At 46.3% G+C, this 72,089-nt stretch overlaps 1 protein-coding gene and 1 long non-coding RNA gene across 2 annotated transcripts; one reads left to right on the top strand and one right to left on the bottom strand.

Moving 5' to 3' along the window:
- Nucleotides 1–1,922: 1,922 nt before the first annotated feature.
- LOC123155802 (uncharacterized) lies at nt 1,923–2,979 on the bottom strand. Its single transcript, XR_006477635.1, has 3 exons — nt 2,757–2,979; nt 2,452–2,671; nt 1,923–1,982 (listed from the first exon to the last, which is right to left on the bottom strand). It is a non-coding gene; the product is annotated as an uncharacterized lncRNA (long non-coding RNA).
- Nucleotides 2,980–27,122: 24,143 nt separating this feature from the next.
- On the top strand, nt 27,123–30,598 carry LOC123161097 (mediator of RNA polymerase II transcription subunit 11). The gene is made up of 4 exons (XM_044578951.1): nt 27,123–27,291; nt 27,405–27,521; nt 28,223–28,437; nt 30,219–30,598. The coding sequence occupies exons 1-3, from the start codon at nt 27,238–27,240 to the stop codon at nt 28,397–28,399; spliced, it is 348 nt and encodes a 115-aa protein (XP_044434886.1). The 5' UTR covers nt 27,123–27,237; the 3' UTR covers nt 28,400–28,437; nt 30,219–30,598.
- Nucleotides 30,599–72,089: the final 41,491 nt, after the last annotated feature.

A 72,089-nucleotide genomic window follows, 5' to 3' on the forward strand; every position in this document is an offset into this window, starting at 1 on the left:
GATCTACAAGGGTATGTAGATGCACTCTCCTTCCCCTCGTTGCTGGTTTCTCCATATATAGATCTTGGTGACACGTAGGAAAATTTTGAATTTCTGCTACGTTCCCCAACAAGTCGGACGTTGCCGGACCGTATCTTGGTGGAGTACCAGCCGTTGGGGCGCTCGCGGACGCCGCGATAGCCCGAAGCACCCCGGCGGCACGGCGGCATGGTGGCGCGGTGGTGGCGAGGCGGCGAGGTTGCCAGGAGAGGGCGCGTGGCTTGTGTTGTGCGCGTGGCGAGCGCGGCAATTTATAGGCGCGCGTTAAACGGCGCGCCAAATCTACCGCGCCGCGTGCCGCTTTCTCCCCCGCGCGCGCAAACGCTTCCCGCGCGCGGTAAGTTCCCGCCACCGCTGCAGCGCGCGGAATCTGCCGACGCGCGCTAAAACCTGACTTTACCGCGCGGGCGCGCCTTTTGCCGCGCCTGTTGGAGATGCTCTGAAAACCGCATTGGTGGGCAGAGTAAGCCGAGAGATGGAGAGGTCAACAACCCTAGACGCGACAAAACTAGAGGTGCTGATGGAGATGAGTATGATCTAAGGGAGGGCTTGGAGATGAGGAGGGAGCAGAACTGTAACGACCAAATCTCGAAGGATTTGAGTCTCTGTGCTTACCGTGCTAGTCCCTGGATCGAACTCGCTAGCACACACAGTATAGATGAATACCAGAATAGCAAGTGCATCATTTATTACATCGTATGATCCAGAATATATAAAATAAAACAATCTGCATAGCACTTGGCTAGCTTTATTCAATCAAACAGCGGAAATGTAGCAGCAAATAACGATGAGTCCCATCATAGCCCACTGGTGATGCTGAGTGCAGACTCGCGACCCTAACGGTACCTTACTCTTCGTCTAAATATCCTGCAACATGAGACGTTGCAGCCATATAGGTCAATACTTTGAATGTATTGGCAAGTTACACAGGAGTAATAATATAGCAGACCTACATGTATATGCATAGCACAACAAAAGGAAGGCTTGAGGGTTTATTTTTGCAGAAAGCTGATTTTGTCCTCATAACTACTTATTAGTCAAATTTTTATTTAGTTCTTTTATTACTACAATTAAATACACAAGGTTGAGTTGGCAAAATCAACTCCAACCTACCCTTTATTAAGTTGCCCACAAATATTATTAAGTGTCACATCTGTCAAGATCATCCAACAACTATAATGGCATAGTGGCTCAAATTTACCCATAACCGGGGGCACGGCTAATCATGATTAGTTTTAATACTCTGCAGAGTTTAGTACGCTTTACCCACTGGACCCAATCCGAAGATTGAGACGAAGTCTTTCAGAAGAGGTTCCCTTAACCACCTGACGGCCACATCCCACCTACATAAGCTACATCTGTCGACACTGTCTGGGCAAGGGTTCCAACAACTGATCAACTAAGCCAGAGCCCATATAGCCAGTGGCCGCACATGGAAGCTACTAGTCACTAAGTCTGTATGATCTTTTTGAACCTGGGCGGCATTCCACTTAGGGTGCACTCTCATGGGCGCAAGGCGTTAGAAAAGGTGCAAGACCCCATGATGCCTTCCCTCAACACCAAGCAATACCACTTCCGCCCAGAGGTGAGTTAAATCCTGAGTTACTACTCAATTGTTATATATATATATATATATATATATATATATATATATATATATATATATATATATATAATCCTCACATACACTCAATGTATACACGAACCACCCCCGTCTACAAAGCATAGCAAACTACAACTACCACGAATTGCAAAAGACGGGAAGATAGCTCAACAGCATATAGCAAAATAATATAGTAATCCTATACATGCAGATATTTATAGTGTGAGATAACTACATGCATAGAAAATAATAGGTAAAGGATGATCAACATGTAACTTGCCTTGGTTCTGGTTCAGAAAGTCACACTCCTGACAATAGTTCGCGTCGCACTCCGGACAATCTACACGTTTCACACAATTCAACAAATCAATCACCGGAACACGAAAAGAACCAAAACAAAACCAACAGCAAGAAAAATCAATTTTAAAACTCAACAACAGAAGCTTAACAGAACCTAAATTGCACTACGATCACAACACAAAAAGAAACACTCGAATCCGATAAACGGTTTGAGAGATACGGCCTCCGGAAGATTTAATTCAAATTCGAACGAATTCAAATTTGAACAGTGCAAACATGTGCAAAGTTGGTACTATGATAAAGTGCTGGTTTTTGTGAGATCAAAGGAAAAAGAATTACCTAATTTGGGTATACAGATTAGGAGTTATAGCTAATGGAAGTTTTAGTTGCAAAACTAAAAAAAAAACCAACAGAAAACTCCTGGCTGGAAATTACTGTAGCGACGCTGTAGCGGTTGTCACGTGGCAGCACGTGATTGGCTGGAATATCTCCTGTGCGCGCGTGCTCACCGTGTACAGAGGAAAACGGCGGCGGCGGTCGGCGTCGGCGGTGGCGCGTCTCCGGCGAGTCTCTGGTGAAGGCGAGGTGACGGATGGGTGCGGCGGTGAGTGGCGGAGGTGGTGGTGGTGTTCAATGGCGACGGGGCTCCCTCGAGCGGCGGTGGCGAGCTCCTGAACTCCGGCGTGCTCCGGCGAAGTCGGGCGTCGGTGGCGGCGTCGTCCTGGTGCGCTGCAGGTTAACCCGAGGTGTCAAACGAGTGCGGCGTCGAGAGGGGGTTCGAACGGTGACAAGTGGAGCGGCCGGGCGTCCTTACGGCGGTGGATTCGGACGGTCAACGACGGCGGCGGCTGAAGCTCCTCCGTGAGATCCGATTTGCCCCAGGGAGGCGTGTGGACGAGGGGAAAACGGGGAAGCGACCTCCGTAGGGTTTCCCCTAGGGTAATTACCCGATCCAGGAGTCCCAGGGGTGGACGGGGCGAACAGGGCGCCGGATCGATCCGGGCTCGGCCACGGTTGCGCGTGCGGTGCGGCGCTGATTCGTCCGACCGGAGCTAGGAGATGAGCAGCGATGCGGGACCCGCTGTCAGCGGCTGAAGGCGAGGTGGATCGGGCGCGGGTGACGCTGCTGCGTACCGCTTCGCGGGAAGTGGGCTGCGGGGCTGGCGGATGGCTGCCGCGGTTGCTGGGCCGCGCGGTGCGTTGCGCTGCGGTTTTTTTTTTAAGAACACATAACTGCTACAGCAGTTAAACTAAAAATAAAAACAACATAATAAAACTAAACAAAAATACATATACACAGAGTAAAATATATACTACTAATATAAACTACAGGAACACTAGTTCCTCACCTAATGCAATTTTGGAAAATCATTTTTATGCAATAGGCCACACAAACAGCAACAAAACACTCAAATAAAATACTTTGGTGACTAATAAAAATACCAGAACATATCAGATGAACTGGAAATAATATTCTTGACATTATGAACATTTTTAAACAGGGGAGAAGTCATGTTATCTCCACTCCAATAAATTGCCCTTAGTTGCATAATGAAAAGAATATTGCAGAAGAGCAAATAATGCATGGAAAATATGATATGCATATGTATGATCTAATAACATCCTAATTTAGGAAAATTGTGATGTTACAAGAACCTAAGGGACAAGCTGATAGATACAAATCTTGACTGTCAAGGACAGAGCGGAGGCTTAGCTATGTGGTGGAGAGAGCATCTTCAAGTTACAGTGAGACCATGGTGTCAATATTTTGTGGATGCGGAAGTAATCTGGGAAGGTAAGACCTGCAGAATCACTGGATTCTACGATGAACCTGATGTTGAGCATAGGAAGAAATCTTGGGATGCAATCTTGGGATGCAATCCGATATTTGAGAAGACAAGACGAGTTACCATGGCTATGTCTTGGAGATTTTAACGAAGCATTGCTACAAACTGAGAAAATGGGAGGCAACCCAAGAAGTTTCATGCAAATGGAAGACTTTCGAGATTGGATGGCTGACTGCGGCCTTGCTGACTTGGGTTTCTCCAGCTATCCCTATACGTGGGACAAAAAAAGTCAAGGGAATGATAATATCCAGGTTCGTCTTGATCGTGCCACATGCAATGACAAGTTTCTAGCTATGTTTCCGGATACCCATGTCCAACACATAGTCATGGAGGAGTCAGATCATGTTGCACTGGTGGTGCATGTTCTAGAGACTGCTCCAGAACGGGACCAACGCGGCCCTCGACAATTCAAGTATGAAGAGGCGTGGACACGGCATGAACTGTATGAGCCGATGGTAGCGAAAAAGTGGGCTGAAGCGGACTCGGGGGGTGTGGGAATCATAGCGACCTGTAGCTGGTTGGCAAACTTTCAGCAAGTATGCAAGAGTGGGGACGGGTAGTGTCACGCCCAATATGCGACCCTATCCAAAAGGAACTCGAAGGTCCCACCAAGGATAGACCCGCATATTGAAACGCTTTTGCAAGGTGGATATCATTACATCAACATTACATAATAGATGGGGATACATACATAAGGCATACAATACCACACGAATACATCATCACAATACATAAGAGCAACATCCGACTACGGATGAAACATAAACAGAAACTCAAACGACATCCACCCTGCTAGCCCGGGCTGCCGACCTGGAACCTATCCCCTGATCAAAGAAGCAGAAGAACAACTCAACGCAAGCAAGCATCACTCTCGCGTCATGATCATCGCATAACCTGTACCTGCAACTATTGTTGTAGTAAACTGTGAGCCACGAGGACTCAGCAATCCCATTACCATGGGTATCAAGACTAGCAAAGCTTAATGGGAAAGGAAGGGGTAAAGTGGTGAGGTTGCAGCAGCGACTAAGCATATATGGTGGCTAACATACGCAAATAAGAGCGAGAAGAGAAGCAAAGGAACGGTCATCAACTAGCAATGATCAAGAAGTGATCCTGAACTCCTACTTACGTCAAACATAACCCAGAAACCGTGTTCACTTCCCGGACTCCACCGAAAAGAGACCATCACGGCTACACACGCGGTTGATGCGTTTTAATTCGGATCTGGTGTCAAGTTATCTACAACCGGACATTAACAAATTCCCGTCTGCCTATAACCGCAGGCACGGCTTTCGAAAGATTATACCCTGCAGGGGTGTCCCAACTTAGCCCATGACAAGCTCTCGCGATCAACGAAGGAATAGACCTTCTCCCAGGAAGACCCGATCAGACTCGGAATCCCGGTTTACAAGACATTTCGACAATGGTAAAACAAGACCAGCAAGACCGCCCGATGCGCCGACAATCCCGATAGGAGCTGCACATATCTCGTTCTCAGGGCAACACCGGATGAACACTACGTACAACTAAAACTAGCCCTCGAGTTTCCCCAAGGTAGCGCTGCAAGTGGCTCTGGTTCGGACCAACACTTAGACAAGCACTGGCCCGGGGGGGCTGTAATAAAGATGACCCTTGGGTTAATTACTCCCAAGGGAAATATAGGTGGTGGTGAGGCAAATGGTAAAACCAATGTTGGGCCTTGCTGGAGGAGTTTTATTCAAAGCGAACTGTCAAGGGGGTCCCATAAATCACCCGACCGCGTAAGGAACGCAAAATCCGGGAACATAACACCGGTATGACGGAAACTAGGGCGGCAAGAGTGGAACAAAACACCAGGCATAAGGCCGAGCCTTCTACCCTTTACCAAGTATATAGATGCATTAATAATAATATAAGAGATATTGTGATATCCCAACCAAAATCCTGTCCACCATGGAGAAATCTTCAACTTCACCTGCAACTAGCAACGCTATATGAGGGGCTGAGCAAAGCGGTAACATAGCCAAACAACGGTTTGCATAGGAAAGGTATCAAAGGTTAGAGGTTCATGGCAACATGGGATGGCTCGACAAACAGATGATAGGTAGCGCAGCAAAGCGATAGAACGAAGCAACTAGCATAGCAATGATAGTAGTGAGATCCAGGGTAGCGGTCATCTTGCCTAAAATCCCGCTAGGAAGAAGAACGAGTCCATGAAGAAGACAAGCGGAAGTAGTCGAACGAATCCTCACAATCGCAACATTACCGGAACTAAGAAGCAACACCTGAAAGAAACAAACAACATGGTAAACGCACAATCATAAACATGGCATGATGCACAAATCAAGTATGATGCATGTCCGGTTTAAAGAGGCATGGCATGGCAATATGCACAAACAACATTACAAGTTAAGTGGAGCTCAATATGCAACGAGTTGCATATTGACAAAACACCACATGGACATATTTAGTTTAATCTCGATTAAGCTACCAAACAATATTAAATGTTGTTAAACAGGGCAAGAGGTGAAGCATAAGTAAACTAATTATCTAGGCAAGTTTAAATGAGGCCGGAACAACAAACAACAATTCCGGTAATCCCCACATGTCATTTAGCAATTTTAAAGCAAACAACAATTTAAGCATTTTAATTGTTGTTATCATGATGCAGATGACATGTGCAAGTTTTATGCAATTTTATGAAAATGTTGACATGAGCATGTTATGAAGCATTTGTCATCGTGGTGGAACGAAAGAGGTGCCACGGCAACGATAACGAAAATGGTGCCACGGCAACATTCCGATGATCCGATAACTCATTGAGATATCGGTGCAAAAGAGCCAGTGTGCGGATGTGCGGAACATGCAAAAGATGGTGGGGTGATCCCTGCTACCGGGTTCCCACGGGTCAACGGCATGGCAAACAAGGAGGAGCGTGCAAGGATCAATTGGACATGGTGCAAACATACGGTTCAACTCATTAAACACACAAGCATTCATTCACGGGTGGTCATCTCGGGGTTATACCTTCGAATCATGCATTTCGGGGCGGTTCAAAAACGTCGAGGGAAGTAGTCGTTCACGGGTCGTAGGGGAAGTAGTCATTCACGGGTCATAGGGGAAGTAGTCGTACACGTTTCGTAGTTGTACACACGCCGTAGATGTTCGAGGTCACGTCAAGGAACTTGACGTCCACGGGGTCTTCAAGGTCGACGGTAGTGGAAGTAGTGGTACACGGTGACGGTAGTCATACACGAGTTGTAGTCGAACTTGACGGAGCCAACGTCCTCGAGGGTAGTCGTGGTACTTGGGGTCTTCGGACTTGCCGGTCTCGGTCTTGGCCATGGTACAGTGGCTCCATGAACACAACAGGGCAAGATGGATGCCAGGCAAGGGCAGCAACGGGTCAGAACGCTTGACCGTAACCGAAGTCAACAGTGCTCGAGGGCAGGGGCGCTCGGGGCAGTGGTGTGCAGGACGCAGGGGCGGCTGGTCAGCAGGGCAAGGACGACGGCGATCTAGGTCACTGGAGCGGTTGGGCAGGAGGCGCGAAGAGCAGCAGGCGCGTGCAAGGCGAAATAGGAGAGGTCGCCGGCAGGGTAGGAGAGCAAGGGGAACACATGCTCCTGGTGGAGCTCATCGGCGACGGCTGTCACCGGCACGGCGCGGCAAGGTGCGGGTGGCGATGGAACTTGATGGCGAGGCGGAGGACGAACACGAGCCGTGGGTGATCGTGGCTGATGGAGGCCGACGAGGCAGGGGCGACGGGAGCCGGCGGGGACGCGGGGTCGCGCGCTCGATGCGGGAGGTTGTTGGTGCGCGGATGAAGCAGCAGCGGGCAACGGCGGGCATGGGAGGCGCCCTTGTGTGCGCCCGTGGCATCGAGCACGGGAGGAGAGGCGGACGGGGTCCTGCGACGTGCGGCTCTGGCCGCTCGATGTAGGGGCGCAGCAGGGGCCGATGCAGGTCGTGAGGTCCGGGGTGGGCGGCGGAGCCGCGGGGCTCGGCGCGGGTCCTCGAGGCGCTGGCGGAAGGAGGCGGCGACGGGGTCGCTAGGCGGACGGCGAGATCGTCAGGACGGCGGCGCGCGGGACATGGCAGCGGGGTGGCGGGATAGGACGAAGGAGCACGACCAGGAGGGGATCGGGAGGGCTCGCGACGGAGGAGCTCTCGCTCCCTGCGCTGGCTGTGTGCGAGAGGCGACGGTCAAGAGGGAGATGGGGATCGAGAGGAGAGATGAGGGTCGGGCTAGGGTTATGGAGTTGGGGCCGGCTGGGCCTAATGAGGTGGGCTGGAGCTGTCGGCTAGGCTTGGTTGGGCTACGGGTGAGGGAAAAGGCCCAAGTGGCTGCACTGGGAGGGCTTTCCCTTTTCTTCTTAATTCTGTAAATTTGGAATTCACAGCTGAAGAAAATGAAAAGGCCAGGGAGGTAGGAGATGAATTTAGCAGATATAAGAGTATCCTCATGCTCATGGAATTATACTCTATTTGATAAAATTCCTTTGGACATTTTTAGAGGTAGAAAAATAATGCAAGTTTGAATTAAATTCAAACTTGAGCCATTTTTGAACCCAACCAAAACAACTCCAAAAAGGATGATATTTGACAGAGAGGTATAAGGCATGGAGTAAGATCATCAGGAAATAAATGAACATTAAAGGAGAAGGGAGAAATGGCACTAGCAAAAATAAAGGAATAAGAAGGAAGAAGGAGGTGATGATACATGGGCATGGCTTGAGAGAAGAGACAACAAGGACTGATGCACACACAACAATACACCAATATGAAGAATGCAACCCACATGATGATCATGATGCAATAAATGACAAGAGGCATAATGCAACATAACAAGTGAAATGAGCATGGTGCAAGAAGCAAACACACGACAAGGCACTCAACATGATCATGGCATAAACATGTAGAATACAATATGCAAAACAATTATGATAATGCAACAAACAAAAATAAACACACGACAACAACTAAGATAAATGGAAGGCAACTGGAGCATCGGTCTCGGGGCGTTACAACACTCCACCACTACGAGAGGATCTCGTCCCGAGATCTAGGATGGCACCGGAGAGAAAATAGAAAGGAAGAGAAGAGGTAAAACTAAGTTGCTTCTTCAACAAATGAGTGAAACCACGAACCTTGAGAGGTTGAACAAATTGAAAGAAAGAGTACAATAGAGATGAACGAGATTGCAAACAATCCATTAGAAAAGAGGAACAAGGAACATTACGAGAACTTGAAGGTTGCAAAGACATGAATCAAGAGTTTAATGGACAAGAAGGAATTGAAACCACTCTGGTTGAAACCGAGATAAGAATGAATAAGAATGATATAATTTTGACAGCACTCCGACTGTAAATGGAAGAAATTGAACATGAACTTGACAAGATGAGAGGATACTTGATGAAATCAACAACACACTGCCTCCAGAACTATTGAAGGAATGGCACAAGGGGTAAGAAAGATTTCAGATAGCACTCCGGTTGAAACGATAGGCAAAACTTGATAAGATGAAAGAGCTTGAAGAGATGACACAACACTCCGGTTAAATGGAGAAGCAAGGAGAAGAACATGATCCTCAATTCGAGAAGATGAGAGAAAAGAGCAACATCACAATGCCTCCGAAAGAAAGAATAGAAGATAGATCATTGGAATAACAGAATGGAGAAGAAAATGCCAACTTGTACCACAAATCAGCTTGGAAAGCATCCTAGCAAAGAAGAATAGAACGTAGTTGTTGGAAAACCAACAACGAAACGAATAAACTTGTAGTGGGCTTATGGAAACATCTCAACGCTTGAAGTGAAATTCTGCCACTAACGAAAAACAATTGCTTGTTTGAGAGCAACGAAGAGATGAAAACTTCTTTCATCGAGAGGATAGGATGAAAACTTGGATCAATGATAAGCACCACAAATAGCAACATTCCCAATGGAAGGCTTTAGGTGAAATATAACCCAAGATAACTCCAACAAAGAGATTGATGGATTTAAAATACCTCATTCTTGATAACAATATGAATCATGAACCTTGAAGGAAATTGTCAAGAGTGACATAACACCACCACAAAAGATAAGGTAGAAAGAATTGCACTTCAGAATGCAAGATGAAGAATGCTTGAACTCCTCAAAACAAAACATGTGTTGAGCACCATGTTTATTTTAGAGTGTAGCTTGGCGGATCATCACCTCGAGAGAAATCTTGAAGAACAATTGAAGAATGAAAAGAATGCTTGACGAACCACCATGTAGATCTTCCATGAAGAACTCCGGTAATAAAAAGGATGATAGAAAGAAAGAGAAGTTGAAAACACAAGGTGAAACCTTGCAATGATTTAGATGGAGCTTTGCGATGATATAACCAAGAGAACTTGGAACTCCGGAAAGAAAAGATGAATACTAGAACCGAGAATTACTTCATCATGAACAATCTTCGGAAGAAGGAATTAATCACTTGGATGAAACAAGAATAAGAATTATGTCATGCCTATCCTTCACCAATTTAAATTGATGACAAGCAACGGATTTGGCATACTACTTATTCTCGTAGAAAGGATGGATTAAGAGAGATATAGCGCAAACTTGAGAAGGTATTGATGGAACCACCGGTTGGATTTGTTAACAATGAATGAATGTATATGATAACAAAGGAAGAGGAATCTTGAACGAACCACCGTAAGAATTGAAAATGAACGAAGAAAAGATAAAGAAACACCGGGAAGAATTGGAAAACGAATGAAGATACTTGAGGGGATTTAGATACATGAGAACAAAGAAATCATGAACTGATTAGAAGGTATTTGAATGATGCACCGGTTAGATTTGGAGAACAAGAGTTGAAGGTTGAGAATGAGTAATATTCAGAAATGATGGCATTCGGATTATCAAGAAAGGAAGCAACTCCTGAAATGCATCAGATGGTTGAAAAGAATTCTCACAATCGAAAACAATTATGAGAGGATGACATAAACTAGAACTATGAATCTTCAAGAGAACGGACCAAGATTTAAGAGAAATCCTTCTTCGGTCTTCAAGATCCGAGAATGACAACGAAGAACACCACCAAGAATTGTTGAGATACTCCGGGATGAAAATTAGAAAGGTTGAACCAACGATGAAAGAATTTGAAAGATCTTGGAGAAGGACATATGACTTATGATAAATCATTCTTGCGTCAAACTTCGAAAAGAATTTGGGAATAACTCCGGAATAATTAGAAGAGTCAGGTAAGATCCTGGGAAAAAACCTGTGGGTTAGGGCCCACTCAAAAGAAAACACCATTGAATGATTTTAAAGAGAGATTGCACCGGTTGAATTAAATAGCTTGAATGAGATAACAATCTTGAAATATCTTGAACAGATTAGGAATGATAACACGAATCTTCCGAGATATCTTCAGCACACTGGAACAAATGGAAAGCGAGAGGTGAATGATTAAGAGATACACCGGCATGAAAAAGCATGTGACACGAGGGAAAGAAAATGATCAACACTGAAAGCTTGATTTAAATCCACCGGAGAAGAAACAACAATGAAGGACGATGAACTTGAAACTCCGTTAGTATCTTCGTGAGAATCACCAGATAGGAACATTGATTGAAAAGAGTGAACAGACTTCACATGAATAAATGGATACTTGATTAAGAAATCTGGGTCCTTGAAGAAAAAGGGTGGGAGGGCGGGAAAACAAAGGCAACTTGGGTACGGATGAAACGAACAACGTTGGGAAACTGAGAGATGATCTTGCGAATGTTGAAATGATCGGATCCACTTGAAAAGAAGCACACCGGTTGGAAAGAATTAACATGACAAACTCGATGATCAAAAGGATTAGCACTCCCATAGCAATATGAGAACACCATTTAGGAAAGGTATGGATTCAACATTTGACTTCGAAGCAACTCGAATACCACAAATAAAACAAAACAAAGGATTGGCTTACAGAATAAGCCGGAACAAACATATGATAGAGATTCTGTCCGAAGTTTTCGTGGTGGGGCCCACACGGGCTCGAGTGTACAGCACCATCATGTACAAGGCAGTGCACATGACATACGAAGTGTCCCCGAACCAGCATAGCCAAGGGTTCTTTAAGACACAACGAGACCACTGTAAAAACGACCGTGGAAAGGCGGACCACTAGACGTCAAACCCCAATCTCATATCATGCATCTGTCGAAAAGATATTCTAGGAGCTACTTGAATTCCCACCTATAAAACTCCCGAAACTTTCTGGTTATGCAATCTGGTGTTGGGGATACAGGGGAAGCAATATATCTCACCCAAACTAACAATCCCTACATCCAGCTGTATCCATCCGTCAACACATAACCAAGAAACCTTCGGAAATCGTGTACCTCAACCTTCGAAAAGCATCCGTTATACGAGTTATGGCAATACTCCCGAACTCCCCAGTACTGGGTGACGTCGAGGTTATCTCACCAACAACTGCATAAAAGAGATTTTCGATGTCGGCAAAACTCAGGTATTCCATAACTGCAACGATAAAATTGTGACGACAACACCTCAGAGCTCAACTCCCCGGGTCAATGCCACATAAATAGATAGGAGGCACCAAGAACAATGTTCTCGTCACAAAACCATCGGAACGATTCCAAGATACCCGCGTGATCCTAAAAAAAATTTAGTGAAATTTGAGGAGAGGAAAGACAAAACATCTACGTCAGGAGTCCTCACCAGAGCGACGAAGGGGGCTGAGGAGTAAAAAGAATCCTACTCTCCGATATTTATAATCCTAAGACTCAAAATAGTTTTCTTCTAGACTCAACAACGGCCAACAAACAAGGGGGCTCCTATGGTCGGTCGAGGCTCTGATTACCAACTTGTCACGCCCAATATGCGACCCTATCCAAAAGGAACTCGAAGGTCCCACCAAGGATAGACCCGCATATTGAAATGCTTTTGCAAGGTGGATATCATTACATCAACATTACATAATAGATGGGGATACATACATAAGGCATACAATACCACACGAATACATCATCACAATACATAAGAGCAACATCCGACTACGGATGAAACATAAACAGAAACTCAAACGACATCCACCCTGCTAGCCCAGGCTGCCGACCTGGAACCTATCCCCTGATCAAAGAAGCAGAAGAACAACTCAATGCAAGCAAGCATCGCTCTCGCGTCATGATCATCGCATAACCTGTACCTACAACTGTTGTTGTAGTAAACTGTGAGCCACGAGGACTCAGCAATCCCATTACCATGAGTATCAAGACTAGCAAAGCTTAATGGGAAAAGGAAGGGGTAAAGTGGTGAGGTTGCAGCAGCGACTAAGCATATATGGTGGCTAACATACGCAAATAAGAGCGAGAAGAGAAGCAAAGGAATGATCGTCAACTAGCAATGATCAAGAAGTGATCCTGAACTCCTACTTACGTCAAACATAACCCAGAAACCGTGTTCACTTCCCGGACTCCGCCGAACAAAGACCATCACGGCTACACACGCGGTTGATGCGTTTTAATTCGGATCTGGTGTCAAGTTATCTACAACCGTACATTAACAAATTCACATCTGCCTATAACCGCAGGCACGGCTTTCGAAAGATTATACCCTGCAGGGGTGTCCCAACTTAGCCCATGACAAGCTCTCGCGATCAACGAAGGAATAGACCTTCTCCCAGGAAGACCCGACCAGACTCGGAATCCCGGTTTAGAAGACATTTCGACAATGGTAAAACAAGACCAGCAAGACCGCTCGATGCGCCGACAATCCCGATAGGAGCTGCACATATCTCGTTCTCAGGGCAACACCGGATGAACACTACGTACAACTAAAACCAGCCCTCGAGTTTCCCCGAGGTGGCGCTGCAAGTGGCTCTGGCTCGGACCAACACTTAGACAAGCACTGGCCCGGGGGGGGGGGGCTGTAATAAAGATGACCCTTGGGTTAATTACTCCCAAGGGAAATATAGGTGGTGGTGAGGCAAATGGTAAAACCAATGTTGGGCCTTGCTGGAGGAGTTTTATTCAAAGCGAACTGTCAAGGGGGTCCCATAAATCACCCGACCGCGTAAGGAACGCAAAATCCGGGAACATAACACCAGTATGATGGAAACTAGGGCGGCAAGAGTGGAACAAAACACCAGGCATAAGGCCGAGCCTTCCACCCTTTACCAAGTATATAGATGCATTAATAATAATATAAGAGATATTGTGATATCCCAACCAAAATCCTGTCCACCATGGAGAAATCTTCAACTTCACCTGCAACTAGCAACACTATAAGAGGGGCTGAGCAAAGCGGTAACATAGCCAAACAACGGTTTGCATAGGAAAGGTATCAAAGGTTAGAGGTTCATGGCAACATGGGATGGCTCGACAAACAGATGATAGGTAGCGCAGCAAAGCGATAGAACGAAGCAACTAGCATAGCAATGATAGTAGTGAGATCCAGGGTAGCGGTCATCTTGCCTGAAATCCCGCTAGGAAGAAGAACGAGTCCATGAAGAAGACAAGCGGAAGTAGTAGAACGAATCCTCACAATCGCAACATTACCGGAACTAAGAAGCAACACCGGAAAGAAACAAACAACATGGTAAACGCACAATCATAAAGATGGCATGTGTTGGGGAACGTAGTAATTTCAAAAAAATTCCTACGCACACGCAAGATCATGGTGATGGCATAGCAACGAGAGGGGAGAGTGTAGTCCATGTACCCTCGTAGACTGTAAGTGGAAGCATTATAACAATGCGGTTGATGTAGTCGTACGTCTTCACGATCCGACCGATCCAAGTACCGAACGTACGGCACCTCCGAGTTCAGCACACGTTCAGCTCGATGACGATCCCCGGGCTCCGATCCAGCAAAGCTTCGGGGATGAGTTCCGTCAGCACGACGGCGTGGTGACGATGATGATGTTCTACCGGCGCAGGGCTTCGCCTAAACTCCGCGACGATATGACCGAGGTGGAATATGGTGGAGGGGGGCACCGCACACGGCTAAGGAACGATCCGTAGATCAACTTGTGTGTCTATGGGGTGCCCCCTGCCCCCGTATATAAAGGAGGGAGGGGGAGGCCGGCCGGCCCTTGTTGGGCGCGCCAGGAGGAGGAGTCCTCCTCCTAGTAGGAGTAGGACTCCTCCTTTCCTACTCCTACTAGGAGGGGAAGGAAGGGGGAGAGGAGGGGAAGGAAAGAGGGGGGCGCCGCCCCCCCTCCTAGTCCAATTCGGACCAGAGGGAGAGGGGGCGCGCGGCCCTTCCTGGCCGCCCCTCTCTCTTCCCACCAAGGCCCATGTGGCCCATTAACTCTCCGGGGGGGGGGTTCCGGTAACCCTCCGGCACTCCGGTTTTCTCCGAAATCACCCGGAACACTTCCGGTGTCCGAATATAGTCGTCCAATATATCAATCTTTATGTCTCGACCATTTCGAGACTCCTCGTCATGTCCGTGATCACATCCGGGACTCCGAACAAACTTCGGTACATCAAAACTTGTAAACTCATAATAAAACTGTCATCGTAACGTTAAGCGTGCGGACCCTACGGGTTCGAGAACTATGTAGACATGACCTAGAACTATTCTCGGTCAATAACCAATAGCGGAACCTGGATGCCCATATTGGTTCCTACATATTCTACGAAGATCTTTATCGGTCAAACCGCATAACAACATACGTTGTTCCCTTTGTCATCGGTATGTTACTTGCCCGAGATTTGATCGTCGGTATCCAATACCTAGTTCAATCTCGTTACCGGCAAGTCTCTTTACTCGTTCTGTAACACATCATCTTATAACTAACTCATTAGTTACAATGCTTGCAAGGCTTAGGTGATGAGTATTACCGAGAGGGCCCAGAGATACCTCTCCGACAATCGGAGTGACAAAACCTAATCTCGAATTATGCCAACCCAACATGTACCTTCGGAAACACCTGTAGAGCACCTTTATAATCACCCAGTTACGTTGTGACGTTTGGTAGCACACAAAGTGTTCTTCCGGTAAACGGGAGTTGCACAATCTCATAGTTGCAGGAACTTTGTATAAGTCATGAAGAAAGCAATAGCAACATACTAAACGATCAAGTGCTAGGCTAACGGAATGGGTCATGTCAATCACATCATTCTCCTAATGATGTGATCCCATTAATCAAATGACAACACATGTCTATGGTTAGGAAACATAACCATCTTTGATTAATGAGCTAGTCAAGTAGAGGCATACTAGTGACTTTATGTTTGTCTATGTATTCACACGTGTATCATGTTTCCGGTTAATACAATTCTAGCATGAATAATAAACATTTATCATGATATGAGGAAATAAATAATAACTTTATTATTGCCTCTAGGGCATATTTCCTTCAGTCTCCCACTTGCACTAGAGTCAATAATCTAGATTACATAGTAATGATTCTAACACCCATGGAGTCTTGGTGCTGATCATGTTTTGCTCGTGAGAGAGGCTTAGTCAACGGGTCTGCAACATTCAGATCCGTATGTATCTTGCAAATCTCTATGTCTCCCACTTGGACTTGGTCCCGAATGGAATTGAAGCGTCTCTTGATGTGCTTGGTCCTCTTGTGAAATCTGGATTCCTTTGCCAAGGCAATTGCACCAGTATTGTCACAGAAGATCTTCATTGGTCCCGATGCACTAGGTATGACACCTAGATCGGAAATGAACTCCTTCATCCAGACTCCTTCATTTGCTGCTTCCGAAGCAGCTATGTACTCCGCTTCACATGTAGATCCCGCTACGACGCTTTGTTTAGAACTGCACCAACTTACAGCTCCACCGTTTAATAAAAACACGTATCCGGTTTGCGATTTAGAATCGTCCGGATCAGTGTCAAAGCTTGCATCGACGTAACCGTTTACGACTAGCTCTTTGTCACCTCCATATACGAGAAACATATCCTTAGTCCTTTTCAGGTATTTCAGGATGTTCTTGACCGCTGTCCAGTGATCCACTCCTGGATTACTTTGGTACCTTCCTGCCAAGCTTATTGCTAAGCATACGTCAGGTCTGGTACACAGCATTGCATACATGATAGAGCCTATGGCTGAAGCATAGGGAACATTTTTCATTTTCTCTCTATCTTCTGCTGTGGTCGGGCATTGAGTTTGACTCAACTTCACACCTTGTAGCACAGGCAAGAATCCTTTCTTTGCCTGATCCATTTTGAACTTTTTCAAAATTTTGTCAAGGTATGTGCTTTGTGAAAGTCCTATTAAGCGTCTTGATCTATCTCTATAGATCTTGATGCCCAATATGTAAGCAGCTTCACCGAGGTCTTTCATTGAAAAACTTTTATTCAAGTATCCTTTTATGCTATCCAGAAATTCTATATCATTTCCAATTAATAATATGTCATCTACATATAAAATTAGAAATGCTACAGAGCTCCCACTCACTTTCTTGTAAATACAGGCTTCTCCAAAAGTCTGTATAAAACCATATGCTTTGATCACACTATCAAAGCGTTTATTCCAACTCCGAGATGCTTGCACCAGTCCATAAATGGAACGCTGGAGCTTGCACACTTTGTCAGCACCTTTTGGATCAACAAAACCTTCCGGCTGCATCATATACAACTCTTCTTCTAGAAATCCATTCAAGAATGCAGTCTTGACATCCATTTGCCAAATTTCATAATCATGAAATGCAGCAATAGCTAACATGATTCGGACGGACTTAAGCATCGCTACGGGTGAGAAAGTCTCATCGTAGTCAACCCCTTGAACTTGTCGAAAACCTTTTGCAACAAGTCGAGCTTTATAGACAGTTATATTACCATCAGCGTCAGTCTTCTTCTTAAAGATCCATTTATTCTCAATGGCTTGCCGATCATCGGGCAAGTCAACCAAAGTCCATACTTTGTTTTCATACATGGATCCCATCTCAGATTTCATGGCTTCTAGCCATTTTGCGGAATCCGGGCTCATCATCGCTTCCTCATAGTTCGTAGGTTCATCATGGTCAAGTAACATGACTTCCAGAATAGGATTACCGTACCACTCTGGTGCGGATCTTACTCTGGTAGACCTACGAGGTTCAGTAGAAACTTGATCTGAAGTTTCATGATCATTATCATTAGCTTCCTCACTAATTGGTGTAGTTGTCACAGGAACTGGTTCTCGTGATGAACTACTTTCCAATAAGGGAGTAGATACAGTTATCTCATCAAGTTCTACTTTCCTCCCACTCACTTCTTTCGAGAGAAACTCCTTCTCTAGAAAGGATCCATTCTTAGCAACGAATGTCTTGCCTTCGGATCTGTGATAGAAGGTGTACCCAATAGTCTCTTTTGGGTATCCTATGAAGACACATTTCTCCGATTTAGGTTCGAGCTTATCTGGTTGAAGTTTCTTCACATAAGCATCGCAGCCCCAAACTTTAAGAAACGACAACTTTGGTTTCTTGCCAAACCACAGTTCATAAGGCGTCGTCTCAACGGATTTTGATGGTGCCCTATTTAACGTGAATGCGGCCGTCTCTAAAGCATAACCCCAAAACGATAGCGGTAAATCAGTAAGAGACATCATAGATCGCACCATATCAAGTAAAGTACGATTACGACGTTCGGACACACCATTTCGTTGTGGTGTTCCAGGTGGCGTGAGTTGCGAAACTATTCCACATTGTTTCAAGTGTAGGCCAAACTCATAACTCAAATACTCTCCTCCACGATCAGATCGTAGAAACTTTATTTTCTTGTTACGATGATTTTCCACTTCACTCTGAAATTCTTTGAACTTTTCAAATGTTTCAGACTTGTGTTTCATCAAGTAGATATACCCATATCTGCTCAAATCATCTGTGAAGGTGAGAAAATAACGATACCCGCCGCGAGCCTCAACATTCATTGGGCCACAAACATCAGTATGTATGATTTCCAACAAATCAGTTGCTCGCTCCATAGTTCCGGAGAACGGCGTTTTAGTCATCTTGCCCATAAGGCACGGTTCGCAAGTACCAAGTGATTCATAATCAAGTGATTCCAAAAGTCCATCAGTATGGAGTTTCTTCATGCGCTTTACACCGATATGACCCAAACGGCAGTGCCACAAATAAGTTGCACTATCATTATTAACTCTGCATCTTTTGGTTTCAACACTATGAATATGTGTATCACTACTATCGAGATTTAATAAAAATAGACCACTCTTCAAGGGTGCATGACCATAAAAGATATTACTCATATAAATAGAACAACCATTATTCTCTGATTTAAATGAATAACCGTCTCGCATCAAACAAGATCCAGATATAATGTTCATGCTCAACGCTGGCACCAAATAACAATTATTCAGGTCTAAAACTAATCCCGAAGGTAGATGTAGAGGTAGCGTGCCGACCGCGATCACATCGACTTTGGAACCGTTTCCCACGCGCATCGTCACCTCGTCCTTGGCCAGTGCTCGCTTATTCCGTAGTCCCTGTTTCGAGTTGCAAATATTAGCAACAGAACCAGTATCAAATACCCAGGTGCTACTACGAGCTCTAGTTAGGTACACATCAATAACATGTATATCACATATACCTTTGTTCACTTTGCCATCCTTCTTATCCGCCAAATACTTGGGGCAGTTCCGCTTCCAGTGACCAGTCTGCTTGCAGTAGAAGCACTCAGTTTCAGGCTTAGGTCCAGACTTGGGTTTCTTCTCTTGAGCAGCAACTTGCTTGCTGTTCTTCTTGAAGTTCCCCTTCTTCTTCCCTTTGCCCTTTTTCTTGAAACTAGTGGTCTTGTTGACCATCAACACTTGATGCTCCTTCTTGATTTCTACCTCCGCAGCTTTTAGCATTGCGAAGAGCTCGGGAATAGTCTTGTTCATCCCTTGCATATTATAGTTCATCACAAAGCTCTTGTAGCTTGGTGGCAGTGATTGGAGAATTCTGTCAATGACGCTATCATCCGGAAGATTAACTCCCAGTTGAATCAAGTGATTATTATACCCAGACATTTTGAGTATATGTTCACTGACAGAACTATTCTCCTCCATCTTGCAGCTGTAGAACTTATTGGAGACTTCATATCTCTCAATCCGGGCATTTGCTTGAAATATTAACTTCAACTCCTGGAACATCTCATATGCTCCATGACGTTCAAAACGTCGTTGAAGACCCGGTTCTAAGCCGTAAAGCATGGCACACTGAACTATAGAGTAGTCATCAGCTTTGCTCTGCCAGACGTTCTTAACGTCGTCAGTTGCATCAGCAGCAGGCCTGGCACCCAGCGGTGCTTCCAGGACGTAACTTTTCTGTGCAGCAATGAGGATAATCCTCAGGTTACGGACCCAGTCCGTGTAATTGCTACCATCATCTTTCAACTTTGCTTTCTCAAGGAACGCATTAAAATTCAACGGAACAACAGCACGAGCCATCTATCTACAAACAAACATAGACAAGCAAAATACTATCAGGTACTAAGTTCATGATAAATTTAAGTTCAATTAATCATATTACTTAAGAACTCCCACTTAGACAGACATCTCTCTAGTCATCTAAGTGATCACGTGATCCAAATCAACTAAACCATAACCGATCATCACGTGAGATGGAGTAGTTTTCAATGGTGAACATCACTATGTTGATCATATCTACTATATGATTCACGCTCGACCTTTCGGTCTCCGTGTTCCGAGGCCATATCTGCATATGCTAGGCTCGTCAAGTTTAACCTGAGTATTCTGCGTGTGCAAAACTGGCTTGCACCCGTTGTAGATGGACGTAGAGCTTATCACACCCGATCATCACGTGGTGTCTGGGCACGACGAACTTTGGCAACGGTGCATACTCAGGGAGAACACTTCTTGATAATTTTAGTGAGAGATCATCTTAAAATGCTACCGTCAATCAAAGCAAGATAAGATGCATAAAGGATAAACATCACATGCAATCAATATAAGTGATATGATATGGCCATCATCATCTTGTGCTTGTGATCTCCATCTCCGAAGCACCGTCATGATCACCATCGTCACCGGCGCGACACCTTGATCTTCATCGTAGCATCGTTGTCGTCTCGCCAACTATTGCTTCTACGACTATCGCTACCGCTTAGTGATAAAGTAAAGCAATTACAGGGCGTTTGCATTTCATACAATAAAGCGACAACCATATGGCTCCTGCCAGTTGCCGATAACTTCGGTTACAAAACATGATCATCTCATACAATAAAATATAGCATCACGTCTTGACCATATCACATCACAACATGCCCTGCAAAAACAAGTTAGACGTCCTCTACTTTGTTGTTGCAAATTTTACGTGGCTGCTACGGGCTTAGCAAGAACCGTTCTTACCTACGCATCAAAAACCACAACGATAGTTTGTCAAGTTGGTGCTGTTTTAACCTTCGCAAGGACCGGGCGTAGCCACACTCGATTCAGCTAAAGTGAGAGAGACAGACACCCGCCAGCCACCTTTAAGCACGAGTGCTCGTAACGGTGAAACCAGTCTCGCGTAAGCGTACGCGTAATGTCGGTCCGGGCCGCTTCATCTCACAATACCGCCGAACCAAAGTATGACATGCTGGTAAGCAGTATGACTTGTATCGCCCACAACTCACTTGTGTTCTACTCGTGCATATGACATCTACGCATAAAACCAGGCTCGGATGCCACTGTTGGGGAACGTAGTAATTTCAAAAAATTTCCTACGCACACGCAAGATCATGGTGATGGCATAGCAACGAGAGGGGAGAGTGTTCGTCCACGTACCCTCGTAGACCGTAAGCGGAAGCGTTATGACAACGCGGTTGATGTAGTCGTACGTCTTCACGATCCGACCGATCCAAGCACCGAACGTACGGCACCTCCGAGTTCAGCACACGTTCAGCTCGATGACGATCCCCGGGCTCCGATCCAGCAAAGCTTCGGGGATGAGTTCCGTCAGCACGACGGCGTGGTGACGATGATGATGTTCTACCGGCGCAGGGCTTCGCCTAAACTCCGCGACGATATGACCGAGGTGGAATATGGTGGAGGGGGGCACCGCACACGGCTAAGGAACGATCCGTAGATCAACTTGTGTGTCTATGGGGTGCCCCCTGCCCCCGTATATAAAGGAGGGAGGGGGAGGCCGGCCGGCCCTTGTTGGGCGCGCCAGGAGGAGGAGTCCTCCTCCTAGTAGGAGTAGGACTCCTCCTTTCCTACTCCTACTAGGAGGGGAAGGAAGGGGGAGAGGAGGGGAAGGAAAGAGGGGGGCGCCGCCCCCCCTCCTAGTCCAATTCGGACCAGAGGGAGAGGGGGCGCGCGGCCCTTCCTGGCCGCCCCTCTCTCTTCCCACCAAGGCCCATGTGGCCCATTAACTCTCCGGGGGGGGGTTCCGGTAACCCTCCGGCACTCCGGTTTTCTCCGAAATCACCCGGAACACTTCCGGTGTCCGAATATAGTCGTCCAATATATCAATCTTTATGTCTCGACCATTTCGAGACTCCTCGTCATGTCCGTGATCACATCCGGGACTCCGAACAAACTTCGGTACATCAAAACTTGTAAACTCATAATAAAACTGTCATCGTAACGTTAAGCGTGCGGACCCTACGGGTTCGAGAACTATGTAGACATGACCTAGAACTATTCTCGGTCAATAACCAATAGCGGAACCTGGATGCCCATATTGGTTCCTACATATTCTACGAAGATCTTTATCGGTCAAACCGCATAACAACATACGTTGTTCCCTTTGTCATCGGTATGTTACTTGCCCGAGATTTGATCGTCGGTATCCAATACCTAGTTCAATCTCGTTACCGGCAAGTCTCTTTACTCGTTCTGTAACACATCATCTTATAACTAACTCATTAGTTACAATGCTTGCAAGGCTTAGGTGATGAGTATTACCGAGAGGGCCCAGAGATACCTCTCCGACAATCGGAGTGACAAAACCTAATCTCGAATTATGCCAACCCAACATGTACCTTCGGAAACACCTGTAGAGCACCTTTATAATCACCCAGTTACGTTGTGACGTTTGGTAGCACACAAAGTGTTCTTCCGGTAAACGTGAGTTGCACAATCTCATAGTTGCAGGAACTTTGTATAAGTCATGAAGAAAGCAATAGCAACATACTAAACGTTCAAGTGCTAGGCTAACGGAATGAGTCATGTCAATCACATCATTCTCCTAATGATGTGATCCCATTAATCAAATGACAACACATGTCTATGGTTAGGAAACATAACCATCTTTGATTAATGAGCTAGTCAAGTAGAGGCATACTAGTGACTTTATATTTGTCTATGTATTCACACGTGTATCATGTTTCCGGTTAATACAATTCTAGCATGAATAATAAACATTTATCATGATATGAGGAAATAAATAATAACTTTATTATTGCCTCTAGGGCATATTTCCTTCAGCATGATGCACAATTCAAGTATGATGCATGTCCGGTTTAAAGAGGCATGGCATGGCAATATGCACAAACAACATTACAAGTTAAGTGGAGCTCAATATGCAACGAGTTGCATATTGACAAAACACCGCATGGACATATTTAGTTTAATCTCGATTAAGCTACCAAACAATATTAAATGTTGTTAAACAGGGCAAGAGGTGAAGCATAAGTAAACTAACTATCTAGGCAAGTTTAAATGAGGCCGGAACAACAAACAACAATTCCGGTAATCCCCACATGTCATTTAGCAATTTTAAAGCAAACAACAATTTAAGCATTTTAATTGTTGTTATCATGATGCAGATGACATGTGCAAGTTTTATGCAATTTTATGAAAATGTTGACATGAGCATGTTATGAAGCATTTATCATCGTGGTGGAACGAAAGAGGTGCCACGGCAATGACAACGAAAATGGTGCCACGACAACATTCCGATGATCCGATAACTCATTGAGATATCGGTGCAAAAGAGCCAGTGTGCGGATGTGCGGAACATGCAAAAGATGGTGGGGTGATCCCAGCTACCGGGTTCCCACGGGTCGACGGCATGGCAAACGAGGAGGAGCGTGCAAGGATCAATTGGACATGGTGCAAACATACGGTTCAACTCATACAACACACAAGCATTCATTCACGGGTGGTCATCTCGGGGTTATACCTTCGAAGCGTGCATTTCGGGGCGGTTCAAAAACGTCGAGGGAAGTAGTCGTTCACGGGTCGTAGGGGAAGTAGTCGTTCACGGGTCATAGGGGAAGTAGTCGTACACGTTTCGTAGTTGTACACACTTCGTAGATGTTTGGGGTCACGTCAAAGAACTTGATGTCCACGGGGTCTTCAAGGTCCATGGTAGTGGAAGTAGTGGTACACGGCGACGGTAGTCGTACACGAGTTGTAGTCGAACTTGACGGAGCCAACGTCCTCGAGGGTAGTCGTGGTACTTGGGGTCTTCGGACTTGCCGGTCTCGGTCTTGGCCATGGTACAGTGGCTCCATGAACACAACAGGGCCAGATGGATGCAAGGCAATGGCAGCAACGGGTCAGAACACTTGACTGTAACCGAAGTCAACAGTGCTCGAGGGCAGGGGCGCTCGGGGCAGTGGTGTGCAGGACGCAGGGGCGGCTGGTCAGCAGGGCAAGGACGACAGCGATCTAGGTCGCTGGAGCGGTTGGGCAGGAGGCGCGAAGAGCAGCAGGCGCGTGCAAGGCGAAACAGGAGAGGTCGCCGGCAGGGTAGGAGAGCAAGGGGAACACGGGCTCCTGGTGGAGCTCATCGGCGACGGCTGTCACCGGCACGGCGCGGCAAGGTGCGGGTGGCGATGGAACTTGATGGCGAGGTGGAGGACGAACACGAGCCGTGGGTGATCGTGGCTGATGGAGGCCGACGAGGCAGGGGCGACGGGAGCCGGCGGGGACGCGGGGTCGCGCGCTCGATGCGAGAGGTTGTTGGTGCGCGGACGAAGCAGCAGCGGCCAACGGCGGGCATGGGAGGCACCCTTGTGTGCGCCCGTGGCATCGAGCACGGGAGGAGAGGCGGACGGGGTCCTGCGACGTGCGGCTCTGGCCGCTCGATGTAGGGGCGCAGCAGGGGCCGATGCAGGTCGTGAGGTCCGGGGTGGGCGGCGGAGCCGCGGGTCTCGGCGCGGGTCCTCGAGGCGCCGGCGGCAGGAGGCGGCGACGGGGTCGCGAGGCGGACGACGAGCTCGTCAGGACGGCGGCGCGCGGGACATGGCAGCGGGGTGGCGGGATCGGACAAAGGAGCACGACCAGGAGGGGATCGGGAGGGCTCGCGACGGAGGAGCTTTCGCTCCCTGCGCTGGCTGTGTGCGAGAGGCGGCGGTCAGGAGGGAGATGGGGATCGAGAGGAGAGATGAGGGTCGGGCTAGGGTTATGGAGTTGGGGCCGACTGGGCCTAATGAGGTGGGCTGGAGCTGTCGGCTAGGCTTGGTTGGGCTGCGGGTGAGGGAAAAGGCCCAAGTGGCTGCACTAGGAGGGCTTTCCCTTTTCTTCTTAATTCTGTAAATTTGGAATTCACAGCTGAAGAAAAGGAAAAGGCCAGGGAGGTAGGAGATGAATTTAGCAGATATAAGAGTATCCTCATGCTCATGGAATTATACTCTATTTGATAAAATTCCTTTGGACATTTTTAGAGGTAGAAAAATAATGCAAGTTTGAATTAAATTCAAACTTGAGCCATTTTTGAACCCAACCAAAACAACTCCAAAAAGGATGATATTTGACAGAGAGGTATAAGGCATGGAGTAAGATCATCAGGAAATAAATGAACATTAAAGGAGAAGGGAGAAATGGCACTAGCAAAAATAAAGGAATAAGAAGGAAGAAGGAGGTGATGATACATGGGCATGGCTTGAGAGAAGAGACAACAAGGACTGATGCACACACAACAATACACCAATATGAAGAATGCAACCCACATGATGATCATGATGCAATAAATGACAAGAGGCATAATGCAACATAACAAGTGAAATGAGCATGGTGCAAGAAGCAAACACACGACAAGGCACTCAACATGATCATGGCATAAACATGTAGAATACAATATGCAAAACAATTATGATAATGCAACAAACAAAAATAAACACACGGCAACAACTAAGATAAATGGAAGGCAACTGGAGCATCGGTCTCGGGGCGTTACAGGTAGTTTTTGGCTCGATCCGAAACCATATAAAACATCTGAAGGTGCAATTAAATGATGCTAAGTTCAGGGCGTTGCGGACCGGATACTCAACTGACACAAGGGACATTGAAGAACAACTAAGGGAGGTCTATGCGCGCGAGGAGGTGCTGCAACGCCAAAGATCGAGAGTAGACTAGCTAACGGCGGGGGATATGAACACGAAATATTTCCAGGGAAGAGCTTCACATAGGAAGAGGGAAAATACGGTGCGTGCGCTGATCCGGGAGGATGGATCGAAATGCATGGTAGATGAGGAGATGCGTGAGATGGCAGCGAAGTTCTATGAAGAACTGTTCACCTCGGAAGGATCGGTGGGTGCCCAAGGACTGCTGAATAATATTCCAAGCATAGTTACAGAGGGCATGAATCAGAAACTTGTGGCACCCGTTACAGATGATGAGATCGAGGTTGCGCTGTTCCAAATGGGCCCAACGAAGGCTCCGGGTCCTGATGGGCTGCCAGCCCTCTTTATCAATGACACTGGTCGCTTATGAAGGAGGATGTGTGTAGAGTTGTCCGAGATTTTCTTGATGGAGTGGCGGCACCAGATGCTTTTAATGCTACTGTGATTGTAATGATACCGAAAGTTAACTCACCGGAGTTACTCTCGCAATTCCACCCAATTAGTCTTTGCAGTGTCTTATATAAGATTGCTTCGAAGGTGTTGGCCAACAGGTTGAAGTCTATACTGCCAATTCTAATATCTGGGGTATAAAGTGCTTTTGTGCCAGGTCGTTTAATCACGGATAATGTATTTGTGACCTATGAGTGCGTGCATGCAATCAGAAAGAGAAAGAGGAAGAAACCACAATGTGCGGTTAAATTGGATATGATGAAGGCATATGACAGGGTGGAGCAGATTTTTCTCGAACAAATGTTAGTACAGTTTTTAAACACTTGTTTAATTTCTTTTTCAAATGCTAGATTAAAGTTTTTTAAATACATGATCAATATGTTCAATAAACATTTTATTTTTTGTATACATTTCTCGTATACGTGATAAACCTTTTTTTCAAATGCTTTGTCAACATTTTTCAAATGTTTTATGTTCAGTGATTTTTGTAATATATTTGTTCTGAATATTTGAAAGTATAAAAAAAGCAAAAAACGTGAAAATAACAACAAAAAAACGAGCTGTTGTTTTCCGCGCACCTAGGCCGGCCCAACTGGTGGCATAGCGGCGCCCCCGGCCGCTTGGGACGGCTTAACAGGCCGGCCCAACACGCCGCGAGCCCCTCTCAGGCTCTCACTCATCGGCTTTCCTCAGGAAAAAAAACTCACCCTGATCCAAACCTCAGACTTCCCCACCGTCGGCCGGCGCCGCCACACCCCACGACCAGCCCGCCGCCTCCGTCCTCGCCCGCGGCGATGTCTTCCCTTGTCCAGAGCAGCTCGCTCGAGCGCCTCCACCACGTCGAGAAGGTTAGCCGCTCACCCTCTCCCTCGCCTTACCACTTTGGTCCCCCGATCTCTCTGGGTTGTCGATTAGGTTCTTGAATCTTGACGCGGCTAGGCGTTTGTTCGTTCCTGTGCAGCGGATAGTGCGGGTGCTGGAGCTGGCGGGGGCGGTCATGGAGGAGCTGGGAAACTCGCAGGGTCCCCGCGGCGAGGCCGTCGTCGCCCACTGCCGCGAGTTCATGCTCTACATGAAGGTACCCCTCATCCATCCACCATCCCCGTCCGCAGATCTTTTCGCCCCGTGCTCCTGGCTTAAACAGGGGGAATGGATGGATTCTTTTAAATATAAAAGTACGTTTTAGTATAGCTCTTTACGCACTTGTTGCTGCAAGCATCTCGGTGGTACACTAGCAGAACATGTGTGACATGATGCACTATTATTTTTGTGTCTCCACCCTATTCCTTTTAATATGAGCTTATTGCCTTCTGATTGCTGGAGTACTAGTGTTTCTGAACCACAATGAGTTAGTTCCATTAGACAATTTATCTTTTAGTTTCCATGAAACACATTGCCCCATATTGGTTGACATGCTCAACCATTATTTTTCATGCCTGTATGTTGCACGAAAACTTGGAACCTTTGCTCACTGAAACAAGTGCTTCTGATGTCAACTAGGAGTACTCCCTCCGTTCAGGGAGTAGTAATGTTCCTTGTATTTAATGTTGTCTGCATGTGTGCATCCTCCTTTGGTTGTTGTAAAATTAGGATTTTTCAGAAACTGGTCGTTAAGGGTGCCATGTAAAATTCTGATCTAACCCAATGATGCATTCTTTCCACCAAAATACTTGCCTTTTGTGAACCGATTAATCCATGACATTCATATGACTTTCTCAGTTCTGAATTTTGTTCTGACACGTTGCATGATAAATTGATTCTATATTGTGGCTGGAGCAGGAAATTCAAACTACATTGCGTGAGGAAATAAAAAGTGCTTGTGAATACCGGCCATTTGAGATGTGTGACTACAGTGCAAGGATTGCTAACGAGATTTGTTGCAAAAAGCTGGAGTATGTGATTGAGAAGATGGATGCCATGCAACTGAACATTGAGCCCAGCACCAATGAAGTTTAGCTAATTTAACTGGCTATCTAGTGCTTGGTAGTGAAATGGTTAGTGCCAAAGCATCATGTGGCTTCCCCAACTCCAGTATCTTATGTTCCGTTCTCGCTATACATATCACATGCGTCCCATGGCTTAATGTAGTGATTGAATTATGTAGGGTATAAGTTGCAATATCCGAGAAAGAAGATGTATTTCAACTACTAGTGCTGCATATGCTGTTTATTTCATATATATCACGTCATTACAGCTATTTCAGATCCTTCAGTTGTGTTTCCATTTACTTGATTTCAAACTTCTTCTGTACCATTGACACCCTTGCAGTGTCAGATTGGCTATAACTTTCAAGGCATACCTAAATAGAGATAAACCCCCATAGTGTAAGTCTGCCATCCAGATCATTACCCAACGGCCAATGGAGCCATGAGGTTTGCCTCGTTGCACGTTTTGGCTATGCCATTTTATAATGGGCAGAACTTTGAAGTTTGACTATCGTGTGACTCTTCATGTTCTTTGAAGTTTGACTCCAGTGCCCGCATGTTTTGGCTATCGTCAAGCTTTTTGGTCTTCATGTTCTTCTTTGCACTATTCATTGCCAAACGTGACATGACTCAGGAGCTTAGCAAGCAATTACCAGACTAGGAAACCACAATGTGTTAATTTACACTTTTACTTAGCCCAGGCGCAACTACGCAATGCTTTGTTCAACATACTCTGGAAACCGTAATGTTCGACTTCAGTGATTGATCTAGGAGGTTGTACAAAATGTTACTCTAGCTCTAGGATTGGTCGCGGTCACTTGAGGCATGTCGAAAGGCCTGAAGCGTGGTCGCACAAGAACATTTCCGTATGCAGCAGTGCGTAGGTTGCTTCATCTTCAGAGGGAACCGCTGTTGGCCTGTTGCACTAATCTGTAGGTTTTTCCTGTATTTGATTTTCATGTGGTCAGGCCGTAAGGGATGGATTTTTGAAGTTCGAACCTTGGACGAACAGAAATTTGATTAGGGGGTCGGGAAAGAAGGTTCAGCAGATTGAAGCCATGGCACTGGTTTCAATGTGAAATTATGTTTTATTGTAGCTCACTAGCTCTTTACGCACTTGACAAACATCTTGGAGGTCTACTAGCAGAACATGCCTGATTAGGTGTGAGGAGTTTTCTTTAAATTGCTTCCTTATGGATTACTCTCCATTATCAATGGGAGCATGACTTGCTTTGTGAGGTATCGTGCCGCCGATGCAGATAGAAGTACTACACATGTTGCACTGTTATTTTTGTGTGTCCCCCTTATTCCTTTTAAGTGAATGCTTATTGCCTTCTGGTTGCTAGAGTGCTAGTGTTGTGAGCTGCAAATCAGTTACTAGTTCCATTGGATAATTTTTCTTTCAGTTTCCATGAAAAATTGCTCCACGTTGTTTGACATGCTTAATTATTGTTTTCCAAGCCTGTATATTGCATGTAAATCTGAAACCTTTGCCGACTGAAACAATTGCTTCTGATGCGAGATACTCCCTCCGATCTGAATTAATTGATGCAACCTCTATACAACATTGTATAGAGGCTGCGTCAATTAATTTGGATCGGAGGGCGTAGTAATATTCTTTTATGTAATGTTATCTGTTTCTCTGTGCTCCTTTTGTTGTCGCAAAAATCAGGATTATTTGGAAACTGATTTTTAAGGACATTCTGTTCTGACCTAAATACTGTCCAGATATGTAAACTTATTAATCCTGGGCACTCCTATGGCTTTCTCGGTATTGAATTTTTATTAGACACGATATATTCACAATGAATCATGCACGATAAATTAACTGTATATTGTGTCTGGATCAGGAAATTCAAACTACATTGCGCGAGGAAATAAAAAGTGCTTGTGAATACCAGCCATTTGAGAAGTGTGACTACAGTGCCAGGATTGCTAACGAGATTTGTTGCAAAAAGCTGGAGTATGTAATTTAGAAGATGGATGGCATGCAACTGAACATTGAGCAGAGCACTAGTGAAGTTTAGCTGATCAAACTGTTTAACTGGCCATCTAGTGCCTGGTACTGAAATGATCGGCGCCAAAGCATCATCATGTGGCTTCTGCGACTCCAGTTTCTTATGTCCAGTTCTTGCTAGATATATCGTGTGTTTCCCAATATTTAATGTAGTTGGATGAATTATGTAGAGTATAAGTTGCAATATCCCAGAAAGAAGATATATTCGAACCATGGTGGTACTGCTGCTGCATGCTGTTTGTTTCATGCGTATCAAAGCATTACAGCCATCTCAGATCCTTCAGTCGTGTTCACACTTGGTTGAATTAGAAGTCGTGTTTCCAAGTCATGCCTAAATAGAGATAAGCCCCCATAGCGCCGGTCCGCCATTCGGATCATTGCCCAACAGCCAATTGAGCATGAGGTTTGCCTCCTTGCAAGTTTTGGCCGTGCGATTTTGTAATGCTGGGCGGGACTTTGAAGTTCGAAATCCATATGAGATGCTCTAGGCGTGTTGACCATCTTTGAGGGCTTTAGTCTTCATGTTCTTGTATGCACTGCTCGTGCGCCAGATTTTGACAGGAGCTAGCAAGCAATTAGCGGACTAGAGACCCAGAGTGTGCTGAATCTATGGTTTCACTTGGCTTGGGCGCAGCTGTGCAATGTTTTGTTCAACATAGCTCTGAAGTCTGAACACCACAATGTTGGACTTGATGTACTGAATCTGTACTTTGTAGGTTTTCCTGTATTTGGTCTTGATGCACAGATGTAATTTCTGTCACTGCTCTGGTGGTTGAACTCGGCCTGAACGAACCACTGCCTGGTCGTCGCCACAGCAGCTGGCCGGTGACTGGTAGCCGCCGGCTGTCTCCCGAGGGTTGGCAACGGGGTCCGTGCGTGTCTCCCGTTCAAGTGTCAGTAACGGCGAGAGAGAACGCACGGAGCTCGGGTGTTGGTGGATGGTCCATGGTACGGGGCTGGGGTGGGGAGGGGAGGGACCAACGGTCAAAATGTTGGGAAGATCCGGCTGGAACGAATCTCAGCTGGGGCTGGCTTGGGCTGGGCTGGGGCGCTTGTCTCCCTTTCCCCTGCAAGACAAAGAAAGAAGAAAAGACCAGCCAGGCATGCAGCCATCGCCATCGCAAGCCCATTGGACCACTTACTTGCGCCTCCCCCTTTCATTTCACCGTCGCATTATTGCATTGGACCTCTCTCCGGCTACCACACTGGTGCAGCATGGCAGTCTCCCTCCTCCTCCATGTCCGTCCATGGCTTGGATTTATACTTCTACGTCTGGCCAAACCTTTTATTTTCCATTGTGGTGATCATGCATGCATGCTTTGCATGGTCGAAAACATGAGCAGACACAGTACTTCTCTTTTCTTGCATGGTCGAAAACACGGCCCCGAAGAGAGAAACGTAAGCTCCTCCGATCCCTTCAATTAGTTTTTGCAAACTTGCTTTCGATTCGACGCATTATTTGCTTCAAATCCCTCATATTTTTGAACTTAGATTGGATTTTTTTGTATCTAAGATTGTTTTAGCTTGATTGTAGTTGTAGTTCTTAGTTCTTTAGTAAGTAGTGGTACGATTGTAGTTGTAGTTCTTAGTTCTTAAGATTGTTTTAGCTTGATTGTAGTTGTAGTTCTTAGTTCTTTAGTAAGTAGTGGTATGATTGTAGTTGTAGTTCTTAGTTCTTAGTTCTTTAGTAAGCATGTTGATATGATGCATATTGGAGTAAACAAAAAATATATGATGCAAGTAGTGGATTTGGTTGGAGTAAATATGATATGGTATGATTTTGCATTTGACACATCTTGATATATGTATTTTATTTATTTGATCCATATGTTTAGGTCTGCAACAGTGGTGCAATCATCGCCCCTTCATCTCCAACACGACCCGTCTGGCTTGCCACTTTTGTACGTGTACGAGTCCTGCCCCGAGCTTCTGCAGCCGGTGACCGCTTTTTCAGACGAGTTCCTACAGGAGACGAGGGCAGTGCGGTGGCACGAGAGGGCAGAATGGATCTCCGATGATCAGAAGTGTTGGGCGCAGAGTGCGAAGGAGTGGAAGAGAGTGATTGCAGAGATGGAGGGAGATCCAACTATCTCCCAAGAATGCTGGGAAGGGGCCATTGAAGCTGCCAAGCATCACTCCAACTGGGAGCTGCGCAATTTGGGTCGGAGGATCTACTTCGAGAGCAATGCGGAGGAGAGAGCCAGGATGCCGCCCCCAAGTGCATCGGCATTCGATATCATCAACTGGGCAAGGGCGGAGGCGAAAACTCCAGCGGGCAAGGCAAGATGGGACTGCTTGAACGGTAGGATGCCGACCAATGTTGCGCCTCCGCCTGAACCGGTGGATCCGCTGCCGTATCTGTCTCCACGGCCATGCCTAACATACGAGGGGGGAGGTTTGTCCGCCCCATAAACATGTCGATTGCATATGTATGTCTGTTTTAGTAGGGGTTGTCAAACTATGTGGACAAGTTTGCTATTTGCTATTTCCTACTTATGAATCTATGTGTAAACTGTTTGATATTTGCTATGTGGAACCTTCATTATCATGTGAGCTCATATTTTGCTATTTGTGAAAATATGTGAAACTTGTGACAAAACAAACAATCAACAAAAATTGTAAAAATTGTAAAAACTTGTCTTAAGAACTTGTTGTACCATTTGTTGGCTTTCTTTGTGAGCTCATATTTTGCTATCTTTGTGAAACTATGTGATAAAACTTTACAAAAAAACAATCACTAAAAAAATGTGAGCTCATATTTTAGGGTCTATATTGTTTTTGAAAAGAAGCGAAAATTAAACTTATAAACCATAAAACACATGACCCTACCGCCGAGGACCCTGGCGATAGGACGACCGTACCTCGCGCTAGGGCACCTCGATATTTCGTTACAGAAACTTTAGAAGGCAAAACCCAGCCACACCTTACCGCCACGGGTTCTGACGGTAAGTTTTAACAAGCTACCGCCAGGGTCCCTGGCGGTAGGCTACTTGTCCACGTCAGCTCGGGCAAACGGCGGCCGTCGCCCTCCGTCGCACCCTGCCGCCAGGGTCCCTGGCGGTAGCATGTCCAACCCTACCGCCAGGAACCCTGACGGTAGCGAAAGGGTCAGATCTTGGAAATTTTCGGAACCGGGGTTAGGTCCTGAATTTATATCGAAAAAGGGTCAAAACACAAAATTTAGCCAAGCAGCCCCACCCAATGCACCCGTGGCCCAAGACCAGGACGGGCCCGGTCGGGGATTCACTCGTCAATCACCCACCAGTCTCTCCCGCCATTATTTCTCGCCGCACCACATCACCGCACTCGCCGTCGTCCTCTCCTCGCCTCACGGCGTCGTGGGGCGAGCAAGAAAGCATGGCGAGAGAGACAGGGACATGGACAAGAAAGCCGTGGTCCTATTTCCATCCTCCAGTGAAAACTTGGTTCCCGAGACACCCAACAGTTTTGGAGCCGTGCGCGCCAGCAAGGCTGCAGCGCTGAAGCTGCTTGTTTCGTAGGCCTCATGGGTGGCGCGTGCTGACTAGATCCGGGCATGTTGCTGTAGAAGTGAGTGCTCGTAGAACCTAGCTCTGGTCGTGATAGATTCCGCATGTGTTGAGGCCAACTCCACCGCGTGATCCTATCCTGCCCGCCCCCGTCCGTTTGGGGTAAAAGGGACAAACGAGACGGCCCAGCGTGCAACGGCCCGGACCCATCTGGTCCGTTTTGTGTCCGTGCCGACACATTTCGAGCGCAAACTTGCGTCGGGTTTGGGTCTCGGCGAAAAGCGAACGAACGCTTCGAACGTCCGTGTCGAGGCCGCGTGGCAGGCGGCCACCTACCTCCCACCCGCCAACATAAATGCACACGAACGGGTGGCCCCACCTGTCATCCGCACAGCGACGGGTCGGCGTCCTTCTTAAATGGGACCCATGGACCGGTCGTCGTCCTCATCCCCACGCCGGCCCCTCTCTGCCCCCTCGAAAGTCGACACACCCAAACCCTAGCCACTCCCTGCCCTCGAGCTCGCTGGCCGGCCGCAGCCATGGGTCTGTGGAACCGCAAGGGGAAGCACGACCGCGAGCCGGCTCCTCCTCCGGCCGCTGCCGCAGATCCGTGAAAAAGGAGGAGCCCGCATCACCGCCGCGCTCCTCCTCCCGTCGAGCCCCCGCGTCACCGCCCCACTCCTCCCGTCGATCCCCCGTGCCGGCCCCCTTCGCCATTGCCCCTAGGCCCTCCGGTGAGCGCGACCGGCAGTACATCTGCGCGGACGTGTGCCGGAGGTACTGGGAGACGAGGACGCTGGTCCCGTGGAGCGACGCCCACCTCCCCAACGGATGGCACCTCTCCGCGGACCGGGTCCCCATCCCGCCAGTGCCGGCGACCGGCCGTGCACGGCGCGATGAGATCAACCGCCGCCGCCGCCGCCTCCCCGACGACCTGTACTACGAACACAGGTATGCCCCCGACTCCCCGCTGTGGGACACATGGCTCCAGGACGAGCACGACGTGCGGCGCGTGTCCTACTTCACCGGCACCGTGTCGGGGCCGCGGAGGCCACGTGCAGAGCCGCGCGGGCGTACGCGGGTGCGCGGCCTGAGGCCCACGCCGTCGCCTTCCCCGTCTCCGTCGCCACCTCCCCCTCCTCGCATGACAGCGGAGGAGGAGGCCCGTCTCCTGCAGCGTGTCATGGACGACTCCATGAACACGCACGACGAGCGGCAGTGGGACGGCCTGGAGGAGGCCATCACCCTCTCTGCCGCCGGGGACGTCGCGTTCCCGGAGCTGCAGCTGGCGGCCGTCACGGAGGATCCGATGGAGGAGGACCGGCCCGCGTTCGAGCCGCTGCTGGGCCAGGGGTGGGGCTGGTCCTGCACTGCGTAGGAGATGGCCGCCGACCTGGGCATGAACTGGTGCCCCACTCCGCCGCGGTCACCAGAGCGGGAGGCGTCGCCGCGGGAGGAGGTGGTGCAGGCACCTCTGGCCGTCCAGCCCGCCCCCATCTACCACGCACCGCCGCCCCACCTCTGGACGCCGCCGGAGTACGTCGACCTCGTCAGCGAGGACGACGACACTAGCGGCCAGTGAAGACGGCGACGGCCATGGCACCGACGGGCGCGGCAGGAGCGTGCAGGAGGAGTTTTTTTTATTTTATAATTATGTTAATTATGAAACTGGGCCTTTTAAGTGGCCGTTGAAACTGGACCGTTTTGTGGCCGACCCCTATATATGTTTTATGTTTTTTTTAAATGCGTTTATTTACTTTTTTAGTTATTTCATTCAATTTTTTGTTCCCATCCACCCCGGACACGATTTGGGGTGCGGCCGCGCGGTGGGCGCACGCATGACCCAATGGACACAGCCGGACACGGGTGAACCCATCGGTTCCCCAAACGGACAAAATTCGACCAATCCGGACATCCGTTTGGGGTCGTGCGGTGGAGTTGGCCTGAGGCCAGGCGAGGCGAGGACACAGACACTGGAGCGGGCAGGCTAGCTGCTGAGCTCGCGATTCCGCAACACGTCGATCATTGGAGTACGAAACGAACCAAGAACGCTCCTCTCCTTGCCGGCCGGCCGTCCAAGATCGGCAAGAAGAGAAGCACCGCGAAGAGCTGCTCCGATATATACTCTCTGTACTAGGTTTAGCTACAAATGTGTGCGAGCAAAGCATACCTACGTGCGTGCTTTCTTCTGGCACTGGCAGCAGGTGTGCGCCGCCGCCTGTCGGCTGGGCCCTGGTAATCCGCTGTGCTTTCCCTTTTTATGGCGATTCTCCCATGTACAGGTACGTACATTGGTTTTCCCTGAAACTATACGTGTACATTACTTGTTGGGTCATGGTGTTGCCCCAATTACTCTGACGACCGTGTGTCCTGACAGCACGTGTGTGTGATGGTGATGGTGATGGCAACGGACGGCCGAGCGAGCGCGAGCAGGCACGCGGTCACGGAACAACTGTTGCATGTGTTAGGCAATCGTTGGTTTGGAGTTACGGCCTACCTAGGGCCGCCGGCCGGGGTTTGAGATCAGAGCATAGAAACGTGGCGCAACATCGAGCGAGCCTCGCCCGCGCGCAGGTCTTGTTGGGCCACAACAACAGTAACAATAAGAGCATCTATAACCGGACCCCTCAAACCCGCCTCAGACGCGGGCCGTCCGGTCACGATTTCTCAACCCAGACGGACCACTCAAGCGGCCCTCAAACGCCCAGCCTGACAGGCAGCTCCCATATTCAGCCTAAATATGAGGCACATATGGGGAGCCCGGACACGCCCGCCGCGTTGGACCCGACAACCCCACCCCACCCCAAATGGCACCAAATCCACCAAACCATTCTTCCTCCTCCCGTCGCCCTCCAACCATTCCTGCGCCTGGACCCTCACCGTCTTCCACCCTTGCGGCCAATCCTCACCTCCGGTCCCGATCCACCGCCATTACATTGGAACCAAGTTGTGGCCGACCTCTAGTCCGGCAAAAAGAGGAATGATGGCTTAAGCTCCAACCAATATCAATTGGGTTCGGCGATGAAGAGGGTGATGTTGTCGTGGAGAATGGAAAAACCACAATGCCAAAGGGCAACCGCCAAGTCATGGGAAACAAGTGGGAGAAGGCAGGTGCCACCCTGATGCTGCGGCTACCAAAATGTGTCAACATGGACGGGCATTTTTTCCGTTGAGGGAGAACAAGGAGGAGAGGTACAAGCTCATGTTAGGTGCGCAAAAGGAAAGGATGAAGTGGGACCAGAAGAGGGCGGAGAAGAAGTTGGAAATTGAGAGGGAGAAGATCGAATTGGAGAATCAACAAGCGGCGATCAAATGGGACCTCGAGAAGGCCAAGACATTTGGCGACATAGAGCTTGAGAAGGAGAGGTTGCAACTCACACATGACGCGGAAGATGCGAAGATCATGTTGGCGGACGAGACCGTCTTAGATGAGCATGTGAAGAAGTGGCTTGCGGACAAGAAGAAGGAGATCAACGACCAAAGGGACTATGAGGCGGCGAGGGCGGCTGCGGCTCAGATGCAGGCGGAGGAGGCGGCCTGGATGCAGTTGGAGCAGGCAGCGCAGATGCAAGCGGAGCAGGACAAGGAGGACACATTCCGCCTGGAGCAGGATGCATTCTGCTCGGAGCAGGTGCCCGGCTAGTGATCCAAGGCCATCCTATTGGAAAACGTAGCATGTAATTTCAAAAAAATTCCTATGCTCATGCAAGATCTATCTAGGAGATGCATAGCAACGAGAGGGGAGAGTGTGTCCATGTACCCTCATAGACCGAAAGTGAAAGCATTAACTTAACGCGGTGGATGTAGTCAAACGTCTTCTCAAATCAACCTATCAAGTACCGAACGTACGACACCTCCGAGTTCTACATACGTTCAGCTCGATGACGCCCGTCGAACTCTTGATCCAGTAGATGTATGAAGGAGTCGATGAGTTCTGTCAGCACGACGGCGTGGTGACGGTGTCGGTGAACTGATCCGCGCAGGGCTTCTCCTAAGAACTACAACAATATGACCGAAGGAGTAAACGGCGGAGGGGGGCACTGCACACGGCTAAACCATTGATGTGCTTTGGGGTGCCCCCTGCCCCCATATATAAAGGAGGAGGGGAGGAGGCCGGCCACAAGGGGCATGCCAAGGAGTGGGGGAGGGGGGGAGGGGTCCTACTAGGACTCCACTCCTAGTACGATTTGGTCCCCCACTCTTTTTTCCTTTTCATGGAGGGAAGAGGAGAAGGAAAGGGGGGCGCCGTAGTCCAATTCGGACTCCCCATGGGAGGGGGGCGCGGCCACCCCTTGTGGGCTGCCTCCCCTCTCCCCTATGGCCCATGTAGGCCCAACAATTCCCCGGGGGGTTCCGGTAACCTCTCATTACTCCAAAAAAATACCCGAACCTTTCCGAAACCATTTCGGTGTCCGAATACTATCGTCTAATATCTCAATCTTTACCTCTCGACCATTTCGAGACTCATTGTCATGTCCGTGATCTCATCCGGGACTCCGAACAACCTTCGGTCACCAAAACACATAACTCATATAATACCTATCGTCATCGAACGTTAAGCGTGCGGATCCTACGGGTTCGAGAAATATGTAGACATGACCGAGACACCTCTCCGGTCAATAACCAATAGCAGAACCTAGATGCTCATATTGGTTCCCACATATTCTACGAAGATCTTTATCGGTCGAACCGCAATGTCAACATACGTTATCCCCTTTGTCATCGGTATGTTACTTGCCCGAGATTCGATCGTCGGTATCTTCATACCTAGTTCAATATTGTTACCGACAAGTCTCTTTACTTGTTCCATAATGCATCATCCCGCAACTAACTCATTAGTCACATTGCTTGCAAGGCTTCATATGATGTGGATTACTGAGAGGGCCCAGAGATACCTCTCCGATACTCGGAGTGACAAATCCTAATCTCGATCTATGCCAACCCAACAAATACCTTCGAAGATACCTGTAGAGCATCTTTATAATCACCCAGTTACGTTGTGATGTTTGATAGCACATAAGGCATTCCTCTAGTGTCCGGGAGTTGCATAATCTCATAGTCACACTAGTGCAGAACCGGACAATAGCACTGGTTTGTAAGGCCCTTTAGTGCCGGTTCCATAACCGGCACTAAAGTGTGGGCACTAAAGCCCCCCCCCCTTTAGTACCGGTTCAGCACGAACCGGTGGTAAAGGGCAACCACGTGGCACGAGCCAACTCCGGGGGGCTGGAGCCCTTTAGTACCGGTTGGTAATACCAACCGGTACTATAAGGTTTTTTTTTTAGTTTTATGATTTCTTTTTCATTTAATTTTGTGTTTCCATTTTAATTCTTTTTCGTTTGCTGGTATTTTACGATACTACACATTGTACACGTTATGCATATATATATATATATATATATATATATATAAATAGAATTTCTAGTAGAACCAATCATGCATATATATATCATCAATGTCTCACAAACCACCATATTAATTAATTCACACATACACAAATGTATAGCTATATACAATTTCTCCTACATATGCATGTTGCCTTCGGAGCCAGTGGCATTAGCCTAATTGGTGCCTTCGGAGCACGATGACAATTGGAAGTGGTTTTCATGGGGGCGATAGCGGGTAATAGTATTCTCCCTTCGGATTTATGACCTGATCGAGCAAAAATCCGGCTATTTCCTTTTGAAGTGCTTCTACGCGCTCCGTTTCTAGGAGCTTCTCCCACACCTCTCTGAACTGTTAAGAAGGAGATCAATATGCATGTGTATTAGTTGTGTGACTAGATATCGATAATGGTGTAAAAATTGTGAATAGTGTTCTGACAAGCATACCCATTCCTGTCTTTGAGATCTGCTCCTTTCGGACGCCATCATGCGAATATTCTCGCAAACGCAGAATGCACACAGATCAGTCCCCTACGCCTGCTTCAGGGCCTTTACGAGAATGGAATTTGATCAGATAATAATTAATCAAGCATGATAATTAAAGAGATGGCAGCTAGCTAGCTAGCTAGTACTACTTAATTACTTACCTTGGGTCGAAACCATTGAAGCTTTTTTTTTTCCATTCGCCATCCGTGACGCTGATGAACCTTGTCCAAGCCCTGCCCGCCGACAAAGAAAATGAATAAAGGGGTTATTAAATAGTTCATATCATGAAATGACGAACTAAATAGGCCGAGATATATAGTTAATAATGATTGAAATTACCTGTTGACTATCCCAAACAAGATGTTATAGTCAGTTTTAACTTTGAGTAGTGAGTCCAGTATTTCAACTGTTCCGGCGTCAACTTTAATGATACACAAGACCCAGTGAAATCTGCATGCACACACGTTTGCATGTCTTAATTAAGCGGGCATATGTAAGCAAAAACATGTAGCTAGCTAGTAGGCAAAAACAGAGAATTTGTAGTACAAGACAGTGTGACTCACTGGAAGTTGTAACGAAGTAGTATATCTTCATTGTATTTGATGCGCTTCAAGAACTCTAGCATGTTGTCCTCTACGTCCTTTTGATGATGTGGATTTATCCGCCATGTGTATTCATTAACGGTGTTTGGGTCAATGAACCCAATGCCATAGTGTCCACCTTTTCTCATTTCATACATCTTCATCCTGCATAATACCACAGAAAAGAATATAGTGAGGATAATTACAGGTAATGATTGATCAAAAGGATCACTACAGCTAGCTTGAGACTTAAATTACAGAAAGAAATCACTTACAGACAATAGCAACTGACGATAGATTTGTCGAGTGCGTCTTGATTGTATAACTGAAACAGTTCAGAATACTCAACGGACAGAGCTTTCTCATGGAAGTAATGCTCCTCCTTGACATTCACCATGAGGGACAATCGATCTGAAATCTTGGTAATGTTCATGTACCATTGATGCAATTCATACATTCTCGTTGGGAGGTTCTTAACCTTGTCTGGCTCGACCAAAGGTTGACTCCGGACATATTTCCGTTTTATTTCATCCTCTCTAAGTACAGGCATGGGCTCGATCTCGAGTAGTTGTCCAACAGTGATGTTGAGAACTTCAGCCTGCATTGTATGGTCCTTGGTTATTACCACATTGCCCACCTCGGGAACGTAAACTGTTTGCCCACAATAATATTGGGTGCACGTACTGTCACGTGTTGTTGGCACAACAAGCGAGGGGATCGATTGCGCCGCCTGTTCTCCCAGCTGGGGAATGGTTTTCCCGCATTTTTTGACAGCCGCTTGTTGTTTGCTCGATCCCGAGCTCGCCTCCTTACGTAGACGTGCTCGATTTAACTTCCTGATGTGGCGCTCATAGTCTGTGTCAACAGGCTTGGGAGCTGGTGGTTGAGCCATACGAATGAAGTGGTCAATCGTTTCCTCAGGCACTTTCTCCCTTGGCGGCGGTGGCGGTTTCGGTGCAAAATGGGCTTCCACCTCGGCCTTCGATATGGCTGCGTTTTCCTCCTCGGACTTGTCATAAGCCCTCTACGGAAGAGGCGTGAGGCTTGGACCATATTTATATCGCTTGCCTCGACTGTACTTCCTATACTACATCGACTCGTACCGCTACGCACCATAGCTGCAGGGTGTCTCTTCTGCGATTGCTGAGGCGGCGGAGACGGCTGACGGGGCTGAGTTGGACGAGGAGGAGTGGCCAGAAGCTGTGCCGGACTTGGAGGAGTGGCCTGAGGTTGTGCCGGACTTGTAGGAGGAGTGGACGTCTGACGCTATGGCGGACTTGGAGGAGGAGGAGTGGCCTGACACTTTGCCGGACTTGGAGGAGGAGTGGCCTGACACTTTGCCGGACTTGGTGGACTTGCAGGAGCGGGAGTCTGCTGACTCGGTGGCGGACTTCGACGAGGAGTCGGCTGACGCGGTGTCGGTGGCCTTCGAAAGATGATGCAATCATTTTTCCATAGGATGATACGATGTTTGGCCTCTCCAAGAAAGCGCTCGTCGTCACCTCCAGGAATGTCAAGCTGTAGCTCCGAATATGGTGGGTCCACCACCTCATCAACAAAGACACGAGCATAGCCCGCTGAAATCGGGTTGCAATGGAAGGTTGCCTCGGGGGGATTTGTAAAAGCAACGGCATCCGCCACCTTCATGGATATGTTCGTTATTTTGACATGTAGCTCGCAGTTAGTGTTCTCCGTGATGTCATCCACGGGGTATCTACCCAGCATTGCGTCGTCCGGGGCGGAACCCACGCTGCTTCTCGGCATGGATGGGGCGATGCTATCCAATGCTGGATCATCCGCTAGAAGCTGCAGCTGCTGAGACCCCCTTTGCTGGGTAAGTGAGTCGATCTGCTCCTGCTACCGCTGGAATTTGACTGCCAATTCTGCTTGACTTGCTTCTAGGCCTTGAAGGCGTTCATAGTCCCGCTTCCTCTGCTCCTCCTCCATCTTCCTCTTCTTCTCCTCCACAATCTTCTTTCTCGCACGGGTTCTGTAGTCGGTGTTCCAGTCTGAAAACCCCTTGCCTCGTGTTCTTCCCGGGTGTTCAGGATTTCCCAGGGCACGCGTAAGCTCGTCGTTCTCTCTGTTGGGCTGGAACACCCCCGATCGTGCCTCTTCTATTGCATCAAGTATCGCATCGTCGGCTCCCTTCAGACTTGCCTTCGTCGAAACATTGCCTGTCTTCGGGTCCAACTCCCCCCCATGCGCATAGAACCAAGTCCTGCACCTGGGGGGCCAGCTTTTAGTAACCGGAGTGACACCTGCATCCTCCATCTCTTTCTCAGACTTATCCCACTTAGGCATTGCCACCGCATAGCCACCTGGCCCCAGCTTATGGAACTTATCCTTTTTTCGGCATTCTTCTTATTTATTCTCGACCGTTCCTTAGCTAATTCCGAATCCTTGAATTTCACGAAATCGTCCCAATGAGCACGTTGGTTCTCTAGTGTTCCCTCGAATACTGGAGTCTTCCTTCCTCCCTTGACGTACTTGTCCCATTCACGATTCTTGTGGTTCTTGAATGCAACCGCCATCTTCCTAAGAGCAGCGTCCTTGACTTTCTGCACATCTGCTTTTGTGAAATGATCTGGTAGGGTGAAATGTTCCATGAGAGTATCCCAAAGCAGATCTTTTTGATTCTTGTCGACAAAAGTAACATCTGGACGTGGCTTTGCTGGCTCTCTCCATTCTTGAAGTTTGATCGGGAGTTGGTCCTTCACAAGAACTCCGCACTGACGAACGAACTTGTCCGCAATCTTCTTAGGCGCTAACGGTTCGCCATTAGGTCTGACTGCCTCGATATTGTACTTTACGCCCTCCTTCAACTTTTTTTTCGGGCCTCGTTTCGTCCTTTTGCCTGAAGATTTGCTCGATCCGGATGGCTGAAAGAACAAAGATCGATTTGTTAATATATCTTCAAGTCATTTAAAACATGTGATGATCACCAGATGCCTGCTTATATAAATATACCTCACCGGTCTTTGTTGTTTCAGGATCAACATGTTCTTCGTCATCGTCATAATCGTAGTTCATGACTTCATCAATTCTGTCGTCGCGATCGAATATCATATCACCCTCTCTGGTGTTGTTTAGAAATTCGGAGCCGTCATAATCTTCTTCTTCATTCTGATCATCATCTGGCCCGCGTATCATATCGAACATGGTCTGTTCTCCCTCTCTGTCGGTATTGTCTGCCATAGCATTTATTTAACTAATCCAAAAGAAATATAAAACAATTTAGTATTCAAATTACATCGTCTCGAATAATACATATAATCTCGAATACATCGTCTAGAATAATAGATATAATCTCGAATACATCATCTTGAATAATATATAATATTGAATAGTACATCACTAGCTAGGTAGCTAATTAAAGATCGAATACTACAGAAGAATCTAGGACACTCGCGGTTCCTGCGGTGCGGGCGGTGGACACCCAAAGAGAAGGAACCCTCACAGGATCATAGCTGAAGTGAGATCCCCGAAGAAACTGCCAGGTATTGGAGAACCTGCCGCCTTCTAACGCAACCATGTAGCGATGGACGTGCTCGTCCTCCTCCCTGACACGGCGACGTACCACCTCTGGCAGGGCCAGGTCCCTTCGGACCAAAACTGGCCCACGCGAACGCCACCAAACGAGATCAGGGTCGACGACGGGACCCGGGGCCGGGTTCCTCATCAAGCGGCGCGCCCCTCCAGGCAGCACCTCCCAGTGCCAGCCCGGCGGAGCCCGGTCCCAGACATGGGTCAGCCGGACGTCGTCGCGGACGGGTCGACAGCGAGGATGCGGGCCGGGCATCATCGAGAACAAATACTAGCTATATGCCCGCAAAAAGTAACATTTTTTTAATGATTGGATCTTGATAACTAAAATTTCTAACATTTCTATATAACACTAAATACGCTATCATTGCATATGTCAAAAATCTATATACTATTTCATACTAATTAAGCATCTAACACTAAAAACAGAAAACACAACTTCTATACATCCATTAAAAAACTGAAAAACAACATTATATAAAAAAATTCCATACTAATTAAACACTAATTATATTCATCTAACATGCATTCATACATATATAACAGTGAAAAAATAATAATCTAAATAATCTAAACTAATTAAACATACAAAATACGTATATACTAATATATACATGCATTAATTCATACATATGTACGTGTGTGTGTGTGTGTGTGTGTGTGTGTGTGTGTGTGTGTGTGTGTGTTCATCATGCTTGTGTGTGTGTGTGTATGGGCTCGGGGAGGGGCGGCGCCCATGGTGGCCGCCGGGGGCGAGGGAGAGGGGTTAGAGGGGGAGAGCTCACAGCGGGGCGACGGCGACGGCGAGGCGACGGCCGGGGGCGGTGATGGGCCAGGGCGTGACGCGGGGACGGCGCGACGGGGACGGGCCCGAGGCGGCGACGGAGACGAGGGCGGTGACTGGGACGGGGGCGGCGACGGGGACGGGGGCGGCGACTGGGACGGGGGCGGCGACGGCGACGATGTCGATCGATCGGGGCGCGCGGGCGGTGCTTCAATGGGGAAACAGAGGAAGAAACAGAGGGAGAATGAAATTTTCACAAGTGTTGTATATATAGGAGAGGCCTTTAGTACCGGTTGGAGCCACCAACCGGTACTAAAGGCCAGTTTTGGCCAGCCCAAGCGGCGGGAAGCGACCCCCTTTAGTACCGGGTGGTGGCACAAACCGGTACTAAAGGCCCCCCTTTAGTACCGGTTGGTGGTTCCAACCGGTACTAAAGGCCTCGCGCTACCACTCCAAAGTTTAGTCCCACCTCGCCGGGCGAAGGGCAGCCGCACAGGTTTATAAACCCAGCCGCGGCTACCACTTCGAACTCCTCTATATAGCAGGCTTGTGGGCCTAAACTCTGCGCGCTGCCCTGTGAGTCTGCTGGGCCTTTAAGGCCTATAATTACACACCTGTGGCCTATCAGGCCCACAGGGCAGCGCCCCAATTTTTTTATATTTTTTTCTTTTCTGCTTTATTTTCTTCTATTTATTTTTGCGTAGTTTTTTGTATAGTTTTTTCTTTTCTGTTATATTTATTTTCTTCTATTTATTTGTGAGTAGTTTTTCATCTAGTTTGCCAAAATTCAATATTTTCAGAGTTCATTTTGTAGTGATTTTCAATTTCACGGTCATTTTGTAAATGATTGAAAAATAGCAAATATAATTTTTTTTCTTTTCTGCTTTATTTTTTCTTCTTTTTATTTCTGAGTAGTTTTTTCTTTTCTGCTATATTTATTTTCTTCTATTTATTTCTGAGTAGTTTTTTTGTATAGTTTTTTTCTTTTCAGCTTAGTTTTTCTTCTTTTCTGCTATTTTTTCTTTTCCGCAAAACTTGATGGTCAAAGTCTGGAGTTATAACTTAAAAAAAAAGAAATGTCGACGTGCAATTAGTTTTTGCCATAAGAGAAGAAGTCCGGAGTTGTAATAAGTTATTAAAAATAAAAAAGAGGTGCAATGCTCGTTAATTTGCTTCAATCCTTTCGGAATAGTGTAAACTGCACTGCGCATAGCTCCGTGCAGTCTACCGTATTCCTGAAGGCTTGAAGCTAAGCAACGTGAGCATTGAGCCTCTTCTTCATCGTCTCTGCACTCAGGGCTTATAAACCGCTCCTAGTCCCTCTCACTTTGCGAGGTGGGACTAAAAAACTGCTTACGTCTGGTTCATCCATGAACCGGTACTAAAGGTGCTCGTGGGGCCCCAGCCTTACCTGACACAACCTCATTAGTACCGGTTCGTGGTACAAACCGGCACTAAATGGTGATGGTGGGGCCGTAGCCTGACCGGAGGCTGACACAGCCTCTTTAGTACCGGTTCCTGGCATGAACCGGTACTAAAGGCTCGCCACGAACCGGTGCTATTGATCGCCGCCACGAACCGGCACTAGTGTACACATTAGTGCCAGCTGAAATTCCAACCGGCACTATTGTGCTTCACATTTGACCCTTCGCCACGACCCGGTACTAAAGGGGGTGCGCTGGCACAGGTGCGGTGCGGCAAGTTTAGTCCCACCTAGCTAGCCGAGGGGCGACCGCACTGGTTTATAAACCCCCTTGCGGTCGCTCTCTCGAGCTCCTCTCCAAAGCAGGCCTACTGGGCCTACGTGTTCTTTGCTGCCCTGTGGGCCCACTTGGCCTTTGCGGGCCTGCATCCTGGCCCAACAACAGGTTGGGTTTCTAGTCGTATGCAGGCCGCTCTGGCCTAGTAGGCGGGCTTTTTTTATTTTTTTTGCTTTATTTATTTTTGTGTTGTTTTTTTTGTGTATTTAGAGTTTCTTTGTGAATATTTTTGCTTTAGGTACAAAAAATTACAAACTTTCTGTTAGTGCCCGTAGTTTTCAAATTTGAATAGTTTAAATTTTGAATTATTTGAAATTAGTGTGAATCACTAGTTTGTGAATAACTTAACTTTAAAAATCAGTAAAGGCATGAAAGAATTTGTTTGCACATAAAATTTCTTCGCGTTTCAAATGCCAAAACACATAACTACCCTAACTATTACAGAGATTCCCCTCTGGGTGTGAAACACAGAAGAAAGTGATGATAATGAAGCCGATCACATCCCAGATCTTTGGGTGTGAAACTTTTTCTTCGCGTGTGTCCCTTTGCGCCGTAACCATGGAAAATCTTCATCATTTAACGGGATGCTCGGGTCAATATTCACTGTGAATGGAGCAATTTCATCAAACTTTTCATAATCTTCTGACTTGTCTGTCTTGTCATCCGCTCCCACGATGTTTCGCTTCCCAGAAAGAACTATGTGCCGCTTTGGCTCATCGTACGATGCATTCGCTTCCTTATCTTTTCTTTTTCTTGGCTTGGTAAACATGTCCTTCACATAGAAAACTTGTGCCACATCATTGGCTAGGACGAATGGTTCGTCTGCATACGCAAGATTGTTGAGATCCATTGTTGTCATTCCGTACTGCGGGTCTTCCGTTACCCCGCCTCGTGTCATATTGACCCATTTGCACCGAAACAAAGGGACCTTTAAACCACGTCGATAGTCAAGTTCCCATATGTCCTGTATATAACCATAATATGTTTCCTTTCCCGTCTTGGTTTCTGCATCAAAGCGGACACCACTGTTTTGGTTGGTGCTCTTCTTATCTTGGGCGATCGTGTAAAATGTATTACCAGTTATCTCGTACCCTTTGAAAGTCATTATATTCGAAGATGGTAACTGGGACAGCAAGTACAGGTCATCTTCAATAGAGGTGTCATGCATGGTACGTGTCTGCAACCAGCTGGCGAAACTCTTGGTTTGTGTTCATCCATATACGGAGCCACCAAGGCGGAATTCTGTAGAACTGTGTAGTGTGCTTCAGTGAGAGAATGTCCGTCCATACATATTATTTGTTCCCCTCCTAGCGTGCCTTTTCCATCCAGTCTGCCCTTATGTCGCGATTCAGGAACACCAATCGGCTTAAGGTCAGGAATAAAGTCAATACAAAACTCAATGACCTCCTCATTTTGATGGCCCTTGGAGATGCTTCCTTCTGGCCTAGCACGGTTATGAACATATTTCTTTAAGACTCCCATGAACCTCTCAAAGGGGAACATATTGTGTAGAAATACAGGACCCAAAACGTTAATCTCTTCGCATAGGTGAACTAGGATGTGCGTCATGATGTTGAAGAAGGATGGTGGGAACACCAACTCGAAACTGACAAGACATTGCACCAAATCATTTTGTAACCTTGGTATGATTTCTGGATCGATTACCTTCTGAGAGATTGCATTGAGAAATGCACATAGCTTCACAATGGCTAATCGAACGTTTTCCGGTAGAAGCCCCCTCAATGCAACCGAAAGCAGTTGCGTCATAATCACGTGGCAGTCATGAGACTTCAGGTTCTGGAACTTTTTCTCTGCCATGTTTATTATTCCCTTTATATTCGATGAGAAGCCAGACGGTACCTTAATACTGAGCAGGCATTCAAAGAAGATTTCCTTCTCTTCTTTCGTAAGAGCGTAGCTTGCATGACCCTGATGTATGCCGTCTTCTCCGTGCATACGTTGCTGGTCCTCCCGTGCCTCAGGTGTATCTTTTGTCTTCCCATACACGCCCAAGAAGCCAAGCAGGGTCACGCAAAGATTCTTCGTCATGTGCATCACGTCGATTGCGGAGCGGACCTCTAGGTCTTTCCAATATGGCAGGTCCCAAAATATAGATTTCTTCTTCCACATGGGTGCGTGTCCGTCAGCGTCCTTCGGAACAGGTTGTCCGCCAGGACCCTTTCCAAATATCACCTTCAAATCCTTGACCATATCATGTACATCAACACCAGTACGGTGGCGAGGCTTCGTCCGGTGATCCGCCTCACCTTTGAAATGCTTGCCTTTCTTTCTTACGAGATGCCTGCTCGGAAGAAATCGACGATGTCCCAGGTACACATTATTCCTACAACTCTCCAAATATATACTGTCGGTATCATCCAAATAGTGTGTGTATCCGCGGTATCCCTTGTTTGTCTGTCCTGAAAGGTTACTGAGAGCAGGCCAATCATTGATAGTCATGAACAACAACGCCTTTAGGTCAAATTCTTCCTGTATGTGCTCATCCCACGCACGTACACCTGTTCCATTCCACAGCTGTAATAGTTCTTCAACTAATGGCCTTAGGTACACATCAATGTCGTTGCCGGGTTGCTTAGGGCCTTGGATGAGCACTGGCATCATAATGAACTTCCGCTTGATGCACAACCAAGGAGGAAGGTTATACAAACATAGAGTCACAGGCCACGTGCTATGGTTGCTGCTCCGCTCCCCAAAAGGATTAATGCCATCTGTGCTTAGAACAAACGGATGTGGTGCGCCATTACTATGTCAATTAGTAATGGCGCACGATACAACGGTGCGCCATTAGTAACAAATTTTTTTTATGTTTTTTTTTCAAAACTACTAATGGCGCACCACACACCAGGTGCGCCATTAGTAATATATTACTAATGGCGCACCGAGACATGGTGCGCCATTAGAATGTAGTAATGGCGCACCACATCACAGGTGCGCCATTAGTGGCTATTCCATCTATAGCCCTTTTTGTAGTAGTGCTTTCTTCATGACTTATACATGTTCCTATGAGTATGAGATTATGCAACTCCTGTTTACCAGAGGAACACTTTGTGTGCTACCAAACGTCACAACATAACTGGGTGATTATAAAGGATCTCTACAGGTGTCTCCGAAGGTACATGTTGGGTTGGCGTATTTCGAGATTATGATTTGTCACTCCGATTGTCGGAGAGGTATCTCTGGACCCTCTCGGTAATGCACATCAATATAAGTCTTGCAAGCAATGTAGCTAATGAGTTAGTTACGGAATGATGCATTACGTAACGAGTAAAGAGACTTGCCGGTAACGAGATTGAACTAGGTATTGAGATACCGACGATCGAATCTCGGGCAAGTAGACAAAGAGAACAACGTATGTTGTTATGCGGTTTGACCGATAAAGATCTTCATAGAATATGTGGGAGCCAATATGAGCATCCAGGTTCCGCTATTGATTATTAACCGGAGACGTGTCTCGGTCATGTCTACATAGTTCTCGAACCCGTAGGGTCCACACGCTTAAGGTTTCGATGACAGTTATATTATGAGTTTATGAGTTTTGATGTACCGAAGGAGTTCGGAGTCCCGGATGAGATCGGGGACATGACGAGGAGTCTCAAAATGGTCGAGACGTAAAGATCAATATATTGGACGACTATATTCGGACATCGGAAAGGTTCCGAGTGATTCAGGTATTTTTCGGAGTACCGGACAGTTACGGGAATACGTATTGGGCCTTATTGGGCCATACGGGAAAGAAGGAAAAGGGCCTCAAGGGTGGCCGCACCCCTCCCCTTGGTCTGGTCCGAATTGGACTAGGGAAGGGGGGCGCCCCCTTCCTTCCTTCTCCTTTTCCCTTCCTCTTTTCCTATTCCATATGGGAGGTGGAATCCTACTAGGACTAGGGAGTCCTAGTATGACTCTACACTTGGTGCGCCCCCTCCTAGGGCCGGCCTCCTCCTCCCTTGCTCCTTTATATACGGGGGCAGGGGGACACCCCTTGACACACAAGTTGATCTTCGTGATCGTTCCTTAGCCGTGTGCGGTGCCCCCCTCCACCATATTCCACCTCGGTCATATTGTTGTGGTGCTTAGGCGAAGCCCTGCATCGGTAGAACATCATCAGCGTCACCACGACGTCGTACTGACGGAACTCATCCCTGATACCCTGCTGGATCGGAGTCCGGGGATCGTCATCGAGCTGAACGTGTGCTGAACTCGAAGGTGCCGTACTTTCGGTGCTTGGATCGATCGGATCGTGAAGACGTACGAATACATCAACCGCGTTGTCATAACGCTTCCGCTTACGGTCTACGAGGGTACGTGGACAACACAACACTCTCCCCTCTCGTTGCTATGCATCACCATGATCTTGCGTGTGCGTAGGAAAATTTTGAAATTACTACGTTACCCAACAAAAACCACATCTAAAAAGAGGCTAGATGAATTATTTATTACTAAACAGAACAAAAAACAAGGAACAAAAATAAAATTGGGTTGCCTCCCAACAAGCGCTATCGTTTAACGCCCTAGCTAGCCATAAAATCAAGGATAGATCTAAGTATTGCCATCTTTAGTATTGGTAAAGAAAAAAGAAAATTTCTTATCTATAGCATTTATCCTTCTATTTTGGGAAAGCACATGGCCATTAATGGAGGAAGAAAGATTAAGCACGTTACGGAAATTTGCATCTACGCTAGCCTTCATTTCTTTAATAATTTCGTTTTGATAACAGCATAAGAGAGTGGTAAATTCAACCTTATCATTCATGGGGTGCCCAAATATAGTTTTCATTTTTTCATAGGTATATATAGCATCCCCCTCAAGAAAACCTTCTTCAAAAATAGAATCTAAAACTTGCTTAAACGAAGAGGGTAAGCTGACATAAAAGCTTTTTAGGTATATCTCAATTTGATATTGTGGCACATAGCTTGCTCGAATCCTTAATAGCATATCCCAAGCATCTTTTAAAGACTTATCAAGTAAATAACAAAAAATTCCGGAGTCCTCTTCATCAAAATTATTCTAAACACATATTACACCTTGCCGTTTTTGATTGAGAATTGTATCTGTGGCTACTGCTGTTTTGCCAGTCTGTCTGTCCCCAATAATTAAACTATCATTGGTCACCCCGGTAGGTCTTTCGATAGCATCATTATTTATGAGCTTAGAGATGACAGAGGGACTATCCAAAGTACTAAAACTAGGGAGAGAACCCTTAGCCTTTCTCGATTCAGCCATGGCAAAGGGAAGGCAAAAGGTAAAGAAAGGGCGAATAAAACGGCAAGGGTGAAGTGGGGGAGAGGAAAACGAGAGGCAAATGGCAAATAATGTAATGTGAGGGAGATGAGTTTGTGACGGGAACTTGGTATGTCTTGACTTGAGCGAAGACCTCCCCGGCAACGGTGCCAGAAATCCTTCTTGCTACCTCTTGAGCATGCGTTGGCTTTTTCCTTTAAGAGGAAAGGGTGATGCAGCAAAGTAGCGTAAGTATTTCCCTCAGTTTTTGAGAACCAAGGTATCAATCCAGTAGGAGGCTCCACGCAAGTCCCTCGTACCTACACAAACAAACAAGAACCTCGCAACCAACGCAATAAAGGGGTTGTCAATCCCTTCACGGCCACTTGCGAAAGTGAGATCTGATAGAGATAATAAGATAAGATAAATATTTTTGGTATTTTTATGATATAGATTCAAAAGTAAAGATTGCAAAATAAAGTAGATTGGCAACTTATATGATGGAAAATAGACCCGGGGCCATAGGTTTCACTAGTGGCTTCTCTCAAGATAGCATAAGTATTACGGTGGGTGAACAAATTACTTCGAGCAATTGATAGAAAAGTGCATAGTTATGACAATATCTAGGCATGATCATGTATATAGGCATCACGTCCGCAACAAGTAGATAGAAACGATTCTGCATCTACTACTGTTACTCCACACATCGACCGCTATCCAGCATGCATCTAGAGTATTAAGTTCATAAGAACAGAGTAACACATTAAGCAAGATGACATGATGTAGAGGGATAAACTCAAGAAATATGATATAAACCCCATCTTTTTATCCTCAATGGCAACAATACAATACATGCCTTGCTGCCCCTACTGTCACTGGGAAAGGACACCGCAAGATTAAACCCAAAGCTAAGCACTTCTCCCATTGCAAGAAAGATCAATCTGGTAATCCAAACCAAACTGATAATTTGAAGAGACTTTCAAAGATAACCAATCATACATAAAAGAATTTAGAGGAGATTCAAATATTTCTCATAGATAAACTTGATCATAAACCCACAATTCATCAGATCTCGACAAACACACTGCAAAAAGAGTTACATCGAATAGATCTCCAAGAAGATCGAGGAAAACTTTGTATTGAGATTCAAAGAGAGAGAAGAAGCCATCTAGCTAATAACTATGGACCCGAAGGTCTATGGTAAACTACTCACAACTCATCGGAGAGCCCTTGGTGATGTTGTAGAGGCCCTCCGTGATCGATTGCCCCTCTGGAGGAGCGCCAGAAAAGGCTCCAAGATGGGATCTCACGGGTACAGAAGGTTGCGACGGTGGAAAAAGTGTTTCGTGGTGCTCCTAGATGTTTTTGGAGTACGTAGATATATATAGGCGAAGGAAGTCGGTCAGGGGAGCCACGAGGGGCCCATGAGGCAGGGGGCGCGCCGGCCACCCTCGTGGCCTCCTCGGCTGCTTCTTGACGTCCACTCCAAGTCTCCTGGATTGTGTTTTTTTTCCAAAAAGATCGCTCCCGAAGGTTTCATTCCGTTTGATATTCCTTTCCTTCGATATACAAAAATAGGCAAAAAAAACAGCAATTTGGACTGGGCCTTCGGTTAGTAGGTTAGTCCCAAAAATGATATAAAAGTGTATAGTAAAACCCATAAACATCCAAAACGGGTAATATAATAGCATGGAACAATCAAAATTATAGATACGTTGGAGACGTATCAGATACCCTAAGGAAACAATTGGGTACACCTTCTACCACAGATCCGAAAGCAAGTTTTTTTGTTGCCAAGAACGGAACCTTTCTAGAGAAGGAGTTTCTCTCAAAAGAAGTGAGTGGGAGGAAAGTAGAACTTGATGAGGCAATTGTACCTTCTCTCAATTTAGAAAGTAGCTCACCCGAGAAATCCGTTCCCGTGATGTCTACACCAAGTGGAGAGGAAGCTAATGATAATGATCATGAAATTTCACATCAAGTTGCTACAGAACATCGTAGGTCAAACAGAGCATGATCCGCACCAGAGTGGTATGGTAACCCTGTTCTGGAGGTCATGTTACTTGACCATGATGAACCTACAAACTATGAAGAAGCTGTGATGAGCCCGGATTCCGATAAATGGCTTGAGACCATGAAATCTGAGATAGGATCCATGTATGAGAATAAAGTGTAGACTTTGGTGGACTTGCCCGATGATCAGCAAGCCACTGAGAATAAGTGGATCTTTAAGAGGAAGATGGACGCTGATGGTAGTGTTACTATCTACAAAGCTCGACTAGTCGCAAAAAGGTTTCCGACAAGTTCAAGGTGTTTACTACAATGAGATTTTTTTCAACCTAGCGATGCTTAAGTCCATCCGAATCATGTTAGCAATTGCCATATTTTATGAAATCTGGCAAATGGATGTCAAAATTGCATTCCTTAATGGATTTATTAAAGAAGTGTTGTATATGATGCAACCAGAAGGTTTTGTCAATCCTAAAGGTGCTAACAAAATGTGCCAGCTCCAACGATCCATCTGTGGACTGGTGCAAGCATCTCGGAGTTGGAATATACACTTTGATGAGTTGATCAAAGTACATAGTTTTATACAGACTTTCGGAGAAGTCTGTATTTACAGGAAAGTGAGTGGGAGCACTACAACATTTTTGATAAGTATATGTGAATGACATATTGCTGATCGGAAATGGATCAGTCAAAGAAGGAGTTCTTTCCTGTATCATAATGTGTAAAGTTGAGTAAGACTCAAAACCCGACCACAGTAGAAAATAGAAAGAGAATGAAAGTCATTCCCTATCCCGCAGCCATATGTTCTATAAAGTATGCTATGTTGTGTACCAAACCTATTGTGTACCTTATCATGAGTTTGGCAAGGGGGTATGATAGTGATCCAGGAGTGGATCACTGGACATCGGTCAAAGTTATCCTTAGTTACCTAAGAGGACTAAGGAAAAATTGAGAGAAAGTACAGGGAGGAGTTTGCAGGTGACCCAAGGAACATATGGTTTGTTCTAAGCACAGATGACATTAATCCTTTTGGGGAGCAGAGCAGCAACCATAGCACGTGGCCTGTGACTCTATGTTTGTATAACCTTCCTCCTTGGTTGTGCATGAAGCGGAAGTTCATTATGATGCCAGTGCTCATCCAAGGCCCTAAGCAACCCGGCAACGACATTGATGTGTACCTAAGGCCATTAGTTGAAGAATTATTACAGCTGTGGAATGGAACAGGTGTACGTGCGTGGGATGAGCACATACAGGAATAATTTGACCTAAAGGCGTTGCAGTTCATGACTATCAATGATTGGCCTGCTCTCAGTAACCTTTCAGGACAGACAAACAAGGGATACCGCGGATACACGCACTGTTTGGATGATACCGACAGTATATATTTGGAGAGTTGTAGGAAGAATGTGTACCTGGGACATCGTCGATTTCTTCCGAGCAGGCATCCCGTAAGAAAGAAAGACAAGCATTTCAAAGGTGAGGCGGATCACCGGACGAAGCCTCGCCACCGTACTGGTGCTGATGTACATGATATGGTCAAGGATTTGAAGGTAATCTTTGGAAAGGGTCCTGGCGGACAACCTGTTCCAAAGGACGCTGACAGATGCGCACCCATGTGGAAGAAGAAATCTATATTTTGGGACCTGCCATATTGGAAAGACCTAGAGGTCCACTCCGCAATCGACGTGATGCATGTGACGAAGAATCTTTGCGTGACCCTACTTGGCTTCTTGGGCGTGTATGCAAAGACAAAAGATACACCAGAGGCACGGGAGGACCAGCAACGTAAGCACGGAAAAGACGGCATACATCAGGGTCAGGCCAGCTACGCTCTTACCAAAGAAGAGAAGGAAATCTTCTTTGAATGCCTGCTCAGCATGAAGGTACCGTCTGGCTTCTCACCGAATATAAAGGGAATAATAAATATGGCAGAGAAAAAGTTCCAGAACCTAAAGTCTCATGACTACCACGTGATTATGACGCAATTGCTTCCGGTTGCATTGAGGGGGCTTCTACCGGAAAACGTTTGATTAGCCATTGTGAAGCTATGTGCATTCCTCAATGCAATCTTGCAGAAGGTAATCGATCCAGAAATCATACCAAGGTTACAAAATGATTTGGTGCAATGTCTAGTCAGTTTCGAGTTGGTGTTCCCACCATCCTTCTTCAACATCATGACGCACGTCCTAGTTCACCTTTGCGAAGAGATTAACATTTTGGGTCCTGTATTTCTACACAATATGTTCCCCTTTGAGAGGTTCATGGGAGTCTTGAAGAAATATGTTCATAACCGTGCTAGGCCAGAAGGTAGCATCGCAAAGGGCCATGAAAATGAGGAGGTCATTGAGTTTTGTATTGACTTTATTCCTGACCTTAAGCCGATTGGTGTTCCTGAACCGCGGCATAAGGGTAGACTGGATGGAAAAGGCACGCTAGGAGGGGATCAAATAATATGTATGGACGAGCATTCTCTCACTGAAGCACACTACACAGTTCTACAGAATTCTACCTTGGTGGCTCCGTATATGGAGGAACACAAGAATTTTCTACACTCCAAACACCCGGAGAAGTCTGACGACTGGATTACACGTGAACAAACAAGGACTTTCGCCGGTTGGTTGCAGAAACGTGCCATGCATGATGGCGATATTGAATATGACCTGTACTCACTGTCCCAGTTACCATCTTCGAATATAATGACTTTCAAAGGGTACCAGATAAAGGGGAATACATTTTACATGATCGCCCAAGATAAGAAGAGCACCAACCAAAACAGTGGTGTCCGCTTTGATGCAACAACCAACACGGGAAAGGAAACATATTATGGTTACATAGAGGACATATGGGAACTTAACTATGGAGGTGGTTTGAAGGTCCCTTTGTTTCGGTGCAAATGGGTCAATATGATACGAGGCGGGGTAACGGAAGACCCGCAGTACGGAATGACAACAGTGGATCTCAACAATCTTGCATATGTAGACGAACCATTCGTCCTAGCCAATGATGTGACACAGTTTTTTATGTGAAAGACATGTCTACCAGGCCGAGAAAAAGAAAAGATAAGGAAGCGAATGGATCATACGACGAGCCAAAGCGCCACATAGTTCTTTCAGGGAAAAGAAACATCATGGGAGTGGATGACAAGACAGACATGTCAGAAGATTATGAAAAGTTTGATTAAATTGCTCCATTCACAATGAATATTGACCCGAGCATCCAGTTAAATGATGAAGATTTTCCATGCCTACGGTGCAAAGGGACACACGCGAAGAAAAAGTTTCACACCCAAAGATCCGAGATGTGATCGGCTTTACTATCATCACTTTCTTTTGTGTTTCACACCCAGGAGGGAATCTCTGTAATAGTTAGGGTAGTTATGTGTTTTGGCATTTGAAACGCGAAGAAATTTTATATGCAAACAAATTCTTTCATGCATTTACTATTTTTTTCAGCTAAATGACCCTAAAATCGAAAAGCATTTCAAATGAACTCAGAAAAGGTTGAAAGTTGGCATGGTATCATAATTTCACCCACATAGCATGTGCAAAAAAGTAGAGAGGGTTACGACAAAAACTGGATGCACTTCATGTACAAAATGGACAATCTCTTTCGAAGTATCAGGGTTTCGGATGTAAACTCATCTGTTACAAAGGCATTTCATTTTTTAAATAACCTAAGCATTACCAAATTGAATATAATGATAACACACAATAATATTAAACATAAGAAAAAAGAATCACTGAAAAATCTTTTTTCAAAGTTAAGTTATTCACAAACTAGTGATTCACACAAATTTCAAATAATTCAAAATTTAAACTATTCAAATTTGAAAACTACCGGCACTAACAGAAAGTTTGTAATTTTTTGTACCTAAAGCAAAAATATTCACAAAGAAACTCTAAATACAGCAAAAAACAACTCAAAAAGAAATAAAACAAAAATAAATAAAGCAAAAAAAATAAGAAAATAAAAAGCCCGCCTACTGGGCCAAAGCGGCCTGCATACGATAGAAACACAACCTTTTGTTGGGCCAGGATGCAGGCCCGCAAAGGTCTAGTAGGCCCACAGGACAGCACCGAACAGGTAGGCCCAGTAGGCCTGCTTAGGAGAGGAGCTCGAGAGAGCTACCGCACTGGGGCTTATAAACCAGTGCGGTAGCCCCTCGACTAGCGAGGTGGGACTAAACTTGCCGCACCGCACTGCGCCAGTGCACCCCCTTTAGTACCGGGTGGTGGCTGCAACGGTACTATAGAGGGGGTCTTTAGTACCGGTTGGTGCTACGACCTGGTACTAAAGGGGTGCGCTTCCCGCCGCTTGGCATGGCCAAAACAGACCTTTCGTACCGGTTGGTGGCTCCAACCGGTACTAAAGGTCCATCCTATGTATACAAAACTTGCAAAAAATTCAGTTTCCCTCTCTGTTTCTTCTCTCCGTCGACGACACACGCCGCCTGCCCTGATCGACGCCGCCGCCGCCCCGGCCGTCCCCGCCCCTCGTCACCGCCCCGGCCGTCCCCGTCTCTGTCGTCCCCGTCACCGCGCCCCGCCCCGTCGCCGCGCCCCGCCTCGTCATCGCCGGCCCGCCCCGTCGTCGCGCCCCCCCCCCGCCCCGTCGCCCCGTCGTCGCCGCCCCGTCGTCGCCTCGCCGGTGAGCTCACCCCGGCCGCCATGGCCACACACACACACACACGCACACACACGACACACACACACACACTATAGAATTTTAGTTATAGATTTTTTTTCTTCTGTTTTTTAGTTATAGAAATGTTAGAAATTGTTCTGTGTTGTAGTTATAGAAATAGTATTAGAAATGTTAGTTATATAGAAATGTTATAAATTTTTCCTTTTTTTAGTTATAGAAATATTAGAAATGTTAGTTATATAGAAATGTTATAAATTTTTTCTGTTTTTTAGTTATAGAAATATTTATAGAAATGTTAGCAATTTTTCTATTTTTTAGTTATAGAAATATTATAAATGTTATAGAAATGTTAGTTATATAATCAGAAATGTTAGAAATTTAAGAATTAGTTTGAGTTAGATGAATTAGATTAATGTCAAATTGTTAGAATCTGCATATAGAATTTTAGTTATCACATTCCAACCATTTAAAAAATGTTACTTTTTGTAGGCGTATAGTATTTGTTCTCGACGATATGCCCGACCCGCATCCTTGCCGTCGACCCGTTCGCGACGATGTCATGCTTCAGAGGACCCATGTCCGGGACTGGGCTCCATCGGGCTGGCACTGGGAGGTGCTACTTGGAGGGGCGCGCCGCTTGGTGAGGAATCCGGCCTCAGGTCCCGTTGTCGACCCTGATCTCCTTTGGTGGCGTTCGCGTGGGCCACATTCGGTGCAGAGGCAGCCGGCCCCGCCGGAGGTGGTGCGTCGCTGTGTCAGGGAGGAAGACGAGCACGTCCATCGCTACATGGATGCTATGGACGACGTCAGGTTCTCCACTACTTGGCAGGTTCTTTGGGCAGATGACCGGAGATATGATCCTGTGATGGTTCCTTCTCTTTGGGTGTCCACCGCCCACGCCCCAGGAACCACGAGTGGCGCCCTAGATTCTTCTGTAGTACTCGATCTTTATTAGGTACCTAGCCAATGATGTATTCGATATATAATATTCGAGACGATGTATTCGAGATTATATATATTATTCGAGACAATGATGTATTCGAGATTATATATTAATCGAGACGATGCATATATATTATGTACTATATGATTCAGTTTTTCCTTATTGATTGCATGCATGCATTGTAATTTGAATACTAAATTGTTTTATATTTCTTCTGTATTAGTTAAGTAAAAGCTATGGCGGACAATACCGACAGAGATAGAGAAGAGGAATTGTTCGACATCATACGCAACCCTGGCAGGCTAGATGATCTTAATGAAGCAGATGACGGCTCCCAATATCTGAACAATATCGGAGAGGGTGATGAAAAGATATTCGATCTCGACGACCGAGCTGATGAAGTCATGAACTATGATTCTGATTACGATGACACAAACAATGTTTATGATGACACAGAGAATGCTGATCTTCAAATAACAAAGACTACCGGCGAGGTATATTTATATAAGCAGGCATCTGGTGATCATCACATGTTTTATTTTATTTGAAGTTATATTAACGGATCGATCTTCCTTCTTTCAGCCCTCCGGATCGAGCAAATCTGCTTCTACAGACAACAGGACAAAGCGAGGCCCGGGCAAAAAGTTGAAGGATGGTGTAAAGTACAACATCGACTTCGTCAAACCTAGTGGCTAACCCTGATTGCCTAAGAACATTGCAAACAAGTGGACTCATCAGTGCGGAGTTCTTGTGAAGGACATACTCCCGATCTTCATTCAAGAATGGAAAGAGCCAAAAACTAAACGTCCATGTGTTACTTGGGTCGACGACAGAGCAAAAGAAACCCTTTGGGATTCTCTGATGGAACATTTCACCCTACCAGATTATTTCACTAAAGCAGATGTGGACAAAGTGAAGGGCGCTGCTCTTAAGAAGATGGCAATTGCATTCAACACCCACAAGAAAACTGTATGGGCCAACTACCTCGCTGCAGAAAGGAAGACTCCAGAATTCACGGGAACACTGGAGAAGCAAAGAGAACACTGGGACGATTTCGTGAAATTCAAGGATTCAAAATTATCTAAGGAACGGTCGATAAAAACAAGGCCAATGCCGCAAAAAAGACGTAGTTCCATAGGCTAGGTCCAGGTGGCTACGCGGTGGCAATGCCTAAGTGGGATAAGTCTGAGCAAGAGATGGAGGATGCAGGGGTCACTCCGGTTACTAGGAGCTGCCCCCCAGGTGCAGAACTTGGTTCTATGCACATGGGGGGGTGTTGGACCCGAAGACAGGCCTGGTTTCGCAGAAGGCAAGTCTAAAAGGAGCCGAACAAAAGATACTTGACGCAATAGAAGAAGCTCGAACGGGGGTGTTCACGCCCAACTGAGAGAACGACGAGTTTACGCGCGCCCTGGTAAATCCTGAACACCCGGGAAGAGCATGAGGCAAGGGCGTTATTCCCTGGTATGAGGGCTTTTCGGACTGGAACGACGACTACAGGTCCCATGCAAGAAAGAAGATGGAGGAGGAGAAGAAGAGGAAGCTGGAGGAGGAGCAGAGGAAGCAGGACGTAGAACGCCTTCAAGGCCTAGAAGCAAGGCACGCAGACTTGGCACTCAAATTCCAGCAGCAGCAGCAGCAGATCGACTCACTTAGCCAGGAAAGGGGGTCTCAGCAGTGGCATCAGCAAGCAGATGATCGTCCATCATTGGATAGCACTGACCATCCATGCCGAGAAGCAACGTTGGTTCTACCCCGGGCGACACACTGCTGGATACATACCACCCTGTGGATGACATCATAGAGAACACTAACTGTGAGCTACACTCCAAAATGAAGAACATATCCATGAAGGTGGCGGACGGTGTTGCTTTCACAATTACCCCTGAAGCAACCTTCCATTGCATCCCGATTCCAGAGGGCTATGCTCGTTTCATGGTTGATGAAGTGGTGGAGCCATATTCGATGCTAGCACTTGACATTGCTGGAGGTGACGGCGAGCGCACACTGGGAGAGGTCGTACATCATATCATCCTATGGAGAAAGGATCACATCATCTTTCCAAGTCCACCGACACCGCATCGTCTGCCGACTCCTCCTCAAAGTCCGCCACCGAGTCAACAGACTCCCGCTCCTCCAAGTCCACGAACGTGTGAGCCGACTCCTCCTCAAAGTCCGCCACCGAGTCAGCAGATTCCCGCTCCTCCAAGTCCACGAACGCGTGAGCCGACTCCTCCTTAAAGTCCGCCACCTCCTCCAAGTCCCCGAACGCGTGAGCCGACTCCTCCTCCTTCATGTCCGGCACAGCATCAGGCCACTCCTCCTACTTCAAGTATGGCACAGCGTCAGCCACGTCAGCCGTCTCCGCTGTCTCAGCAATCGCAGAAGAGACACGCCGCAGCTATGGTGCGTAGCAGTATGAGTCGAGGTAGTACAGGAAGTACAGGCGGAGACAAGAGATATAAATATGGTCCAAGCGTCGCTCCTCTTCCTCAAAGGCCTTACGACATGAACGAGGAGCAAAATGCAGCCATAGTGCATGCCCAAGTGGACGCCCATTTTGGACCGAAACAGGCACCGCCGCCAAAGGAGTAAGTGCCTCAGAAAACGATTGACCACTTCATTTGTATGGCTAGAGCACTAGCTCCCAAGCCTGTTGACTCAGACTATTAGCGCCAAATCAGGAAGCTACATCGAGCACGGCTACAGAAGGAAGGAAGCTCGAGCTCGAGCCAACAAGCAGCTGGCAAAAAATGCAGGAAAACCGTTCCCCAGCTGGGAGAACAGGCGGCGCAAGCGACCCCCCCGCTTGTTGTGCCAACAACACATGAGAGGAGTACGCGCGCCCAATATTATTGTGGGTAAACCGTTAGCGTTCCCCAGCTGGGCGATGTGGTAATAACAGAGGAGCATATAATGCAGGCTGAAATGCTCAAGATCTCTGTTGGACAACTCCTCGAAATCTAGCCCATGTCTCTGCTTAGAGAATCGGAAATTGAATAGAAATATGTCCGGGGCCAACCTTTGGTCCATCCAGACAAGGTCAAGAACTTCCCAACGAGAATGTATGAATTGCATCAATGGTACATGAACATTACCAAGATTTCCAATCGAGAGTCCCTCATGGTGAATGTCAAGCATGAGCATTACTACCATGAGAAAGCTCTGGCCGTTGAGTATTCAGAACTATTTCAGTTATACAATCAAGACGCACTCAACAAGTCTATCGTCAGTTGCTATTGTCTATAAGTGATTTCTTTCTGTAATTTAAGTCTCAAGCTAGCTATGTAGTGATAATTTTGATCAATCATTATCCTCACTATATTCTTTTCTGTGGTACTATATGCAGGATGAAGATCTATGAAATGAAAAAATCTGGACGCTATGGCATTGGGTTCATTGACCCAAATACCATTAATGAGTACACATGGAATCTTGCAAATTATGAAGCAAGTGTAGAGGAAAGCATGCTAGAGTTCTTGAAGCGCCTCAATACCAATGAAGATATACTACTTCCTTACAACTTCATGTGAGTCACACTGTCTTGTAATACAAATTCTGTTTTTGCTTACTAGCTAGCTAACTAGATGTTAATAATTAAGTGTATACGGTTTACGGTAGTTGATTAATTTTATGCACATGCCCGCTTAATTAAGACATGCAAACGTGCATGCAGTTTCCACTGGATCTTGTTAGACATTAAAGTCGAGGAATGAAGAGTTGATTTACTGGACTCACTACTTAAAGAAGATAAAGACTACACCATCGTGAAGGGGATATTCAACAGGTAATTTCAATCATTATTATATATCTCAGCCTATTATTAGTTCGTCATTTCCTGATATGAACTATTTAATAACCCCTTTATTATTTTTCTTTGCCGGCGGACAGGGCTTAGGCAAAGTTCATCAAGGTGACTCCAGGCAAATGGGCAAAAAAGTTGTTTTGGCATCGACCAAAGGTAAGTAATTAAGTAGTACTAGCTAGCTACCATCTCTTTAATTCTTGTTTCAATATCATTAATTAATTATCATGCTTGATTAATCATTATCTGATTCAATTCCATTCTCGTAAAGGCCCTGAAGCAGGCGTCGGGGAATGATCTATGTGCATTCTATGTTTGCGAGAACATTCGCATGATGACGTCCGAAAGGAGCAGATCACAAAGACAGGACTGGGTACGTTTGTCAGAACACTATTCACACCATTATCGATATCTAGTCACACAACTTATACATGCATATTGATCTCCTTCTTAACAGTTCAGAGAGGTGCAGGATAATCTCCTACCAGCGGACCGCATACTAGCACTTCAAGAGGAAATAGCCGGATTTTGCTCGACCAGGTCATAGATCCCAAAGGAGAATACTACTACCCGCTACCCCCCCATGAACCACTTGTCATCGTGCTCCGGAGGCACGAAGGCAACATGTAGGAGAAATTGTATATGTATATACATGTGTATGTGTGAATAATTAATGGTGTTGGTTGTGAGACATTCGATGATATATATTTATATATACGTACGAGAAAATCTATTTATATATATGCATAACGTGTACAATTTGTAGTATCGTGAAATACCAGCAAACAAAAAAAATTTAAATGGAAAATAAAGCCAACCCCCCCCCCCCCCCCCCAAACATTTAGTACCGGTTGGTGTTACCAACCGGTACTAATATCCTACATGCACCCGGCCCTGGCTCATGCCACGTGGTGACACTTTAGCACTGGTTCGTGGCAAACCGGTACTAAAGGGGGGGGACCTTTAGTCCCCACTCTTTAGTGCCGGTTGCCGAACCGGCACTAAAGGCCATCACGAACCGGCACTAAAGGCCGGTTCTGCACTAATGCAATCTTGGAAGATCAAATCTTGATCAAGGCATGGAGTGCGGTGTCGCTTGATGCATGCACGGGTACTTCTCAAACCGCCAAGAGGTATTGGCAAAGGATCGAAGATCAATACTTTCGCATGATGGCAAAGTATTGAAGGAAATATGCCCTAGAGACAATAATAAAGTTGTTATTTTATATTTCCTTATATCATGATAAATGCTTAATATTCATGCTAGAATTGTATTAACCGGAAACTTGATACATGTGTGAATACATAGACAAAATACCGTGTCCCTAGTATGCCTCTACTAGACTAGCTCGTTGATCTAAGATGGTTAAGTTTCCTAATCATGGACATGAGTTGTCATTTGATTAACGGGATCACATCAATAGTGGAATGATGTGATGCACAAGACCCATCCGTTAGCTTAGCATAATGATCGTTCAGTTTTATTGATATTGCTTTCTTCCTGTCAAATATATATTCCTCAGACTATGAGATTATGCAACTCCCGGACACCGGAGGAATGCCTTGTGTGCTATCAAACGCCACAACATAACTGGGTGATTATAAGGATACTCTACAGGTATCTCCAAAGGTGTTTGTTGGGTTGGTATAGATCAAGATTATGATTTGTCACTCCGAGTATCGGAGAGGTATCTCTGGGCCCTCTCGGTAATGCATATCATATGAAGCCTTGCAAGCAATGTGACTAATGAGTTAGTTACGGGATGATGCACTACAGAATGAGTAAAGAGACTTGCCGGTAACGAGATTGCCGAATCTCTAGCAAGTAACATACCAATGACAAAGGGAATAATGTATGTTGACATTGTGGTACGACCGATAAAGAGTTTCGTAGAATACGTGGGAACCAATATGAGCATATAGGTTCCACTATTGGTTATTGACCGAAGAGGTGTCTCGGTCATGTGTACATAGTTCTCGAACCGTAGGGTCCACACGCTTAACGTTCGATGACAATAGGTATTATATGAGTTATGTGTTTTTGTGACCGAAGGTTGTTCAGAGTCCTGGATGAGATCACGGACATGACGAGGAGTCTCAAAATGGTCGAGAGGTAAAGATTGATATATTTGAAGGTTATATATGGACACCAGAATGGTTTCGGAAAGAATCGGGAGTTTTTCGGAGTACCGGGAGGTTACCAGAACACCCCAGGAAAGTTAATGGGCCTCATGGGCCATAGTGGAGAGGAGGAGCCAGGCCACAAGAGGTGGCCCGTGCCCTCCCCATGGCTGTCCGAATTGGACAAGGGGTGGGGACACGGCCCCCCTATCCTTCTACCTCTCCCCCTCTTTCCCTTTTTCCCTCTCCGTTGGAAAGAAGGGGGGAGCCAACTAGGACCATGAGTCCTAATGGGACTCTCGCCACTTGGCGCGCCCGTAGGGGCCGGCATGCTCCCCCTCCTCCTTTATATACGGGGGCAGGGGGCACCCCCAAGGCACACCAGTTATCTCTTAGCTGTGTGAGGTGCCCCCCTCCACTGTTTACTCCTCCGGTCATATTGTCGTAGTGCGTAGGCGAAGCCCTGCGCGGATCACTTCACCAACACCGTCATCACGCCATCATGCTGACGGAACTCATTGACTCCTTAGTACCTCTACTGGATCAAGAGATCAAGGGACGTCATCAAGCTGAACGTGTGCAGAACTCAGAGGTGTCGTACGTTCGGTACTTGATCGGTTGATTCGAGTAGACGCTCGACTACATCAACCGTGTTAAGTTAACGCTTCCGCTTTCGGTCTACGAGGGTACGTGGACACACTCTGCCCTCTTCTTGCTATACATTTCCTAGATAGATCTTGCGTGAGGGTAGGAATTTTTTTGAAATTGCATGCTACATTTCCCAACAGTGGCATCCGAGCCAGGTCTATGCGTATATGATATGCACAAGTAGAACACAAAGAGTTGTGGGTGGTGATCGTCATACTGCTTACCACCAATGTCTTATTTTGATTCGGCGGTACTATTCGATGAAGCGGTCCGGACCAACCTTACATGACCGCGTTCATGAGACCAGTTCCTCCGACAAACATGCAACTAGTTTTGCATAAAGGTGGCTGGCGGGTGTCTGTTTCTCCAACTTTAGTTGAATCGAATTTGACTGCGGCCGGTCCTTGTGAAGGTTAAAACATCAAACTTGATAAATCACCATTATGGTTTTTGTGCCGTAGGTATGTACGGTTCATGCTAGAAGCCTGTAGCATCCACATAAAACTTGCAACAAACAAAGTAGAGGATGTCTAACTTGTTTTTGCAGGGCATGTTGTGATGTGATATACATATTGTTGTATGAGATGATCATGTTTTGTAGAAGTTATCGGCAACTGGCAGGAGCCATATGGTTGTCGCTTTATTGTATGAAATACAAACGCTATGTAATTGCTTTACTTTATCACTAAGCGGTAGCGATAGTCGTAGAAGCAATGATTGGCGAGACGACCACAATGCTACGATGGAGATCAAGGTGTTAAGCCAGTGACGATGGAGATCATGACGTTGCTTCGGTGATGGAGATCATGAGCATAAGATGATGATGGCCATATCATGTCACATATTTTGATGGCATGTGATGTTTATATTTTATACATCTTATTTTGCTTAGTACGATGGTATCATTATAAAATGATCCCTCACTAAAATTTCAAGGTGTAAGTGTTCTCCCCGAGTATGCACTTTTGCGAAAGTTCTTCGTGCTGAGACACCACGTGATGATCAGGTGTGATAGGCTCTACGCTCAAATACAACGGGTGCAAGCTAGATTTGCACACACAGAATACTCGAGTTAAACTTGATGAACCTAGCATATACAAATATGGCCTCGGAACACTGGAGACCGAAAGGTCGAACGTGAATCATATAGTAGATATGATCAACAAGATGTTCACCATTGAAGACTACTCCATCTCACGTGATGATCGGACATGGTTTAGTTGATTTGGATCATGTATCATTTACATGACTAGAGGGATGTCTATCTAACTGGGAGTTCTTAAATAATATGATTAATTGAACTTTATTTATCACGAACTTAGTTCTGATAGTTTTTTTGCATATCTATGTTGTAGATCAATGGCCAGTGCTACCGTTCCTTTAAATTTTAATGCGTTTCTAGAGAAAGCTAAGTTGAAAGATGATGGTAGCAACTACACAGACTGGGTTCGTAACTTGAGGATTATCCTCATTGCTGCACAGAAGAATTATGTCCTTGATGCACCGCTTGGTGGAAGGCCTGCTGCAGGAGTAGAAGCTGACGTTATGAACGCCTGGCAAGCTCGATCTGATGACTACTTGTTATTCAGTGTGCCATGCTTTACAACTTAGAATCGGGATTTCAAAGACTTTTTGAACATCATGGACCATATGAGATGTTCCAGGAGTTGAAGTTAATATTTCAAGAAAATGCCCGAGTTGAGAGATAAGAAGTCTCCAACAAGTTGTATCGCTGCAAGATGGAGGAGAACAGTTCTGTTAGTGAGCACATACTCAAAATGTCTGAGTACCATAATCACTTGACTCAGCTGGGAGTTAATCTTCCATATGATTGTGTCATTGACAGAGTTCTTCAATCACTGCCACCAAGCTACAAAGGCTTCATGAAGAACTACAATATGCAAGGGATGGAAAAGACTATTCCCGAGCTCTTCGCAATGCTAAAGGCCACGGAGGTAGAAATCAAGATGGAGCATCAAGTGTTGATGGTTAACAAGATCACTAGTTTCAAGAAGAAGGGCGAGGGTAAAAAGAAGGGGAACTTCAAAAAGACTGACAAAAAGTTGTCACTCCCGGGAAAAAACCTAAAAATGGACCCAAGCTTGAAACTGTGTGCTTCTACTGCAAATGGACTGGTCACTGGAAGCGGAACTACCGCAAGTATTTGCCGGATAAGAAGGATGGTAAAGTGAGCAAATGTATATTTGATATACATGTTATTGATGTGTACCTTACTAATTATCGTAGTAGTGCCTGGGTATTTGATATCGGTTCAGTCGCTCATATTTGTAACTTGTAGCAGGGACTACGAATTAAACAAATATTGGCTAAGGACGAGGTAACGATGCATGCCTAAAATCGTTCCAAGGTTGATGTGATCGTCATCGGCACACTACCTCTACATCTACCTTCGGGGTTAGTTTTAGACCTGAATAATTGTTATTTGGTGCCATTGTTGAGCATGAGCATTATATCTGGATCTTGTTTAGTGCGAGGCGGTTATTCATTTAAATCAGAGAATAATGGTTGTTCTATTTATATGAGTAATATCTTTTATGGTCATGCACCCGTGAAGAGTGGTCTATTTCAGTTGAATCTTGATCATGATGATACACATATTCATAATATTGATGCCAATAGATGCAAAGTTGATAATGATAGTGCAACTTATTTGTGGCACTGCCGTTTGGGTCATATAGGTGTAAAGAGCATGAAGAAACTCCATAAAGATGGACTTGTGGAATCACTTGATTATGAATCATTTGATACTTGCGAACCATGCATTATGGGCAAGTTGACTAAAACTCCATTCTCCGAAACAATGGAACGAGCTAGTGGCTTATTAGAAATAATACATACCGATGTATGCGGTCCAATGAGTGTTGATTCTCGTGGCGGGTATCGTTATTTCCTGACCTTCCTCGATGATTTGAGCAGATATGGGTATATCTACTTAATGAAACACAAGTCTGAAACGTTTGAAAAGTTCAAAGAATTTCAGAGTGAAGTGGAGAATCATCGTAATAAGAAAATAAAGTTTCTACGGTCTGATCATGGAGGAGAATATTTGAGTTACGAGTTTATCCTTCATTTAAAATAATGTGGAATAGTTTCGCTACTCACGCCACCTGGAACACCACAGCGTAATAGTGTGTCTGAACGTTATTACCGCACTTTATTGGATATGGTGCGATCTATGATGTCTCTAACCAATTTCGTTTTGGGGTTATGCATTAGAGACCGCTGCATTCACTTTAAACAGGGCACCGTCAAAGTCCATTGAGACGACACCGTATGAACTATGGTTTGGCAACAAACCTAAGCTAACGTTTCTTAAAGTTTGGGGATGCAAAGCTTATGTCAAAAGGCTTCAGCCTAATAAGCTCGAACCCAAATAAGAGAAATGTGTCTTCATCGGATACCCTAAGGAAACAATTGGGTACAACCTCTACCACAAGTCCGAAGGCAATATTTTCATTGCTAAGAGCAGAACCTTTCTACACAAGGAGTTTCTCTCGAAAGAAGTGAGTGGGAGGAAAGTAAAACTTGATGAGGTAATTGTACCTGCTCTCAATTTTGAAAGTAGCTCATCCGAGAAATCTGTTACCGTGATGCCTACACCAACTGGAGAGGAAGCTAATGATAAGGATCATGAAACTATAGATCAAGTTGCTATAGAACCTCGTAGGTCTAGCAGAGCATGATCCGCACCAGAGTGGTACGGTAATCCTGTTTTGGAGGTCATGTTACTTGACCATGACGAACCTATGAACTATGAAGAAGCTATGATGAGCCCAGATTCCGATAATTGGCTTGAGGCCATGAAATCTCTGATAGGATCCATATATGAGAACAAAGTGTGGACTTTGGTGGATCTGCTCGATGATCGGCGACCCATAGAGAATAAATGGATCTTCAAGAAGAAGACTGACACTGACAATAATGTTACTATTTATAAAGCTCGACTTGTCGCACAAGGTTTTCGACAAGTTCAAGGAGTTAACTACGACGAGACTTTCTCACCCGTAGTGATGCTTAAGTCTGTCCGAATCATGTTAGCAATCGCCGCATTTTATGATTATGAAATCTGGTAAATGGATGTCAAAACTGCATTCCTTAACGGATTTCTTAAAGAAGGATTGTATATGATGCAACTAGAAGGTTTTGTCGATCCTAAAGGTGCTAACAAAGTTTGAAGCTCGAGTGATCCATTTATGGACTGGTGCAAGCATCTCGGAGTTGGAATATACGCTTTGATGAGGTGATCAAAGCATAGGGTTTTATACAGACTTTTGGAGAAGCCTGTTGAAAGGATCGATATAGTTGACCAGAGGGGGGGGGGGGTGAATAGGCAACTAACAATTTTTAGATTTTCTTTACCAAATTAAACTTTGCATCAAAGTAGGTTGTCTAGATATGCAACTAGGTGAGCAACCTATATGATGCAACAACAATAAGAACACAAGCAAGCAAAGGATATAACACACTATAGCTTGCACAAGTAGAGGTGAGGGATAACCAAAAGAGGAACCGATGGAGACGAGGATGTGTTACCGAAGTTCCTTCCCTTTGAGGGGAAGTACGTCTCCGTTGGAGTCGTGTGGAGGCACAATGCTCCCCAAGAAGCCACTAGGGCCACCGTATTCTCCTCACGCCCTGACACAATGCGAGATGCCGTGATTCCACTATTGATGCCCTTGGAGGCGGCGACCGAAACTTTACAAACAAGGTTGGGGCAATCTCCACAACTTAATTGGAGGCTCCCAACGACACCACGAAGCTTCACCACAATGGACCATGGCTCCGCGGTGACCTCAATAGTCTAGGGTGTTCAAACACCCAAGAGTAACAAGATCCGCAAGAGATTAGTGGGGGGAATCAAATTTCTCTTGGTGGAAGTGTAGATCAGGGCCTTCTCAACCAATCCCTAGAGAATCAACAAGTTTGATTGGCTAGGAGAGAGATCGGGCAAAAATGGGGCTTAGAGCATCAATGGAGCTTAGAGATGGAAGAGGTCATCAACTCGGAGAAGAAGACTCCCCTTATATGGTGTAAGAACAAATCCAACCGTTATCCACCAACTCAGCGTGCGACACGCGGTACTACCGCATCATACAAGCGGTACTACCGCATGGACCTGCGGTACTACTGCGGCGGACCGCGGTACTGCCGCTGGCATGACAGGGGCCAAGACTAGTCCTGATGTGCTAAGACAGGGAGCGGTAGAACCACTGGTGCGGTACTACCGCGCCCCCTTGCGGTACTACCGCAAGGCAGGAATAGTCTAGGCTGAGAAGGTGCGGACATAAAAAATTACATCCTACTTCCGCTGAGTTTAGGTCTATGCAAAAATGCGACATGGTACTACCGCATGCCTGGTGCGGTACTACCGTATATAGGGCGCGGATGTAAAAAATTACATCCACCCCTACTTCCGATCATGCTGCTGTGCCTGGCCAGAGCTCACGGTACTACCGCGCCCAAGGCGCGGTACTACCGCGTAGGGCGCAGATGTAAAAAATTACATCCGCCCCTACTACCGCTCGAGCACCTGCGCCTGGCCTGAGGCCACGGTACTACCGCTCCCAAGGAGCGGTACTACCATGAGCACCTAAAGTACTACCGTGCTGGAGGCCGGTACTACCGCAAGGGCCTGCGGTAGTACCGCACTGGGGAGCAGTACTACCGCCTGCCTCAGTACAACAACATTAGGAGTCCTTCATTATGCAGAGACACGGAGAGACGGAGGATGCTCCAAAGATCCAAAGGAATGGTGGTGCAAAAAAGGGACAGACCTGTACGTGTTGATTCCACCCAAACCTTTCCAACACGGACCCCCTCTTAATAGTACGGCTTTCCTACGACTCAAATCCACCGAAAAGAAACGTAGAGAAACACCGTCTTCAATAGTCTTCGAGGGCCACCAAATCGTCTTGTGTTTAGATATGATATATCTGAAAAGCTCAGTGCACACGATTAGTCCGCAAAAGCATTGTCATCACACGACAAAAAAAGACACATCCGGAGACACTTCTTTGTGTCTTCCTGCCTTCGTCTCATGCAAGGGTGTTGTAGCGCACATCTCCAACAACGCAAGATTCATAATGTCTTACCCGAGTATCAGGACCCATCGCTAGTGAGTAAAGGGCATCAACAACTGCCTGCCCATCCTCCCGCATCTTCTTAACCTATGGTTAGAAAATAGACAAGCTGATCATCTTATGTACTCAATATATTAAAAAAACTGACAGTGCAATTCAAAAGCTTAC

This window comes from Triticum aestivum, chromosome 7B (genome assembly GCF_018294505.1).
Source record: "Triticum aestivum cultivar Chinese Spring chromosome 7B, IWGSC CS RefSeq v2.1, whole genome shotgun sequence".
NCBI lineage: Eukaryota > Viridiplantae > Streptophyta > Magnoliopsida > Poales > Poaceae > Triticum > Triticum aestivum.

Bases quoted from the DNA above. Each gene is read 5' to 3' on its own strand.
- LOC123161097 (XM_044578951.1), top strand. From the start codon at position 27,238: ATGTCTTCCCTTGTCCAGAGCAGCTCGCTCGAGCGCCTCCACCACGTC. The intron at 27,292-27,404 runs GTTAGCCGCTCA...GTTCCTGTGCAG, and splicing joins GCCTCCACCACGTCGAGAAG to CGGATAGTGCGGGTGCTGGA. The intron at 27,522-28,222 runs GTACCCCTCATC...TGGCTGGAGCAG, and splicing joins AGTTCATGCTCTACATGAAG to GAAATTCAAACTACATTGCG.